Below are 70,315 nucleotides of genomic sequence, written 5' to 3'. Positions count from 1 at the left end.
TAGAATAGTGTATTTTATTTAGCGAGAAACCAAAAGATTCCACGTACTTCACATGTTGTAGAAAAGATACTTTAAGGTTTCCACGCGAAGCCACCGCGCGGAATAATTAGATTCTCTTCAAAGAAGCTCGTTGTTTACGGAGGTACAAATTTCAATCAAACACGTCTTATTGTTGGGAAAAATCGCCGGCAGGCAAGCGACCTGGATTGAAGTGCAAATGGAGTAATTTCCACTGAGATGGGAGGCGAGAGGGAATGGGGGGGGAGGGTGTCTTGAATCACAAACATAAATTTGATTAGGGCAGGTTCCGACGAGCCACGTGGGTGATGCTTGATTGGAGCTCAATGGCTTCTGTTTTGCTGATGATAAATAAACATTTCTCAAGTATAGAATATGAATTATGTTATTTAAAATTACGAATTCAATGTTATTTTATTTTAAGGTTAAATTCGTTTTACTGAGTAGCTTTTTGTTTCTGTCCTAGGAATGATACCACCACCACCACCGTAGATACCACAATAACATATGTAAAGGCATTAAAAATGAAGTATGTTATGTGTTCTGAAGAATAAACAGTATTCTAAATACAACAGATAACTAAATAGAAATGTAATTTAGAATACAATGTTTTTGTTTGTCCCCGTACTCTCTTACCTACTGCGCACCTGTTCAATTAAAATTTCAATTACGTGAGGAAGGGAGCGACGCGCCGGCTTGTCAGTAAACACATTTTCTCGTGTTTGTTTGTTTTACATTGTGACTGCATCTGTGAGTAAGACATTTCTCTCGTTTATCCAAAAATTGTAAAAGATATTTTGTTCACATTCGTGCTAACCGCAGTCAAAAGTAAACTTCTATAACTGCGACTATATTGCTATAATCTGTCTTATTTTAGTTTTAATATAGCTTAAGAGGAAGTCATTTCAAAAATCTTTTTTAATTGTCGGTCCTACAGCCAGGCCGTACCAGAACCTCAAATTTAGCATATGCGTTAATAAGTTATAATTATTTAAACAGTAAAAGATCTCTACCGCACGATCTCTATCGGCATTATTACATCGTAAAAATAATTATCTGGAAATAATATATTAATCGTGAAGCATGCGGTTAAAACAAACGCAGTTTTTGAGTGTGTTGACAGTGTCGTGGTGTATATGCTGAAGGAATAAAATAATAATAACATAAAAAACATATCGTCAATTGAAAACCGATCCACCTGACAATACATTTATCCTATAACGCCTCATCATTATGGTCTGTATTAGAAAATTCAAAACATCCAGACCATACTATAAAAAATATACTTCAGTGTACATTGCGGCTATTGACTTGTTTCTTGCAATAAGCATGGAAACAAAACAAGAAATGTATCAAACTTTAACGATACCTCTGCTATAGAATAACAACGTTGTAGGCAGTTAAATATCAGGGTGCAAGTGAGTGGCGCCTGTGAGTCGGGGCTGTGAGGTGTAATTAACGAGCAGAGGTACACACATATTGACTGTTATCAAAGTTAATGGGCCGGTAAGTGTTTATTTTAACTAATGAACGTCTTATGAAAATAACAACAGTTTAAAGTGCAAAGAGGAGATCTAATATAATATAAGTATACCTACTGACAGAAACACAACGGAATATACCCAGAAATTAAGTTTACTTGTACTGAAAATAAAGTAAAAGAGTTTTTACCAAATGTATTTGCAAATGATATCGAAGGTCCGAAGGTCGGACATAAAAACGTATCTCATTGAATAAAGGCGTCGGCAAAACCTTGCGCGATACAACATACGGAGCTCCGATGTCTTCTATGTTCGCTCTATAGTTTATTGTTCGCTCTATAATCTATTAATATAGTGTCAATCAGCGTTTTAGATATAACTGTATTCTTGATTTACAAATTGATATTTATTTACCGTGACTAATGTACTTTATATTTTTTAATAAATAAATAAACGTTCTTTGGAAACCTCTGCGTCTGCTTTGTGTTCGGCCTTCGTAACCTAGTTGTCGGAAATCACTTTTATTTTACCAAGAATGAACCTCCAGATAATATGCAAATTGACTCAGTAATAAACATAAAAAGGTACGTTAAATAATGAAAAATCTAAGTAAAATAGTTTCGTGATGTTGAAAGTCGAGTACGAATCAGACCAGTCCTATAAAAGGTCAGTATAAAGAGGTAAACCCTTCAGCGGCCGCAAAGACGGCACCTCCCCTTCCGTGTTAGGGTACACTGTGCAAAAAATATCTCCTCTCAAAGACACAGCGGGTGACGGACACATAAATAACGCCATCGTTGCAAACAGTGATACCAAATATATGGATGAACTTAGCAATTCTGTAAAGGCCGGCAACTCAACATCTCGTAGGTATTCTGCACGTCCATGTCCGGCGAAGTCCGTAAGGCCCCTTCTGGCTAAGTATTCGAGGGAGTGATATCAATCTTCTAACTACATAGCTTGACACAAAAACCTTATCACGACTGTATATATCAACAATAGCAACCTCTCTCAACACGGTCCAACCAAGAGTCAGGTAAAAACAATATAAATAAGTAGGTATATAAGCCCAGGTAACCATTCACACCCACAATACGCAGGTAGCGGCGTACCTGTGCGGTAGGTGTGACAGGTAGCCACGCCCACCTCTCCTCCGCCTCTCACCTGACGCACCTGGCCACGCCCACACAATACAGATAATATTATATACATTGACGTCTTAAAAATACATCTTTTAAACTTGATGAATATCGGTAGATATATTTTATACTTGATTTAAATATTAGCTAACCAAAGATGTTGTATGTACTTAATACTACTCTTCTGATTCCTTTCAACATATTTTAAATGTTTTTAAAGTAGTAATTACCTACGTGTTATATACATAACGAGGTAGCAGAATATACACAGCTAAGCTGCTTAACAAATAATGAGACATTAATCTAATATTGCCACAAGTTGGCAGTCTTCTTCTAAAATGTCGACAAGTGATAAATTGGATGTCAAAATCAAAATTAGCTGAATCATAACGGAAGGCATATTCACACGAAAAGACAAACAAAAACAAATGACGACTAATTACTACAAATTACAATACAAATATTGCTTAATATAAGAAATAAAGATAGTAAGAATTAGTTAATGTGCAATTGAATACTAATTAAATGTAGCCGAAATATCAAAGTCCAGCTTAACTATTTTAGTGCTTTAAAATAAATAAGCTCATAGCGGCGGCACCTCTATTGTGTGAAAATTGGAAAAGTTCCCTTGTTAGGGCTCACGGTTCGATCTCAAACATCCATCGTCTTACAATCAAATGCATCCCCCGGAGGGAGTTTAAAAGCTCGCGGAGTTGTTTTTATTAAATTAATTTTATTATTTTTCGAGCGCCGCCTTGGCTTTATTGGCGGAATTTCTCGAGTAATTAGTCTTTTATTGTTATATAATTTTTGGAAGGGTTGAGGTGGCCGAGTCCGCCAGATGCTCGCCAAACGATATTGAATTCAGCTTGAGGTGCGACCTCCGCTTTTTCCAACGACTGTTTTCTTTAAAAAAAGATTAATCAACATAATGTTGAACGAAAAAGTGAAAATATAATTTTGTAATAAAATTAAATTATATTCAACATAAAAAGCAAAAATGTGTTAAAAACTCATAGCGAAATTAATTATTATTAACCGACTTCAATAAACGGATGGAACATGTTAGCAATTCGTATTAAGTGTATTTTTTACGTTTAGATATTATTCGTAAGAACTTCTATTTTGGAGAATGAAAGAAAGAATTGAACAATTTAATTAAATACCGGAATAATTAGAAGAGATTTCGCAAAGGGTTAGTGCTCCATTTAAAATTCAATAAATCCGTAAACAAAATTGGATTATTTGATTATATTAACAAATTAGTAAAACGAATTGGGAGCGAAGCTAAATTAAAAAAAAGCGATTTATTATCCTACTTTAAAATGACAGATTAATGGTTTTGGGCCCAATAATAACTAACTACTATTGTAATCAAACATTTTCTTATTAAAGTAGGTACTAACTGTATTTTGTAAAGCTGTAGTGGAAAAAGAGTATTTGAATTAATAATAACGTCTTACTGGCAGCATCTCAAGAAACATCAAAGAGACTGCGTGATGGAGGTAATACGGACAATGCTTTAAGATAAATACTGTATTTAAAACGTGTCTTGAGTTTTCTCGGCTTTCCTTTTCTTTGTTCCTGCAACAATGGCGCAACTTTCCCGACTTTTATTCTTGCCCACCAACCTGAAGAGAAAGATACACGCCGCTGTGTATCTTTCTAACGGCATAAATATATTTTATTGCATTTTCTTTGAAGAAAAGTTAAGTCATTTTAAATTATTATTACTATATATAATGAAAGGATAGGAAGTCCCTGAAGTCCGGCAAGTTCTAAGATCGACGATGATCAACCTGCTTCACGGCAACGGGCAATTAGCGAGTTATGTCTTCAAATGACGCGATCAAACGTATGCGAGGCACCAGGGAGGTGGGAGTTAACCCCACCATCGGAGGTCAGGAACAACTGAAGAGAAATCAATCTCTGAGTTGGACGGTCATAGATTTATACATCACGATACTATGTCAACAGTCAAAATCATTTTAATATAGGTAACACAATGTACACTTATGAACGTCAAAAAAAAATATATGAAATGCTTCTAACTTTACATTTACTGCTAGTTCTCAAATTAAGAGCGGAAGAGAAGAACTGGCAATAAACTCTCCGCCACTCTTTTTAATCCCCAAGTCTTGTCTTGATGAGGCTCACTTTAGAAAAAAAGACATTGTCCGGTTAGGATTCTACTCATTAATACATTGGAAAAAAAATGTTCTGATTTGTGAAAAAATAATGTCTACAATGTTTATAGAAGATTTTAGCATAACCACACAAAACACCATTCTTGAATTTATTAAACATTGCAATGTCAACTTTTTAAATATCTGCTAATATCGAAGAAAACCAATTTCTCTTAATTACGGGAAATGTAAACTTTTTAATAACCGAAATAAATTGTGTCCCCCAAAGGGTTCCCGATTGCGTCGGGTTAATTATCAAAAATCGTGAGACATTTCATCGAATCCGTAACTTGGAATAATTACACACTTAAGCTGAATAACTCTTTGCGATTTAACCAACTGAATTATTTCAGTTGAATGAAGTTTAAAAAAATTAAATAATAAATCAGTGGCGCTGCAACCTCTATAGGTCTTGGCCTCAGATTTCTGAATCTGTTTCATGATCATTTTTAAATCTAATAGGCAAGTAGGTGATCAGCCTCCAGTGCCTGACACACGCCGTCGACTTTTTGGGTGTAAGACATATCGGTTTCCTCACGTTGTTTTCCTTCACCGTTTGAGCAAATGTTAAATGCGCACATAGAAAGAAAGTCCATTGGTGCACAGCCGGGGATCGAACCTACGACCTCAGGTCGAGAGTCGCACGCTGAAGCCACTAGGCCAACACTGCTCCACAATGGCAGTGTTACGTTTGTAAAAATAATCATCGGAGCCAAAAATATACCGAAATAACATGATCTACAAGGTACAAAACGGCTCTACGATTCTTAAATGTTAAAAAGTCGTACATGTATAGTGATCCTTAACGTTAACGTTGTTTGGATCCAAATGACCGGCCCTTAATGAGAATTAAGGTGTTTATGAAAGACGATAATGGAGGGAAGTTGTTTTCGTTTATTAATGAATTAAGTGTTTGACTTGTGGATCGCTTATGCGCGCTTTGTTTTCACTAGAATATGGCTTAGTTTCCCAAGTACCCCGAATTCCTTAAGATTTGCGATGAAAAATATCACCTGCCCTTTCAATGGGTGCCGTTAGCTGCGAGAACTTTCGCGTCATTACTCAAAGCTATAAAAAACAAAGCTTCGCCTAATGACGCCAACGATTACCAATCACTAGCAAAAAGTGCGGCCTTTTAAGACCGATCAGAAGAAATTACGTTATGAAGCATTCTATTCAGGAAAACGTGGTAAGAAATTTATTAAAAGAGCATAATATTATCGACATTTAACATACAACTTTCTATACATTTAGAATATAATAACACCATAAAAATTAATTAAATATAAAACGAAAGAAGCTTATTGCAGGATGGGTAGTAAATGCCAGTGGGCGGATAGTACAATTATATTTTGGTGAATAATGGATTAAGTACCTTCATCTTCGATTATTTCGTTCTCATAATATTATTGAAGGTTCCAGAACCTCCATGGCACAGTAGCACGGGCATACAGCTAAGAGGGAGAGTTTCAGCAATAAAACAGGTCTGCGTCAGGCCACCCGCCGTTATATCATTACTGGGCCCAATAAAACGAATTAAAACCTAATTAGAGGCCACGATTTTTGAACATTAAAAGCCGGAGGAATTAATTAGTGTGGAGTAATGATTTGAGTTCGGAGAGTAATTGCTTCGTCTTAGCTCAAGTTCGCGTCGGATCTTGTTGGACTACCGCGGTAGTTCCAATGTCAATATTTATATTATTGGTCTCACACACGTTTAGTCTTGCACATTAAAACTTTTTGCAAGGAATAATTGTTATTTTCTAATTACATATAAAAATATTTAAACTCGTCGATTTTGAAATACAGAGTTTATACGACCACCAGTGTCATCTCCAATTCACATTGGTTAAGCCATTTTCGGCCTCGTTATCAGTTCAATCTTCAGATCCTCTCTATTTTTATGGCACTTCCCGCGTAAAGAGCGGCTCGGAGCATAACGCTGGCTGGGTAGAGCCGCGGGCGATCGCCACTCTGGAGACGACAAATCAGACCTCTATGTAATAAATTTTATACAAATTCATAATACAGCTTTAATAATATTTCACGTAATGATCGGTTCACTTTTTCAAGTTGGGACTGGGGCGTAGGGCGGGTGGTCGAAGCCGGGCCTGATCCGAGCTAATCTAATTACAGCCGTCTTTGTATTGACGTTGTTTTTTAAAATTGCTCGCTCAAAGACGGAGTTATGAAATAGTTGGAGCGTTAATTGTGCAGCGAGAATATTAAAGGGTCTATAGCTAGCTTTAAACACAAGTTTCTGCGGAAAAAATAATATTTAATTTGCAAACTCGTGTCTCTTTGAATGTAATTATGGTCGCTTCGAGTATTTTCAGAGACGGACGGAAAGTTTGCGTTTGGATATGAATATTTTGTTGGACTCGGCCGCTCTCAAACGCTTCTTTTTACTGCTAATACATCCATAAATATTACATTTTTTATAGGTGGTGCGGTGCTAATGAACTCATTCATATATTTAATTTAGTTTAACAAATAAGCCTAGGATTTTCTACATTACAAACAAAATTCGTCTAAAAATTCATTTTAAATGAAATTTCCAATAGTAGAGTCAAGTAGAAACGTCAATCTCATCACAAAAGATTGTGATCTTCAATTTCAGTAAATACCATCGATATCAGGTATGAGTCGTAAAAGGATACGAGCCGTTGAGACAAGCGAGGCCGCGGGCGTCACTCGCAGACGCCTCCCGGCTACGTAACGTATCAACTGCTCTGATACGACGCTAGCTGAACCTCTTCAATGTAATCTTATTACACTTTTGGGACAAGTATAATTATTGCTTTCATACACAAAATATTTTAGTATTTTAGATATTACCTGACAATAAGTTATCATTTGGTATATAAAACTGATCTTCTTTAGCTTAATATACAATAACAATTGGCATTAATAACGAAACATATTTTCAAATTTTCACTACTTTATAGTTGTGTATATAGATAAAAATTAAATTATCTTCAATATTTGCTTACAGAATTGCTTAAGATGTGAACAACAAACTAAAATATAATTTGCTGCGTATCGAAGAGTGCAATATCATTCATAAAACGACGAGTTATTAACGACATGTTTAACTTTAACAATTTATAATAATATGTTTTAGCTTTAGTAGTAAGATATTTACTTGCATTATCTTGTGATGTATGTACATTAAAGACATTTAAGACCTTTACCCTCTTATCTATATATATAAAAATGAAACCCGTTTTCCGTTGTCACGACATAACATGAAAACGGCTTGACCGATTTGTCTGATTCTTTTTTTATAATATACCTTGAAGTACGAGGATGGTTCTGACAAAGAAAAAATTACAAAATACAAAATATTTGTAATAATACTTAAAAGTCAATTTGAACTTTAATACCATAGTATAAAGTTCAAGTGTTAGTGGAGGGGTTCCGGGAAGGTACATTTTTATTTTTTGACATAGTGTATTTGTTGTCTTATCAACTTTTTTTATCTTACTAGCTAGACCGGTGTCCCGAATAGCAGAATAAGTATTAAGAAAATAAAGAATCGACTATTGGCGGTACGATGTTCGCCAGGCCAGCTAGTCTATTATACAAATAAATAGATTAGCCTTGCTTATGTATTATAAACATTACAGCAGGGATACGGTTGTTTTACATATTGTCACAATTTAACAACTAGTTTCACTTTGATTGTAACAGAATTAATCTTTGTTTGATTACTAAAGATTACAAGTGTATAAAGACGTTTTATTAAGTTTAGTTATCTGTCCTTAATAGACATATAGGTACGTTACTTTACCATTCACAAACCTGAAGAGGATGAATTTACCCTAATGGTAGAGTAACATTCATTATTTATCTACAGAACTGTACACCACGCTTTCGAAATTCCAAGCTTTAGTTAAATTATTTCCTATTGTATTTGTACCATGTCTAAATCTTTATTAATAGCTTTATAATAGAGTTAGATTCTACATAATGACTGAGTAGGGCTATAAGTCGACTTTTTCCTTTATATATACTAATATATGTTACTTGAAAAGTTTTATTTACTATTCACCATATATTTAGAAAAATGGTACCTAATCTTATCTAAACCTCTTATTACACGGGTGAGAATAAAACTTATCTCACAGCCTACCTCAGCGCCCGCACGAGTAGCGAACAACGAAACTATAAAAGGACCTTCATAAAACGCAAGATATGTCCTCGAGGGCCGTCTCGATCGACGGTGAACTTTAGCACCAACAACGAAACACATTCGCTGATTCTACCTTTTCAACGAAGTATAGGTATAGGTTAGCAGATAGTAAAAAACAAGGAAGTCTGTATAATTACAATTTCACTCGATAGATAGATAGTGAAGTACATTTATTATTTCGTCTTTAAAATTAAGAATGTTAACACATGTTCACTATTAGTTATGGAAGTATAAATCATGGTGAAAGGGTATGGATAAGATAAATTCAGGCAAACCACTGAGCGCAGGTGTGGGACAACTTTAGCCAAGGCTGCTCACGCAGTCCACCCGCCAACCCGTTAAATCGCGGAACATTAAACTACTATTGGGATCTGAAGGAATAAGTTTCGAAATGTATCGTTTTTAAGGTAATATATTAAATTTGACAGTAAAAAACCGAAAACTTAGATATTGCTATTTATGAACTTAATAAACCAATTAGAGTACTACGCACTGTTTGTCATAAGTTATGTTTATAGCCACTAAAAGCCTAACAAAAATAAATAATAAAGCTTCCCAAATTACGGATAACATAAAAATCACACAAAAAGAAATGTTTAAGAAAAATCCCTCCAAACAGAAGCTTCCGCATCACGTATCGTGCTCTATCGCCGAGATATAGACGCGCAGATCCGGCGGGTCTGATACGGACCGGCATATTAAACGGCGATTAACCCACCGGCTAGCGCTGATTTATGTGAACTATTAAAATCTACGAAGGCACTGAATTAATTGCACTACTTCAGGCCTTATTAATTGGCCCGGCCGCCTCTTGTTTATAACCCTTCCTCGCCTGCCCTACCGTTGACCGGCGATCGGCCGTCTTGACCCGGCCACCTATTGTATGATTTCGATCGTATATTCTGAATGTTGATTTATATTTAAATGTCCACAAAACTCTCAGAGTTATGCTGCGGTGTGTAGTGATCAAAAGTCGGGAAGTTTTCGCATTTACATTTAAATTTGGACACGATGAAATATAACCTTGTGGCGTTGAATTTTGTAAACGGCAATTAGAGAGGACCAAATTTGTTTTACTTTTGGACGATATTATACGTATTATGTCTACATCTTTTACTTAGAATATATGCACTACTTGTGACTGAACAGTATCCTACCGAAAATATTTATTACTATACAAACTATTAGATTCAATTATAATTTAAAGGCGACGGGAGGTACACAAATTAAATTGAACATAGGTCTTGCCGTTAAGTGGTTATATCCTCTGCCCGGTGTAGGGTAGAATGGACACTAAACGCAAGGTGCGAGAGTTTACCTCCCGGGTGGCTGGGAGGGGGAGGGGAGGCTGCTCGTAACAGCGACACCTCGGGATATTGAATTTGCGGCGGGCGAATCTCAATTGTTATCTACTACTGCAAGGTCGCAGGACGACGGGCCAGGTACTACGGATACAGCCCTTTCTTTTACCTTAGGGCTGCCACCGTCGGACAAGTTATTTAATTCGTGCAGTTCTACGTTACATTTTACTACTTTATGTGCTTAGCTACACACACAAATATTTATAAATATAATATTTCTTAAAATCTAGTATTACCCGTATAAAATTTGACAGACAGCTTTGTTTATAAGATACTAATCATGATAAAACTCGTATTCGATTTTTGTTAAATATGTTTGGTTTGAGTTGAGATTCACGTGCCTAGCCACCAGTCTCTTACACTGCTCAACAAAACATGTATAGTATTTAACAAACGAAAGTTATAAGAAATAAACTAAAAATGTAGATAACGCATAATATACTAATAAAGCCAAGTGACTGACAACCCTGCGCCTCCGCTGGGGCGGTCATTGGTCAATTTATTTCTTGCAGGCCGGGACCGCAGTTATCATGATTGAATTAAGTAAGTCCTGCACCTAAATCACGGCCTTTGTGCGCCGCTCACGAACCCCGAAAAACGGAAAACGGCCGCTATTCAGGAATTTTAATCGTGAGAACCAAACACTGACCGACGATTATTTAAGGTTAATTTTGGTTAGTTTTACGGCCGATTGAGATAGAACTTCGACCTTGCGTGACTTCCTCATTGAAAATATTTAACAAAGTCTCGGAACCGGCTAAGACACAAATGAGTACAACGTAGCATCTGTAGCGAGACGTAGCGGAACTACGTGGCTACGGCACGTGCTACGAAGGTTGTTAATTGCGTTAGAGCGGCCGATGAAAGGTGCTTAACTTCGCTAACTTTCCACTTAGATAACTCGTAGCTGACCCTCCAACTTCCCATTACACAAATTGTTCATCTATATTCATTTAATCATGAGATATTTTCAAAATTAACTCAATAATAACTTTCCCGTTACTATAGACATTTTATGCGAAACTTAATTTACGCACATTGAAGAACATCGAAATTCCTCAAATATTATTGTTATAGGAGATATTTTATGGTGACAACTTAATAAGAAACCTAATGAGACGTGATCTAGGCAAGGTAGACATATTATAACTAGTAAACATTACAAATAAATCTTTGTCTCTACTCGATTGCGCGCTTCAAAGGCAAAAGTGCGGGGAGGGGAGCGACGTCAATAATGCTCCTTGTTATTCTTATGCAAATGCTGTTGTAGGATAATAAGTGGAACGCGAATCACCAGACATTACGCAGATTGGAAGAATACGCCACTTCTGATGCGTTATCACACTACGCGACGCCTTTTTCGAATTTCAATTAAACCATTTTGATAATCTTATGTCTTCTTTAGGTATATGTAATAATGAAAAAGTGCTATCAACGGCTCATAATTAAAATATAAAGCTGTCTGAATATATTTATCTTTATAAAGAGTATACTCCTCCCGCAAAGGCCAGCAACGCACCCACTAAAATGGGTTCCATGAGCTCGGTAGACTGCCCTTTTTGGGCTTCCCCTAGGTTAATTTGCCTCTCTATGATATGAAAAAAATCATCACTATTTAATAATAATATATATTTTTTTTTAGTTTAAATAATTATACTGCAGCTTAAAATTTCATTATATTAAATGTCTACTTTGAACCTAAATAACTCAACAAATAAACCGTGTAGTGTGAATCTCTTGTTTAACACAACATATAAACATCAAAGAGCAGCGATGTGATCAATCGTGATCGAAGCTACGTGAGCCTAATTGCTACATGGCATCCAAAATGCAACATTTAATATATTTGAATAACAACGATCGGAGGAATACACCAACTACAAATAGCAGTATCAGAAACATTTGTTTTAGATTTTGAATCCTTTCTGTGTACTAAGCACAGGCTAAGAAAAGTGGTACAAAGAAATATGTAATTTATCTAACAAGGGTACCATATTTAGGTTTAATGCCTGTTTGTACATTTGAAGGTATGTTTATGTAGTGGTCACATTGTTGTTTAACCTCGTAAGGTTTTCCTGATTTCTTGGGATTTTTAATTCAAAATGTTCATTAAATATGACTCATAAATTCATACATAAACAGGTCGTTTAACGCTTCAATCGAATAATACACACAAGAAACATGTCACATTCATTTAAAAGAACAAATATCAACAATCACAGTTTTATTGACTCTGTTTTAATATGACGTGCTCTTGTGTATGTGTGTGTATCTGATAAAACGTATTTAAAGACCTCGAGGTGAATATTATTATATCTTATCTACTCGAGGAAATATAAACATTTAATATTTTCATTAAAGTTGAAAAGGTGGAATTCCTAGTGGTTATTACGGATATTTAGTCATAAGGCATTTTGTCCCTTTTATGAACCTTGCCTATTGTTTATTAGTATTATTCTACTGAAAAAATATAAATGTTCTTGTATTTGTATTACGGTGCTTTAAATACTCAGTTAAGAACATTTTATCACATGGGATTTTACGGCTCAGCCAAATGCGCATTATTGCATCCTTCTCTTATATATTATAATACCACGTCACAAATTATTTGTAAATACAGATCTGATATTAAAACTCTGATTAGGTACAACTAAAACGCGACCGCCCACACGACACCAACGTGGGTTACATTCAAATTGCAAAGTTCATAAAAAAAGATTAAGTTGCCACCTGTGTTATGTCTGAGCAATATATAGTATTGCCAATGAGTACAAAAATGTGTCAGATTTTGAGGGCTTAACAATACGTGACGTAAACGTGAGCAATCTTGTAAAATGGCAGTGTTATTAACTGATTATTATTGGAGTGTAATAAATAATGATTGCGTAGTTAGGAGCGCAATGAGGCCGGGGCCACACGAAGGTGCGACTAGAGTCGCTATCGAATTACTTCGCTCTGATCGGTTCTATCCCGTGTTCTACACGAGCGTTAGCCGCCTGCGGTTTTCCTCATATTGCATCATTCTACAACATTTTAAGACTTCTTTTCAGTTAAGCAACAGTTCCAGTATTGAGCTTTCCCTTAACGTCTTTCTAGTTTTTATTTCATATAGCACGACTAATAAGCGTCATATTTTGGTATTGAGTATTCAGAGATGATGCAAAGATGAAAACAGCTCACGTGTGTCGAGCTTAAGTAATGCGTTGTCGCCGTGACGTCAATGAGTGTTATCGTGGGCCAGGGGTGAAGGAGCGCTCCACGTGGCCCTACTTCCAGCATTCTCGGAAATCTATCTGATTAATTGCTCTTTGTTATTTGTTACCTGCTAAATTATTTCAACCGATGACATCACAATAGTTTGGGCAAAACAGGAAAGTATAATTGAGTCAAACGCAAAACAGTGTGACAAGTTATTTGTCATTTTACTGTTGGTATTATCATCAGTATCAAAAATGTTTTTGTGAATTTAAAATACGATATTAATTCGAATTCAGATACAATAACGAAACCTCAACTGTATCGAAACAAAAGCTATAATAAATTTAAAATTATTTTAAAACGTATACAAAAAATATCTTTATTATGGCGACAGTTGCATATTAAATTGTAATTTCGTTCACAGCCCATTCAAGTTTTCGCAAGACATAGCTTTATGAAGGTTGTTGGCGCGACCTCGTTTCCGGTTCGCATTGAAATTTAAAAAACAACTCGTCGGCGCGAACCTTCACAGTGCGCACTTCCGTTCTGCCGACACTCGCGACATTTGCCAGTCGCCGACGCTCCGCCACCGCTCCACATAATTAATTGTTGTTACATATAACAAAAGAAATAAAGAAAGAAAGAAAAAACAATAATTATACACAAAAAAAAGTATATTTAGGTAAAAATAAAGTGCACTAGCTCCTAACACTAGGATTCCAAGTGTCGTGGGAAGACAGTCCCTTTCTTTTGATATCTTACATTTTATAATTAAGCTATTGATGTACAATAAGAATATTTTCTGTATCAGCGTAAGACGTTGCGAAGATGTTGTTTAAGATTATTAGAGAATGTATAACGAACTTAAGTCTTAACAATAAGAACATCAAGCAGGATTTTATTATGATGAGAAGCAGAGTGTCTGTGTAACGTGTCTACTTTGAATTTGTCGCAGCCCTATTCTGAAGAAAGGTAACTACTGCTACGCGTAAGCAGCACAAACTCAATCTGTGCGCAATTCTTCTCTCAGTTCCGGCTTAGTGAAACGAATGCGTGTACAATTTGGCTCCACTCGCAACTGAATTGAGAGTATTCTCTCGTCCGCACTACATTTAAAATAAACAAACTGCTAACGCAATTACTCTAACCGATGTGGGCTACAGCTTAGCTCGCCTTATTTTGTTTTCAAACAAAATATCCTTTTTTACAATTAGCCATTTAACCCGGTATAAATAATCCTTTACTTCGTTATTTTAATCATAATTATCTTGTACTTGTATATCGGAAGAAACGCTAAAACAAAATGTAGGTTAGTGTGCAGGTTTACTTGGCATTTTGCCAGACTCACGGTCAGGTGAGAGGAGAGGTCTGTCCAAAAGCCCCAGAGTTGTAGCGAAAATATAAAACTGATTTAGCGATTACTCAACGATACATTATGCTCGAGAGTTCTACACAGAGGGTGATTTCATAAGCCAGAGAATTCTGCTAAAAACATGTTGTTTTTCTTTACCAAAATATTGTTTAATAAAATAGCAAATTAGTTAAAATATAACAATCAGTTGAAAATAAACGCGACCGCAAGCCACAGCGCAGTAACCCCGAAGTCAGTAAGTGAGCGAGTGCCGCAACATACACGTGATAACATACCGTCTGATATTTATACGACATTTTGACATTTTATAAATTGTATGCTAATTTTATCAGTTTAAATGGCTATATTGTGTGACATGGAATTTCGCGTAATTCGAATAGGTAATGGTGAACATTGATTAGGAAGCCATTAGCCGACGCGCAGATTGGCAGCCATTCAACCGTCACAGACACGCTGTTATATTGACACCCACGTGTATTACAAGTTTGAGATTACGAAGGCTAATGTAAAAACCTAATGATACAATAGACCTCTAAAACATTACATAATAATAGTGTTGTTTTTCCAACAATAGTGCAAAGGTGATTGTCACAAATAATTAAACAATTTCAAAGTAAAACTCAAACAAATTTCAATTAAGCTCATTCAAATCTCATCGGTACAAGTGTCTTTGTTCGATTGCCATGTGTCGGCCATACCGTAGTAGACCTGAGAATAAATGTTAATTGTTGTCACCTGGACCTTAGTGCGTGGGACATAGGGTCGAGTTTGTCCCCCGGCGCTGGGACGGCGGCCAGCCTGGTGCCAGATGGTCTACTGCCGACGTGTCAATGCAAACCTCTTTGTGCACTTGTCATAGATACTAAGTCCCTTGTTTGTAGATAACAAAGAACAATAGGCATCGATAGGTAAGACATGTGGCCACTCGGGCAGGAAGTCACGGGTTTCTTAATTGTCTTTGGCAACTTTTTGCTCGTGCATAATGAGATTATTGGGCATATGTCTCGCCTCAAAAATACATCAATGGTTTGAAAGCATAGGTGACTGCATATACATGAGGAAAGCGGTATCTCATATAATATTTGTCATCTGCTGACAGTCGCCGATAACCCAAAGGGCTAAAACTGATTAGGTTTTTTTTGTTTTCACTGTTAGTAATCGTCAGCGACAGATAAACGATGCATTAAACTTACATTTCCTGCGATAACGGGCCGCGTGTCGTCACTATCTCACTTTAACAATATACATAATGAAAATAATAATTTTATTCACATTCTGACGCACTCGTGTTCGACAACATTTATCTACTACGAAAAGCCGTAACTGACATTATGGACAAACTCAGTTCTGTGTAAATTTTATATGTACATTTATTAAAATTTTACTTTATTACCGTATTAACTTAATCCATTATTTTTAGAGGAACTGACGCACATATGTGCTTAGGGCAGGATCCCTAGAATCGTAATATTATAACTCAGACCTCACGAGTCTGTTTGTTCGTTAGTCTTTCAGGCTTTCATAAGGTTTAGAATGAACTTTGGAGCAGAGATACCTAATTGGGATCTTAGGAAAAGAAGACCAACTTGTATATCTTTGTTTTGTGCAGACTTAAGTGTCAGTCAATTACTGACTTTTATAATTATAACCTCAATAAAATGCTGACTTTTGAAATGTTTCCATCTTCCATGAATTACGAGTTAAGTAAACAAATATTTAATTTACATTGTTCGATTTTATTATATGTCGCCTAGCTACTACGATAACAAAATTTTAAATGAAAGTTTTAAGGGGCAGGTAATTTTTTTTTTATAAAAACTGTTTTATACTGATCATATAATATTCTCTGAGTTTTCATATTAACGTCTGTAATAAGTACAATATGCTCGGATACCGACACTAAACACCCGTATACCTTGACATTGATCACATCAATAGAATAATATCTCCAATCAATCAATTTTTTGTGGTGTTCCCGCACGATCTACATTGTACACAAAATTTAGTCTTTCGATGCGGGTCACCGTGTCGCGAGGAAATAGTTCGTTTTACATGCAGGTACTTAGAATGAAACTTTAACGTTATTATTAATAAGGCAAAGGAACAAGCAGTTACTGAATTGAAAAGTTAAACCAAATTAACATAGACGGGCTTTGTTCTCACAAATCATAGCCGAAGAAACATCTGTCATCCATGGACAGACGCAAGGCAGGTAATTTCTTAGTCAATGACAAAATAATAAAAAAACACCTTTATTAGGCCATAAACTATCGGTTTAAAGCACCTGGTTGAAGTTATTTTAATAATCGTGAGAGAACTACGTTTACTCGCAATCAACTAAACAATAAAGACAATATAAAAAATTCTATTAATTATATTAAGAAAAGTAAAGAAAAATATTCAATATATATTCAATACTTAGATAAGAAGTATTTATATATACTCTTTTGTTTTTGTACATACAAAAACAATTCTATATATACTTTATATGTTGGTAGATCAGCGGTAAAAGGCTTTGCCTTTGCACACGTGTCAGTGTGGCGATGCGCGGGTGGCCCTTGTTTTTACAATGTGCCCTAAATGTTATTGCAAGCCTTCCACGTCCTCATTATGCCCCAACTAACACGAGATTTGTTCAGGTTGTATGGATTGGCGAGAGTGCGGGTCCATTGTCTAAATGCGAAATTTAATTTTATAATAACAAATAGGTACGATATATCTTTTTATTTTAACAATTAAAACTAAATTTAATTTATTAGTTACATTTTACCCACACATACACACCACCTCTTATTTACAAAACTTGATGGTATATAATTTTATATTCTTAAAAATACACATTTAAAAATTTTACGATTTTCAAAATAACAATTTGCTTAATAAAAATGACATACAATCCATGTTACCTATAAAAAATAATAAATCTAGTATTGTCTTTGATTAACATAACCTTTACACATTTAAAGAAAAAACTTTTTACCGGATTAAAGTTATGTATTATTATAAATTTATAATTATTTAACATAATTTTAAATTTATCCGACGTTTCGCGTGCTTTACAGCGTGCGTGGTCACGGTGACTGAAGACAAAAGGTGTTGGATGTCAAAAAGTATCACAGCTGTAGAGAAAGTTGCATTATCTGTATTTATTTCCCCGGAGTTGGTATCGATTAAGAGATGGAGGGTTTTGGCAAAAATGGCTCACGGTGTCCTCTATTTTCGCGGATTGTTTTTCTTTTTGAGATTTTAATTTGGATATTATATGTATGTAATATCCAAATTAAATAATAGTATAGTTTTTTCTTTAAATAATAAATATATTATAAATATCTATTTTTTGACACAATAGCGAAAAACAAACCTATCATGTTTGAGCAAGCAAGCAAAATAAGAATGCGAACTATAAATAACAAAATAACTTTTACATGCCATGCATTAGCTATTTGAGACAAGAGCGCCATCTAGTGGCAGAAGGCGAAAGTAAAAATCTACTCAGCATAACGCGTGAAAAAAATATCATTCTTTTCACGCGAAGTCTTATCTCTTTTGGATAGTCTTATATTTGTAGTCAGTTGCAGTGGTTTCTTAAAATACGAAATTGGCATAAGTAAATAGGTAATATACATACATATTTACAAACATTTAAAGAAACAATGTACAGTTTATTTCTAGGAATTAATATTAATTAATACATACGTATATATACAAAATTGCTTTCAGTTTTGTCTTTTAACGTATAAGCAAATCGCTATAATGTTAGAAAAAGACAGGTAGACGAAGGTGGAGCGTATTAATATCACCACTACGGTTGCTAGCAGCGATTATACTTTAAAACGTAGAGTCATCTGTTGTACCGCATATGTTATATATTTTTTTAATTATATAATTAAGTAACGTGAAATTCATTCGTCAAAACAAATTTTTGTTTTTATCTTTATAATCTTATTATTACGTAATAAAAACGCCGTTGGTTAAGACAATTAAAATGTTTATAATAGAAATTCGATATTATGATGCCTTAAGGTTAATGGTGTTTCGAGATGAAGACCAGCGTGGTACCGTGGCCAGTTGGTAAGGTAGATTGCGGTGGGGTGAGGCGGGTGGGGCGGGGGCGGCTTTGCAGGGCGGGCCGAGGGCGGACCGGCGGGCATTCCGCCGCGCGCCGTCAGTTCGGCGAGACGTGCCGTGCGGGCCATGGTCGCGAGAACCGATGACATGTTCGGGTGTTACGGCGACAGTTACTCGTATCGCCTGTGGAGCCTGGCCAACGTGTGGGGCTGCCGCTGTGAGTAGCGCGTAGGTCTTAGCGGTGTGTTCTGTGTGCTCGTGTCTTCCGATGAAAGTGCACAGCTCGCTTATGGGAGTTGGCGGTTGGTACGAAACCTTTGCGGCCGGTTGGCTTGCGGAAATGAGGAGTAAGAAGGTCCCCACTTCGACCACCTCGGCCAGGCGGCTCGCTGCCTTCAGTAAGCTTATTTTCTTTTCTTTTTGTTTGCTGCTGTGTTTATTTATGTTATCGTATTTTATATCAGAAGTTACGTTAGATAAATTTTCCATTAGTTAATTTGTTTAAAACTTACGACAAACAAACTTTCAGTAAGTTGAAACTAAACTCTACTAATATAGTTCTCTTCTTAATAATTTTGAGAAAACTTTTGAAAGACGTGAATTTCATCTAATAGAATTCATAATTCAAATAAAATGTTAGCAATTAAATTTTTTAAATTAATTTTTCTACGGACGATCCATCACAGAGTGCAATCTTAGTGATATGAAAAATATAATTCGCTCACGTCTTCGTTAGAGCACCTAGCCGCCGTTCCCTCGTTCCCTCGAGACATAATTCATCCACTCGAGAGCCGGGAACAGGTATACACCGACTTAAAAGAAAGTTTCGTTTGTCGAGGGGTGCACCGATCTCTTTTAACGTCTTAAATCGTAAATGATTATGTTGTTTTAATTCATTTGCTTTTTCTCTTTTACTTTCTACTTTATATTTGAGGCCGCCTGTCTGGAGTGAGGGACATTTGATATATCTCTTAAGTTCTGACTACTAACGCGTAAACTGAAATAATTTGTGGTTGTCATAAGTATAGATATCTTCTCTTGGCGTTAATCTGCACAAAGAGTTACGATAAAAATGCGAGGGATTATTTAACAGGTCCGTTGACGGTACTAAGGAGCGTTCAGGAAAATTATTTTGTTGTCATTTATAAGCGGAGTATCGGAATGGTTCCTACAGCATGTCGTGAGTAGATGCTTAGTGAGCGTAGCCGTGTCGTCTAATCACTTGTTTGCTGAAGACAGACGTACAAATTAGCAAACTCATTAACGAGCCTTTATAATCGCTCCGTAAACAATATTGGGAATTAGGACCGCTCTCCGCCGCTCTTCATCTTTATGCTTAAAACTGTTCAATAAACCAATATTAATTTGATTTACTTATATAATTTAGTAAGTACTTGTTCCTTTTTTATTGTGATATTATATTAACACTCAAGTCAATATAAAAGGAAAATAAAATAATCTGAAATACTGCGAAGGCTTGTATATTAAATATCAATCTTCATAACAACATTTATATTATTATTTTTATTAAAAATTAAGTAAATGTTTTTTTTATTTGTTGGAAATATATTGTCGGTAAATTTAACTAAATGCAGCTAGATTTGTTTCGGTTTTTACTATCCACTACATCTCATGAAAAAAGTTTTTGAAGAGGACGTTACATGCTTTACGATAGGATTTATAATCTTTGATTTCACTGTAATAGTTATTACCCAAAAAAAATAAGCAAAGTAGGTTCTGCTATGAGCGCATTAAACTTTAGCCAAGTTTGTGCACGATAGATTCTTCTTAAATGCATAGGTTATTATTCCTTATAAATACATAATACCCGCTTATGTTTTATACAACAAATTACCTTCTATTATGAATCATCTTATAAAAATACTTTTAACCACATACCTATGTAGATACTGAGCGAATGCGAACAAGGAAAATCGAGCTAAGGGCACAAGGAATTTTATATTAGTGACTAATACAAGAATTTCTGGACATATTTAGGGACATTTAAAAAAGTAACTGACCGAGGTGCGAGTAGGTGTCCAGGTGCGACCAATCACAGTCCAGACGTCGTCGACCATCAACCGACTCACTATCGGCTCCAGCGATGTGTGCGTGCGATAATTGTTCATGTAGTTCAATAGGAAGCGCGCAGTGAGTGTGTGAGTTTTATCAGCGGCTGACGGACGCTGCCTGTGCGCAGATTGCTGGCTCGTGTAGGTGTTCCCGTCCGTTCCACCTCATTGATAGCTGATAGTAATATTGTTGCCCTCAGAGCACTCATTGTGTTGTCAATACAGAGTTCAAGAAACGCTTACTATAGTTCACGTCAATTCAGTTAAAAAGCATCGCTTATCAATTAAATATAAAAGGTAAGTATTTTGTTCCCATACGACGGTAAAATATACGGATAACATATAGGTAGGTTTAGAATATAGTATACAACTTTACGGAGCTTATTTTTAACAAAACTAGTATATTAACAAGAATGCGTTGTGTGTGTGTCAGCGATAAAATCTTCAATTAAATATTATTAGATAAATTGGGAATCCAGAGGATAAAGCCACTATTGTTAACTATGGTCAAACTAGCAAATGTTAATTGCGCACATTGAAACATTTCTTATGTTCAGGGGTTCGAACCAGAGGTAACAATCGTATTCTTCACCAATAACAGTGCTTTAACTCGAATTTGGCTTGGCCAAATTTCTTACAAAAATCGCATGATCAACGCCATCTGTTATCGAATAGAATTATTTAGTTGGCTGACTTTCATATGTTGGAGATTTACAGCGATTTTCGGTCTATTATCTATAGTTCAATACATACAGGGACAAATGACAATGACTGTCGATTGTCCTCTGATATTGGTTAGCATGGGACGGGCGTAGGGCGGCTCACGTAAAGGGTGGACGAAATGACCGGTGCGGTGTTTACGAGGCCGTAATTTCTAAAATTCAATACCAGACACCGACTGCAATTGCACAGAATCTGCCTGCAGGGCTTTCCCACGTCACCTAATATAATTATAATTGTAAGTTAAAGAACTTAGATAACATGTTTATATGACGACTATTCAATGATAATTAGCTGTTGCCTACTTGTTTAAGTTCAACACAAATAACAATTTATTTTATATAAAGAAGGGCTGAAGCTAGACTAATCAGATTGATTTATGAGATTGATTCGTAGGTACCTATATGATTTTGTGTAGTCAGACGGCTGCCGCACGTACGCTCGTACTAGAACTATTTTTAAAAACGATGAACCATTACCAGTATAACCGCCAACTTACCAAATAACTCTGCCTATATATATTGTATTAATTATAACTTAGTTAAATCGGCTTGTTGCACTTGTTCTGTAATAGTGTCACTTTATTTCATGTTTTTCCGATTTACCTCTGAAACGCATGGCAAATAGTATACTAGTATATTTGTTCCAGTGGGTCCCCTGGCGGGTAGTGGGCCTGAGATTAAGCCTGAGGAGGAGGAAGAGCGGGGCGGGTCCCCGCTGGGCCCCGGAGGGCCGTTTAGCTGCAGCCAGTGCCGCGGTGCGTACCCCACGAGGGACCAGCTTGAGAAGCACGAGACGCTGCACTCGCCGAGCACTCAGGTGGATACCCTCAGATATGTCAGTGTACATTGCATTACATTACAACATCACTTACCCCAAGTGAACCGTATACGTAATAATGACAGACCCTGACGAGAACATATTTCTTTGTTTCTTTTACTGTTTATTTTTCTTTCTTTCCCTCTCTATCTCTCTCGTTTATACACAGTACATTTTGTGTATCTATCTAATTATTTCTACCTACCTTTACTTTTTAATACTTTAATTGTTGGGTCATTAGCCACAAGGCATAATTAGAACAACACACAAACTTTTACCACATGACTGTTTTGTGTTGTAAAATAAAGTGACTACGAAGTAAGTAATAGCAATCTTGAAAAATTTATATGTGGGTGTTTCACTAAAAGAATTATTGGAAACCACTTCACAAGGTACGCAAAATAAACAATTTTCGTAGCTATGGCTTCCTTAAGTAAATGCTAGTAGAAGTAGTTGTAGTAGAAGTAGTTGTAGTATTTATTCCTATAGTAGTAGTAGAGCCGTTATAGTAGTGTTTTTTTATAAGATAGAATAAAACTTGGTTACAGACTTGCAACATCTGCTACAAGAGCTTTCCAAAAATGAATCAACTGCAACGACATGCCATAAGTCACAACGAGAGCCCAGATCTTCGTAAATATAAGTGCAACAATTGTGACAAAGCGTTCAAGCACAATCATCACCTTAAAGAGCATTTAAGGATACATAGCGGAGAAAAACCTTTTCAATGCTTAAACTGTGGAAAAAGATTTTCCCATTCGGGTTCATATTCGTCGCATATGACATCGAAAAAATGTTTGGCAATGAATTTAAAAATGGGCAGAATTAAGTCTAACAACAAGCTTTACAATCGAAATATCAGTCCCGGTCTGAAGCAAGAGGACGATGTATTACATGTGCCGGCAGATATAAGTAAAAGCCTCGAAAACAATCCAGCCATGCCTATGCTAGCCAAGTATAAAGAAGCCGCAGCATTATTCGCATCGATAATAACTCAAAAGTCCGGTTACAACCCGGAACTGCATCCGGGGCTTCCGGATCATCGAGCAAATCCAGGTTATACACCATTGCCTGACAATGTAACCACAAATACAAACGAATTTTCTCTTTATGCTTTCCCAAATTCGTTTAACTATATGCAGCACTTAACTTATCAAGCACAGTTGAGCAGAAATATTAAAATGCAATCTAAATGTTATATGGCACCCGAAGCTTTGATCGAAGAAGACTTAGAGGAAGAAGATAGAAAGTCCGACGGAAGCGCAGATCTTATTATGGATGTAGAAGACGACCAAAACGAAAGTTCTTTGGAGAATGAGAACGGTTTAAATGGCAATGACACTAAAGTGGAAGCTTCTTTAACGTTTAACTCGTTGCTTGAATCAGTTAATGCTTCTGTAAATAGACATTTTCTGAGGACCTTTCAAGGCAAGGCCTCAACATCTGAGGCGTCATCGATAGTTGTCAAAAATGTGGTATTTGATTGTAAAGACGACTTAAATCATCAAGAAGAAAACATAGGAAGCAAAGGCTGTGAAAAAAATCCAAATGATTCGGATAAAAAACTGCGAGTTCGAACGGCATTAACTGATAAACAACAACTAATGTTAAGAGAACAGTATAATCTAAACCCACGGCCCAATAGGGAACAATTTAAAAAAATCGCACAGATAGTTGGACTTGACAGCAGAGTAGTGCAAGTTTGGTTTCAAAATAATAGAGCCAGAGAACGCCGCTCCAGCCAGGGAACATTTATTGGCGATCAGCCTCTTGATTTATCCATAAAAAAAATTGACGAAACAAGTACCTCTGGTTCTCCTGCCTGTTTATCCGTGGTGATTTCTGACTCGGAAGAAGCAATAAATTTAAGCCAAAAGTCGTCTCGGAGCCCGTCTCCAAGTCGCTACAATGCTTACTCACATTCCAATTGTTCCTCGCCTCTCACTGATATTCGTTTTTCACCATCTCCAACTGAAGCTAATAATGGGAATAAGGAACCAAAATTTTCGAACAACCCTTCAATATCAATAGGAAAGTTACTTCATTACCATGATCTAGCAAAGGGTAGTTATCCATCTCTTCAATTATACGGCACTGATACGCCCGGAACTAATAGACAACTGTGGAATCCAATTAACGAACGACCTCGTAGTAACGAGCGTACCACTGAACTTTTCGAAGAAGACATGTCACTCCCTAAAAACAGCAAGTTGAAAGAAAAAGAAAATCGAGACGAAGAACGACTGTTTGCCTGCGATCAATGCGATAAAACCTTCGTGAAACAAGGTTCATTAGTCAGACATAAATACGAACATTCAGGTACTTTAATATATTTAGTAATCAATTCTTTTTTTTTATTCAAGATTTTTTAACTATATTCTTATATTAAAAAAACTGTAAACATGATCAAATGACTGAATTTTTAGGTCAGCGGCCATATAAATGCGCCGAGTGCCCGAAATCATTCAAGCACAAGCACCATCTGACGGAGCACAAGAGGCTGCACACCGGGGAGAAGCCGTTTCAGTGCTGCAAGTGCCTCAAGAAGTTCTCCCACTCCGGCTCCTACAGTCAGCACATGAACCATCGGTTCGCCATTTGCAAGCCTTATCGAGACTGAAGTATTTACTTTGGATATACTCGCATTTATATGACGGTGATTAAATGACAGCAGTGAGAAAACGTGAACTTAAAGTGAATTCTAAACGTTAATCAAGTAACATATTGCTGATTGGATATCTTACGCGCTTTAATTGCAACACTAATTGATGCTAAGCCATGCAGAAGTATATGCAGTGTAGTTTAAATGTAGTTGTACTTATATAATGTAGTTTTATAAATACTATCAAACTATGTATCTTAACTAGTTTAACCATACCTACCGTACCTACCATAAACCAAAGACATGTGCCAAAACTTTACGCGTAAGAGATTATGGTAAGTTAAACGTTATAAGTAATACTTAATTACCAGAATATAAAATTAGATTATAATTGAAGTAAGTATTTTTGCGCGGTATTTAAAATGCTCAAATATTTTATATTCTTGGGTCTTAGAGCCATCTAATGTATTGGATAAGACCTTTTTTATATTGAAGGTATTAAAAGTGCAGTGCCTGTAGTATAATACTCGTTTGTAGATAATAGATATAGGTTTAGATTATATCATGTCTATTATATAATTTTATATAGATATCGTAAAGCATTCCAGAGTATAAACACAGTCGTGTGGCTAAGTGTATGCTTGATTAAAAGTTTTTGTTATAGTATATTGTTTGTTGACAAAATATTCATATATTTATTACCACTATTTGAATTATCCAAATACCTACTACGTACAATAACTCCCTGAGGTGTTCTATCTGAACATATTATTACTAATTGTAACGATAAACTTTTTTAAAACCCATTTCGAAAATATCATCGTGAGTTAATTTTCTGCCGAAGGAACTATAAATAATAAGGATATCTACGTACTTCAAATTATATTTCCAAATATGTATTACATTTGTTTATGTAGTTTAATGCTTAGGAATAGGCGACGATTGAAAAGGGCTAGCTAAACCAAATATTAAATTAAGTATTTACGATACGAATTTGTATATAGGAGTCGGTATCGTTAGATGTATAAGAGGCATTATGTACTAAAGAATTTGAAAAAATAGTAACCAAAACTATTTTTGAATTTTATTTTTTTATTACATGTGAAATTAAGTTGCCATACTAATTGATATTATATAGATTAATTAAATTCTTGTTGTCACAGGGCCTAGAGGAATTCTTCGAAAAACTCCCGCGTGCCTATAATGTTTAACATCCTAATCTGAATACATATACAAATTGTTAATAATGGTGAATGTTTTATAAATATTGAAGGTTACTGCCTGATAGGTCAGGCCCCGTGACAAGTCTTCCATTATGTAACTCATAATAGTAAATGTATTATTGAAAAGATAATTCCTGTTGGCACGTCATTTATCTATTTAGTCAAACATTAAAAGCTTTTTAGAACTTGTAAAACATATGTTTATACTCTATAAATCTAATCCTGTTCTTAAATATAAATATTGTGATGATTACTTGTTTTTTTTTAAATAAATGTTTTCTAGATTCCCCGACTATGTAGTCGTCGGAGGTTATAATAGCTTACGTAAATGGTATTGGTAACCCGAATGATTAAACACTACTACCTATTTCTTTTAACAACTTTTTGTATGACCTTATAACAAATCCTAAAAAGATGCCTCTTAACCTAATATTGAACATTATTTCCTTTAAATTCGTCTCTGTTACTTTTACGTCCATAGCTTGCTCAGTGTTATACCTGTCATATTCATACATTGGACTGTCGGTCAGAACATGCAACACTGTCTCTTCATCTGTATCGCCACAAGGATAGGCATCACTTTGTCTAATCCTGAACTTGTAAAGATACGACAAGAAGCCACCGTGACCTGTCAACATCTGGGTATTCAATCCCGTTGGTTTCATTTGTTTAATTATCGAAAAGGCTGAAACAAAATTTGGAAGGAATAACTTAGTTATTGCAGCTGTTTCGCCGTTTCGATATCTGTGATTCCATTTGTCTATCGTGTTTCTACGTAGACAGTTTTTCAAGTGCGATATAGGGAATCTATTGTACACGGGCGCCTTTTCTAGATGCGCAGCTTCCTTTGCCAGTTGGTCTGCTCTTTCATTCCCCTCCATGCCCGCATGCGCTTTAACCCAAAAAAGATCAATTTTTTTGTTGATTAAACGCACTTTATTTATGTTCTTACGGATTTCAACTACAAGGGGATTGAAAGAGCGACCACCCGCAACACTTTCGAGTGCACATCGGGAGTCACTATATACGCCGTAGGTTGCTTCTGGGTGACAAAGGATCCTTTGAGTTGCTTTAAGAATAGACACCAGTTCAGCTTGATACACGGAACAGCATGAAGATAGTTTCAATTTAAGTCTCAAATTCGGCACCATTTTTCCATAAGGAAACACTGACGCCGACCAATTCGTCTACTTTACTTCCGTCCGTATATATCTTTACTGCTGGTGCTTACCTTACTTTACCTTCTTGTTCTCTATAGGCCATGAATTTGATATCAGGTTCTTTGGAGGGATGAGAAATACGCATCCACAATACTCTGCTCCAGGTCACCTTCCAATTCAGACTGAAATAATCCTCTCTTTGCTTCGTATAGCACAGCGGCCTCTTGGATTCTAAGGTCTAGGGGCAATAGTCCGGCAAGGATCAAGCTGGCATTCAGTGATACGGTTCGGTAAGCTCTGCAGAGCTTCAGCGCGAAACCTCGTTGTAATGAATTTAATTGCTTTCTAATTCCTCGCTTTTTAGTGGATGGAGCCCAGACTGCTGCCGCATATAGGATTATGGCTCGATGACTGCTGTATTAATAATATGAATTACATCTCGGTGTAAATCCCGGCCAATTCTCGCCGCCATTGCTAGTTGTTTGTAAATATTTGTTGCTTTCCTGCATATATTGGAGATGACGATGTTTATTAAAGGTCAATTTAGCATCGAGAGTCAAACCAAGTATTTTTATTTCATCAGATAGGTTCAGGGATACTCAGCCCATATTCAAATGTGGTTTGTCAAATTTTATTTTTTTAGTTACATATAATCATAGGTTGGGTTTCTGTGGAGCAAATCTGAGTCTATTTTTGGTACCCCAATCATAGGCTAGAGCAGCATTTGCATGCCGTTCTATTTCAAATTCTGATTCTCCGACAAACACCATGATCACGTCGTCTGCAAAGGCTTGACAATAGTACCCCTTTTTTTCCATTTCTTGCAGCAATGGATCCAAAAGTAGGTTCCAGAGTATAGGGCCACCTATGGATCCCTGAACGCATCCTTTCGATGTATTTCTATTAACCTCTTCTCCCGCATATTTTAGCTGAACCTTTCGTTCTTTTAGGTAGCTATCTATTAGCTTTCTCAAGTTAATCGGGACCTTTAGTTTAGCCAGCTGAACCCGTATCATTGGCCACCAGGCACTGTCAAAGGCGCCCTCTATGTACAAGGAAACTATCGTTATCAGTTTTTTCTAATTAATTTTGTCTATAGCCCATAAGGTCGTAGAGGGAGTCTTCTGTGCTCTTTTGTAGCATAAAACCGTATTGACGGTGGCTTAGTTAAGGTATCACATGTCATTTTAATCTATACACAAGCAATTTTTCTAGGATTTTTGCCATCACGGGCAGAAGACCTATTGGTCTATAGGACTTTGGACTCGTGTAGTTATCCTTACCAGGTTTCCTGAGAACCACTACTACTGTTGCGACATTCCATAGTTTCGGGAAGTATCCAAGATCCAAGTTCTAGACATTTGTTTGCCATTGATAGGAACACTCCCGGATCCCGCAGGATAGCTCGTGAACAAATATCGAGAGTGAGGCCATCTGATCCAGGTGCTTTTTTGCAGTCAAAGCTACCAATCACCATGTTGAGTTCAGTAATAGTAAATGGAGGATCATGGTTGTCATCATGGTCCTGTTCATTTACTGTTCCTGATCATCGTCTTCTTCTTGATCGCGCGGATAAAAAACCTCTGCAAGTAGCTCAGCCGACTCCCTTGAACATAACAAAAAGCAATAACAAAAATTAACGTAAACTTTTACATATTTCATCTTCTATAAGGTACTAGCAAGTAAAATAGTGGCATGACAACTACATATTTATAAATCTTTATTTTTAAATGTTTAATATTGTTATGAAATTTAAAAATATAATTCACTTTTATTACAGACCTGCAAGATCTGCCACAAGAGTTTCGCTAACGTGTATCGGCTCCAACGACACATGCTGAGTCACGACGAAAGCGCCAATCTACGCAAGTTCAAGTGCAATGACTGTGACAAGGCCTTTAAGTTCAAGCATCATCTCAAAGAACACTTGAGGATACATAGCGGAGAGAAACCTTTCGAATGTGCCAATTGTGGAAAAAAGTTTTCTCATTCCGGCTCTTACTCTTCACACATGACATCTAAGAAATGTCTAGTCATGAATTTGAAAATGGGTAGAATTAAACCGAATAACCCCGCACTGAATCCTGACCGAAGCCCGTCGAGAAAACGTGCGAATGCAATGGTCGCGTCTCAATTAAAACATAACATGGCGCCAAACGCATTCTTACCAATATTGCCAAAGTACAACGAAGCATTTTTTGCATCGATGTCTTCACAGGATCCAAACTATCACAGACCGCCTCTAGCTCAACCAGGATTAAATCCCTTCTACATGCCACCCGGAATACCAATGAGCCCCGAGTCAGGAATCACTCCCTACAGTTTTCCTGCGTCATTAAGCCAATTGTTCCAACAACTAGCTACACAGCAGTATCAACAACGGAAAATAGAGAGTCCTGATCCAAAACAGATGAGTCAATCTTCACATAACGTAGAAGATCTCATTGAAGAAATTCCCGAAGAAGACGATAAACATTCAGAAGGCAGCGCAGAACTTGTTATGGATATTGAAGAAGATGAAGCTGTTGCGGTAAAAAAGGAACACGAAAACGAAGATCATGATCTAAGAATACCATTTCGCAATTATGACTCCGTCCCTTCAAATAACAACGGCCCTTCAATTGACAATAATAATGGATATAATTTAATATTAGATTCGGTTAATAAAAATTATTTTAGAGCTAATATGGAAACATTATCACCTATTTCTGGCAATGTTTGTCCGAGCATAGACTCACCGCCGACACGACACATTGTCGTCAAAGATGAACCTAACGACAGTCAGAATTGTAGTAAATGTAACTTGACATTTGAAAACAATAATGATTTAATAGAGCATGAGAAGTTACTGTGTGGAAACGTTTTTCGAAAGCATGAGGGATTGGCTGCGCAAGTTGCCGAAACCGTAGCATTAAACAGGTTAGAAGCAGAAATTAGAACATCAATGCAGAGTGGTATTAGTGCTAGCGAAGACGAAGAGTTTGGAAAGGACGACCGCGATGATAAGTCTGTTCATGACAATGACAGAAAAATAAGAGTAAGGACGGCATTAAATGAGGAACAACAGATAATTCTAAGAGCACACTATGCCTTTAATAAGCGACCAAACAGAGATCAGTGTAAGAAAATTGCTAACAAAATAGGTCTGGACAATAGAGTTGTGCAAGTATGGTTTCAAAATTTTCGAGCGAGAGAAAGGCGAATGAGTTTAACAGCAACTCCTTCAGATCAACCCCTTGATTTGTCAACCAGGAAATCAAATATTTCCGTCACTTCTAGTCCGTCACCGTCCCCTCCATGTAGTATTTCGGTAACACATTCAGACTCCGAAGAAGCGGTTAATTTGAGCCAAAAATCTTCCAGGAGTACAACACCATACCGAACCGCTTACGTTAACCCTTACCCACATTCCAATTGCTCATCCTCCTCTCACACCGACTTCAGATTGTCACCGTCTCCGGGAGAAACGATTACTGCCCAAAAACGATCTTTGCAAAAAGTGGCAGTAAATCCTTTAATACCAATGGATAAACTTCTCCAGTACAACGATATTGCTAATGGCCGACCGTCCATGTTGAACATGCATATAATGACAGACCATCGACAGAGTGCAAGCCCCTCGTACGAACGTTCCACTTGGACTGAAGAGGTCCAAGCCCATCATGACTTTGATGATGAATCCAATTTACTTAAGAAAAGCAAGTTAAAGGGAAATGATATTAAAGAAGGAGAGGGACAGTTTGTCTGTGATCAGTGTGACAAGACCTTCGTCAAGCAAAGTTCATTAGCTCGACACAAATATGAACACTCAGGTGATTATTTTTTCTGTCTTTATTTAGCAAACTACGAAACCTTTATTGATTCACAATGTCTGTTTCAGACCTTCCGCATGTCAGTCATTTTATTGCGTAACTATTAGGGTGTAGTCCTAGTTAAAGCCCTTCAGGATATTTATACAAAAATTTAAAGAATATATATCTACTCATACAAACGAATACGTGCGCGACTAATGTCTGCTAGGTCTATTTGACATTGAGATCCCTTATCAGTCTTCACAGTTTCAAAAGAAGACACTTTCAAAGTGGTGGAAAAATATGTGTCAATGAAAACTTTAAAAAAAACCGGTTTAAACGGAAAATAGAAGTTATGGGATTTTTTACACATTTTTAAATGCCGTTAATATAATTTACTGTTAACAAAAATCCTGCTTAAATATTTAACTCTAAAGGCAGTAGGTAACTGTATATGTAGGTTTTTCGGACTGTCTAGTCAGATATAATATCAATATTACATTTGTTAGAGTTAGTTTTTATTCAACGATATAAGCACAAGTTTATTTTTTCAGGTCAGCGGCCATATAAATGCGCCGAGTGCCCGAAAGCATTCAAGCACAAGCACCATCTGACGGAGCACAAGAGGCTGCACACCGGGGAGAAGCCGTTTCAGTGCTGCAAGTGCCTCAAGAAGTTCTCCCACTCCGGCTCCTACAGTCAGCACATGAACCATCGGTTCGCCATTTGCAAGCCTTATCGAGACTAATCAAAACATATTTTTAGAGTTTCGAGTTAGCCTTGATAAGTTGCCGGCGGCTTTATATTACATTCCGTGTATGAATCCACCAAAGACGGTCACACTTAACGGTGTGATAACATGAGCTTGTGCCAAAGGACTAACCAAAGATAATGTAAAGAAGTGCCATAGATTTAGGATCAAAGTTTACTTACCAGAATAGTATCTTCCTATTTTATTTTACTTTGCAGATATATTAATTAGGTGATATTGTAAATAACTATTAATTGCTCAATGCCATATAGTTTCATTTAAATGTAATGAACGTGCCAAAATCGTGCCAGAATACTGAATCGGGTATCTCAAACTATCTTAAATAAGGATTCCAAAGTGTTACCTAAGTACATAATACACCAACTTGGTAATTATAAATGTTTAGTATTCGACGTGAAAGATTTTTGTTGTGTGAAAAGTGCCCGATATCCATTTGGCATAGTCAATGTAAAATAATATGTATATTATAATTAATATTGCTTAAGTAAATATGAACGTCTCGGGAATTTTAAATTAGCTAAAACTAAAGCATTCCAGCATAGCAACTTGGATGGGATCTCTACCGTGTTTAAATGTTACTTCCTTTTATTCAAGAATATGCTAGGACTATGAAAAAAGAGATTTTAACAAATGTTTGTAGCTTTCATGTAAATAGTTTTCTGCTTAACCTATACCTTCACTTAGCTAGAAGTGTGACGTAAAAAAGCGCACGAATACAATGAATATTATGACAATAAATAATGAACAACCATTTATTGGATGCAATAAGTAATAAATGCTTAATATTTAAGGTCTGCTTAAACTACTATGGGTAGGAAATCTATGTATAAATCGTTGATAGCTTAATTTTATGTATGTATAAGAATTAGATAGATAGTATTTAATGTCTCTTGAAGCAATTTTTTTCGAATACTAGTTTTCTCAACAGAATCGTCACACTTTCCATAAACCACTAATTACAGAAGGCACTTTCGAAATTTCTAACCTTGATTTGATTTTTAAAATGTGTGTTACCCAAATATTACAAGAACACAAAGTTCCTAAGCTTATTTCAGGATAAGGACTAGATTATTAGGAGTAATTACTTAAGTAAGCCAACTTAGCATTGTGAAAGGTTTCCAAGCAACGAATAATTGTAATTTTTACAACTTGTACTTTATCATTAAAATGAAGATTTTCAGCCATCTGTAACTTTCAATAGAGATACTGAATTCAATACTAAGTTTTTGTATGTCGCGACAAGCGTATCGCTGATGTCGCAAGCATGGCAGTGCGCGGTACAAAAGCTAAAGATTGATGTAGTCTGAGAACTATTAAGACTTACAGGGTACCCGTTCAGTAATAAACAACTCGATTCGCCACCGCAGCGACCGCAAGGAAAAAACACCTAATACGCGTGACTGAATATTGCATTTTAAATTACGTAGATATTAAACGTTGTTCTTATTTAATATAATAACTATTATTTCATTATTTATCGTGATAATTATCGTGACGCCTCACGGCAAACGTTTAAGAGTAGGTGGTAGATATACTTATTTGAGGTTATGTGTTTAATGCTAAGTCGAAACCGACATGGTGGGCTAGAGAAACCAAAGATTAATTAACTCTTATAAGGCGCGGGCACCTGTACATAAAACCGTCGTCGTTAGATGTAGATTAGCAAACAACTAATACATATAATAACTAGACGTTAATTAAGAGAATACGTTTATTTTTATTGTGGAACATTCGTGCATTGTGTATAAGAAAAGTTAATATGTACCTATATTCTGTTAAAATATAATATTGCAGAGGAGTACTTAGGAGTATTTCTTTTATATAGAATAAGAATAATGTTATAACGGGAACTCCTGCATCGCATATGCCTATTGTGTTTGTTGAGAAGGGCATCGCGGAGCGCCTGTTACACCGAGCTATGTCGAAATTGTTAAACTTACCCATAGATTAACAAGTGTTAAAATATTGCTGATATAAATTATAGTGTAAAATTCATTTTACTTGATATTATTACAATGTATATTGAATTTATGAATATTAAAAATATAATGATATATTAATATATATTGACGATTCATCACAAAATGTACTTATTTTATTTACCTAAATAAAAATAAAAACTTTCCGCATTCCCTAACAGTTTATATTGGGCATTTTACCTCCTTTCCTAGTGGATGTTAAGAGTAAAAGAGTTAAGAGTTTTCAACGACACTCGATCAATGTCGTTTGCTGCAGCCGTATACCTACATATGGGATGTATATCATCAAACGATGCCTGAAAGGGGATAAAAGAATATCTAAGGTAGAAGATGTCATAATGAAAATAAATATCATAAATAGAAATGGGGTGGGCACACGGTAGTAGGAGCAGAAAAGTGGAACAACAAACAACTGGTATAATACCCTAGGCACAGCAACGTAGATATAATATCTTTAGGGATTTTTACTTTGAGGTTCTTTGGGTTGATTCGTTCAGAATTATTTGATCGATGTTAAAATAAAATATTATAAATATAATAGTATCAATCGCTTATACTGGGAATAAATAAGGCGCAACTGCGTTTCTCTGTGAATACAAAAGATTTATTTACAAAAGAAATATCTATTCATTTACATTTAATAAAAAATATATATTTACAAATTATTCACTCACCTTACAAAATAAACAACATTTAAAGTAATATAATGCAAAAATTAAAATATCTTACATATATTATGTCAAGTGACATAAATTAAACATCGTCGATCAGACGGCAAAGATAACATTACAAAATAGTTTATATAAAATACAATATAGACAAGAGTTTGTATAGGAAAATATATTATGTTTTCCTTATATATATACTTACTGTCCTTAATTACATATTTCTTTTTATTTGATTTTTTTTCTAAATTGGGAATTAATAAAAATTTATGAATTAAAAAGTATTTCACTGCCATCCATTTTACCTATTGATGGCAACACCTGATCTCAGCTCTGATGACTTGTGCGAATGGACATTGTATCCGGCTACTAAATAAATTTAAAAAAAAAAGCTCTGATGACTGACTGACGGATGTATGACTGTATGACGTATGTGTCATTTGTCAGTCAAAAATCAAAATAACTTTTCGTACGTAATAAAATATTACCATATGTGATATGATTGAAAATTGAAATTTGAAATTACAACAAGAAATCAAATATCTGTTATGTGATTTCGAAATACCTATCTGTCAGGAATTGTATTCAAGTAACCAAAAGAATTTAGTTACGAGAACATATCAATTATCGATATTTCATTCATAGTTAAGACGTTCACCAGAATTTTTTCATTCAAGCCCTTGTTTTCTAGTAAACATGGGTGGAAAATCAAAACAAAGTCAAAGAACTAAAAATAATGCCAGAGTAAGTACTAACAACACTGTAAATAAATATTGATATCTACTTACAGATGACTAATATACTAATTAACATTGTGTTTTATATTTTAGCCATCAAGTAGTGGGCGCAGTGCAGAATTGCTTAATAATGTTATAAATACAGACTCTACATTTGGAGCATTAAGCACTGGAAAAATGGTGCCTGCTCTGTTTCCAACGATGACACCTATAAATGACAATATCTTATCTAATGAGTTTATACTAGCCTTTAAAAAACTTAACAAAAAAGATCCTATAACCAGAATAAAGGTAAATGAATATATAAATATATAATAGGGGGGCAAACGAGCCTGTGGGACGCCCAGAAAGGGCAGTCGTAGTTGCAGCCCATAGACACCCATTTTTAGTGGGTAAGTTGCCGGCCTTTGAGGGAGGAGTATAATCGATTTTTCGAACATTTGGAGGGAATCTCTGAGGGAAGACCGGGAGTCGATTTCACAGTTTGCTAGTTCGCAAAAGAAACTGGTTGTGAAGTCTATTAATCAACAAAAAATTAAATAAATTTTTTTTCCTGTTAATAAGTATATTAAACTCGTAGCGAATGAATACTTTTAATAAGTCACAGACTTTCATTAATTTCTTTTATATACATTATTCTCTTCTTTTTATTTTCATCTCAATTAGATTGATTTTAATATGAATATGATGAAATTAAGACTATGTTCACTTTTTGCCATAATTACTGTTTTTATTCCATTGATGGATCTCTCGTAATCATTTTATTTTGTTTCAAATAGGCATTACAAGAGCTTTTGGAGTTGATTAATAAAAGTGATATAGAGGAGGTAGTGGCTGCTCTTCCTAATTGGACTGTTTTTTACTTGATGCTGACTGTTGATAATGATAGAAAAGTTCGGGAACTTACACAGGTATATATTGAGATAGTACAATTGTTGAGATTTATTAGTTACTCGCACTTAAGGTATTATCTGTTTATTTTATTTAGGAGTAGTTATTTCTTATGTAAACCATAACCATTCAGAGTTAACTAGGAATTCTGGAAGGTTATGCTTTTATTCTAAATGCTGAAGTCCTGGAACCACAAGTAGACATCTTTATTTTCATAACTCAGACTATTTTTACTGTCTGAGTAACTGAGCAAGTAGGTGATCAGCCTCCTGAAACAGAAAAAAAACTATCTTTTGCTGACAATCAAATAGAATGACTTCCAGATTATTTACTTTGCATTAGGTATATTAAATTAAAATTTAGAGGTGTGTACTTAATATCATTAACTATATACAGTCAACAATCACTAAATATTTCAATGATAATGATACCGTAAATGGAACAAATAGGCTTGCAATGGAGCAATATTCAGCCGCAGCGGGCGCCGCGCCGCTCCGCACTTACGACGACTGTTGCCCGTGTGGCTGCTGGCAGTCCACGACGATTACGGACCCTCGAGACATACAGCCTCCACACATCTCAATGTAAAACGTACTTTTGTATTTTTTCATTAATTTCCTATTTCTTCATTACTATTATATCTCTTTTAGAGGGTAATTGTCGTAATTCAGTCAATCTAATGACTGATAATAATAATACTAATAATTCTTCGCAAATTTATTTACTACATAATTTAAACATAAATGTTTGAATTAAAAAAGAATATCCTTCATTCAGTACTATTCATTTTATTTTTACATTCCACAATCGATGAAATAACAATAATTGTAATGTCTCCGTAGAGTACTTTCCCGGGAGCAAAATTGTCTGAAGCGATAGCGTTTTGCAAGACAGAGATAGTGGCACTCGTCCTGGACAACCTCATCGGAAATCCTGAAGCAATTTTGAATAAGAAGTGAGTAATGAATTAATAGGACACGTCAACGAAACGTAAACCCGATAAATGTGTCCTCGTCCGCAGGATAGAGGCGCCGGAGGAGAGACAGGCGGCGGCGGCGCGAGTCAGGGCCGGCAGTCTCGGCGCCCTCGGCCTTCTGCTGCGGTCGCTCCCTCCGCACCTTCCACTGGACGCCGCGCTGCAGCCGCTGCTGTCGGCCGCCCCCTTCTGGAAGCTGCACGCGCACGACGACCATCACGTCAGGTGACTTCAAACGTACACTGTTGTCGAGTAGTTCCCTCTCCTCCGGCCATTGATCATATTGCTATGTCGGAAATTAACGAGTCGCTTCATCACCTCCGTGACTTCGGGGACCGATCCGACATCGACGAGACACGGTTACGACACGAAGTTTGTTCAGGGCGGCGTGGTTCGAAGCCGCGGGACGCCTCGTCGAGCGCGAGGGCGGGCGGCTGGGCGAAGCGATCGGCGGGCGGCTGAGCGCGGCCATCTTGGCGCAGCCCGAGAGGAGGCCCGACGTGGCGGCCGTTCGCTGGGCCGCGCTTCTGCTGATGCTGCGCGTGGAGGTCGGTAGTCAGGAAGATCGGGAAATGTCGATCGACCGAGCGAGTGGCGTTTTGACCGTGACCGATATCGTTTCAGGAGTGGCAGAAGTGGGTGCAGAAGAAGGATCTCCTCGTCAAAAGACTGTTAGACACCATAGAGAACGGTATGCCTCATCGCGGAACGAAGTCGTTCGGCTCCTCGGCTCCTCTCATCCGACTCGTGTTTCGCAGGCGCCTGGGGCGACGCGGGCCTCGTCGGCGACATCCTGCCGCCGCTGCTGGCGCGGTTGCCCGAGGACATGCGGACGAAGGAGCTGTACCGCGACCTGACGAGGGCGCTCTTCACCGGGTGAGTCGCGGGAGCTACCGGCGCGGGGAGGGCTCCGGGCGTCGGCGCCTGCGCGGCGAGCGCTCCTTGCTCTCCGCCGGGCGCTCCTCCGGCCGCAGCGCCTCCGCGAATTCCGCCGCTCGCCTCTCGAGGCTCTCGATGTAGAGCCGCGCGTTGCTCTCGTTCACGTCCGAGGAGCGACCCAGGAGCTTGAGCAGCGGCAGGGCGTCGCAGCGAGCCGCCCCGGCCAGCTTCCGCACTCGGCCCAGCAGCTCGGCCGACGCCCGCCGCGTCTTGTCGCAGGCGACCCGCAGCCGCTCCCTCTCGCCCCTCTTCTCCTGCAGGGTCGCGCGCAGCGCCCCGGCGCTGTCCCGTCGCTTGCTCAGCTCGGCCCGACGTTTCGCGTGCTCCTCGGCGACGCCGGCCTCGAGCGTCTCCACGTTGTCGCTCAGGTTCTTCAGCTCGCTGTTGACTTCGTTGATGTAGTTGAAGAGCGCGTAGTTCTCCTCTTCGCGCCGAGTGAACTCCTGCATCAGCCGGTCGACGTCCGTCTCCCCGGCGTACTCCTCGAGCGCGTCGAGGATGTCGACGTAGTTGTCGCGAGTCCGCGTCTCCATCTCCCGGCGCTCCAACCTCTTCGCCTCGGCCTTGGCATCGGCCGCGGTCAACCTGACGGTGCCCTTGGTGCGCAGGAACTCCTCCAGTTTCGCTCCGTGGTCGAGTCGCCGTCGAAGCTCCCGGACTTCCAGCCGGTGTCTCCGGCGGTCGACGGCCGCTCTCTCCTCGAGGGCGTCCAACCTGGCGCCCCACTCCTCGCGCTGATCGTACGTCCCGATCGCCTGCTCGACCAGCTCCAATATTTCCGCCTTACCCTCCGTGAGCCTCCGCATCCGAGTCTTCCGGAGGCCGTTGAAGAACCGGCGGTCGCGCAGGAGCCGGTCTATTCGAAGACGCATATGGTAGTTTTCGCCGTTGACGGTGTCGAACTTGGTCATCGCGGTGTCGAGTCTGTTCTCCAGGCGAGCGACGATCGTCCGATCGCCGAGCGCGCCGCTCTCGCCGTCCGACGCCGTCCCCTTCGACCGGAGTCGCTCGATCTCTTTCTGCACCTGTTTCGAGAGAAAATCGAGTTCGGCGACGTTGGCTCGCGACTCCCTGACGCGGGCCGCGCCCTCGTCGCGCTCGGCTAGCAGGAGCCGGAGGCGGTCTTCGGAGCGCGCGTCGCGAGGCAGGGCGGCGGCGCCTCTGCTCCGTCGCAGCCGGTCGCAGACGCGGTCGAGGTCGGCGGACAGCGCGCGCAATTGTCCGCGTTGGCGACGCAGAGCGGGTCGCGCGCTCCGGCCCACGGCGCCGCGGTCCACCTCCATCACGCGAAACTGTCTCCGCAGCTTGGCCAGCTCGTCTTCTGCCATTTTCTCCATTTCCATATCTTCGCCGGGCGCCGTCATTTTTCTGGATTGATTCCGTATAATATTTTCAATGTGTTGTAATGCTCAACCTTTCGAGCTTAACTCGCGGCGCGAGGGTGACTCGCGGTTCGGTTGGATCGATCGCCCCGGGCGACGCCCCGACGTCGGCCCGAAAGTCGCAATCGTGATAATCAGATTGACTACGGTCATCGTCGACTCTTTCGCGACGTTTCAATTTAGTATTATTCTTTGAAAAAGTAAAGTCAATTCATAATAAATGTGGAACCAGCTGCCCACTGAAGTATTTCGACTTAACACCGAATCAATTCGACCTAGGACAATTCTTGAAAGGCCGGCGACGAGCGAGCCTTCCGGCAATGTGAATGTCCATGGGCGACGGTATCACTCGACTTCAGCTGAGCATCCTGCTCGTTTGCCTCCTATTACATAAAAAGACCGACCGACCGACTGGAACTACTAGAATAAAAAAATAAAAAAAAGGTTGCGTGTACTTATGTACGCGCGTAAGAAGTTATACTTCTTTGGCTTTCTTAATTTATTTTTAATATAATTATTATTTAACGTAAACAATTTAATAATATTTAGTATATTATTCAATTATTAATTAATATTAATAACAAATATTATTATTATTTATTATTTTATTATATTATTAATTCAATTTAATAACTTGGTATGTTTCATAACCTTTTAACTAAGTAACAATAGGTCTTTGTGAAAAAACATTGCTAAGTTTCTTTGAAAAAATAATTAAAACTCCTTTATTTGTTTAAAAGGTAAATGTCATTATGGTCATTCAAAATTCTTGGCATCGCTGCTAACTTCACGCATATTCTATTTCTTTTTACTTGTAGATTGTCTTATTCCCATCTCGCTCGCGCACGCTATAATCACACCAACAACTTTGTGTCACGGTGCGCGCGCAATCGTAAAATTTCACTCTCATCAATTTTTCATAACGCGCCTAAAGAAGTATAACTTCAAAAAGTGCGTGCGAACAAAGTAGATACCTACACACGTCAGAAGTGGAACTTCTTTGTGAAGAAAGTGAAGTGAAATCGCGCGGAAAATTAGAAAATTTAAGAATACTTAACCACCATACAATTCGAACTTTTTGATGTAACCTTATGGCGTTTGACATAACATTGACAGAACGCGTGCTGCAAATATCGTCAAAGAGGATGTGAGAAAAATGAATATCGTTTAAAATAAATGCTTCGATCGGAGTTATTATATTGATAATATAATAATATGCGAGCCAGAAAAACAAACAAAGAATGTTGTATAACATAAAGCATTAGAATAATAAACACTTTGTTTCTGAAATATTTATTAATTAATTATACCAATTTGAAATCAATATTCATAGTTAAGACAGGACAACGTCTGTCGGGTCCGCTAGTTATAAATAAAAACTAATATGTGTAGTCGTAACGATTTGAACTTTGTTTCAGTTTAGAACTAAAGAGCATTTTGAATTCCAAAAGCGAGCGTCAAATTTGGATCACGAGCGTGGCGGACTTCCTGAGGTTTCTGTCCCTTCAGAGACGCGACTACGTCACGGAAACGGTTTCGGAGGCTCACAGGACGTGGCTGCAGAAGATATTCGCCTCGCCGGACCCCGCGGCCCGACCGCATCTGATCAAGTATTCGGTCGGCAAAATGGCCTCTCTGGTCAAATATTGGATGAGACAATCGGCCGAGACGGGAGACGACGAGTGCGACAAGTTGATCAGATGCTTCTGGCAAAACTTCGGAGCGACCGTCGTCGCGCAGATAGACGCCGTCTCGACGTCCGACGACGACGTCGCCGCTCTGCTGAACCTGCACACGATAGCCTTCGAGTCGTTGAGCGCCGGAGACGGAAGGAGCGAGAAGGCGTTGCGCTTCGACGACGAACCGGCGCCCGAGAGACGCGACGCGGGCCCCGAGGACGAGGCCGTCGCGGAGCGGTTCGCGCGCGGCGTCACCGAGCTCCTGAGCGTCGGCTGCCGCGCGTGGCTGGACTGCGCGGAGAGCAGGCAGCTCCGCGCCGTCTTCCCGCCGCTGGTTACGGCGCTGCGCCGGCTGGGCGACGAGAGGCTGTTCGTCGAGGTGGCGCGGGCGAAGGTCGGCGGAGGCCCCTACGCGCTGTACGAGCGGCTCTGGCGCGACTGGCTCCGCGGGGAGACCCTTCGGTGCCGCGCGCTCGTGCAGCTGCTGTTTCTCGCCGCGACCCATTTCACCGACCGTGAACTGGAACTCGCGTACGACTCTTTCGACGGGGTACGGACGGTTTCAGCCTCCCTCCGTCCGGAGCCGCGGGGCTCTATCGCCATAAAACGTATGTTGCGTTCGGGCAGATGTCGCCGGTCGTAGTGGAGTGGATCGTCTCGTCGTCGCTGGAGCTGCGCCGACGGGCGGCCGACGAGTGGCTGCGGGGTCGACTCGTGGCCGCGACGCTGGTCTCGCTGAGTCGCCGTCGACGACCCGACGCGGACCGACTCGTGCTGGCCTGCCTCGAGCCTCGCGACGGAGGTGACCCGGCCGCGGCCTATCCTTCGATCGGCCCCGCGAGAGACTTTCGACCGGAGCGATCGTGACGCGGTTTCCGTCTGATCCGCAGAGGTGCGCGTGAGCGAGGAGGCCGTCGCCGGGGTGGTGCGGGCGCTGAGCGAGCCACCCGTGCGCCGTCGGGCCGCCGCTGACGTCTGCCGGACCCTGGCCGGCACCGAGCGCGCGTCCGTCGCGATTCCTCTCGCCGAGCTGCTCTTCGACTGCAGCCTCGATACGGTCGTCAGAGACGAAGACGGGCGTCCGGCGGAGGGCGACGAGCTCGAAGAGAGCGGAGAAGAGGGCGAAGGCTGGCGCGGCCTCTGCGGGCCTCGCCTCGCGGCGCACGCGCGGCGTCGCTTACACGCTTTGCTGGTGAACACGTGAGTAGAAACCCCCGGTCCCTCGCCGGAAGTGTGGGGAAGGAAATTAGTGATTAAATAATAATACTTTATTTATTATACATTATATATTTTTTTATTATTATTATAACTTTACATAGGTACTTGGAAATGGAATACCTTATAGAATCGATATACCAAAAGCTGTGCGAAAAGTTGGAAGACCAGACTAGAATAATAACAGAAAGAAAAATTATGAATAGAAAAGAAAGTATTGAATATTTCTATTTTATTATTATGAAAAAAAGTTAGAGACAGCGTAACAAAGTCTATCGAAAGCACTATTAACGTGAAGTTGGCGAGTTAACTGAAGAAAATAAGCAACTTAAATCGGAGATCGTCGTTCCAAAAGACAAAGTAAAATTCCTTGAAGATGGGAAAAGACAAAATAATTTAGTATTTTTCGGCATAAATGAAAACCAACAAGTAGAACCTAACCTGCTTAGAAACATGAAGCCCGTGGTTCGAATACAACGCCGAAACAACAAAAAATCTATTATGCGCCTGTGACCGCTCGAACCAACATATTTCACTCTCATGCAACAACGAAACAAAAAATATACTAACCACCCCAAGCCAGCCGGTCACCGTGGAGGCTTTCGACCACTCCCTTCCAGCTCGGCAACGAGATGACAAGAATTTCAAAAACATTACAAATTCAAACACTTAAAGCCCAATCAGAAATAAGATACATTATTATTTATTGTAAAAAAATACTTACAATCAAAAATAGAAGAATTCAAGGGCACATCAGATAGAATAGCCATTCTTAATATAAATCTGGCAAGTTTCAAGGACAAATGGTCGATTATACAAAATTATGAACCTACTGAAAATCATGAAGAACATATCAAAAATAAGTTTCACAACCGATTAACTTCAGTTTACAAAATACTTTCATAAATATCATAGTTATGGGTGATTTCAATGAAAGAATAGGATGCAGACGTCCCGGCGAAGAGAACATCATAGGCAACTTCGGATTTGGCCCAAGGAGCAAAAATGGAGAACGAACGCTCAATCTGGCTCTCGAAAATAATGTAGCATTCATGAACAGTTTCATTAAAAAAGATACGCCGAAGAAGTGGACATGGACATCACCGGACGGATGCCACAAAAATGAAATTGATTACATCGGAACAAACAACAGGAAATCCTTCCAGGACGTTAGTATACAGTAAAGCATTCGACTCTAAAAAACCTCTGGAGAGCCTTAATACAAAAAGGAATACCAAAAAAATACATACGTATAATTAGAAATATTATATACAAGTAGGACGGCTTATATCAAACTAGAGACAACGGGTGAAGAATTTCCTATAGCCAGGGGAGTGAGACAGGGCGATCCTTTGTCGCCAAAACTCTTCTCAGCCATTTTGGAGAGCATATTTAAAAATTTGGAATGGGATAATGTCACTTATTATGTCACTGACAACTTAACCACCTAAGATTCGCTGACGATTTAGTGCTCATTTCAGATAACGCAAAGAAGCTTCGAACTCTGCTGCAACAGCTGACAGAAGTAGTCAAGATATGAAAAGCCCAACGCTTTTCATTACCAAACCTAAAACGAAAACAATGACGAATAGAGAAACTATTACCATGCGAATAGACGGAGATGCTACCGAATATCACTTCGTATATCTATGGCAAATAATATAATTTAATGACCAAATAGATCTTGAGATAGAAAGAAGAGATTTTGGTCCCTTAAGGGAGTACTTAAAAGTAAATGGTAGCTAAAAGTAAGAGAATAGGAGGCACAACTTGGCCAAGAAGAGCTAAGAAAATAATGGAAGCGGCCGGAAGAGGCCTATGTGTCACAGGACACGGTGATAACGTAAAACGGGTCATGTAATGTATTAGAATTAAGTTTTATTATGTAACTTAAATAAGTGTTAATATATTATACTCGGTGTCAGCAATAAAGGCTTAAAATTAATAATAATAATTTTTTTTAGAGTAAAATAATATAAAATGTCAAATTCGTTTCAGAGACGAGAACCTCGACGCGGCCCGAATAGAGCGCTGGGTGTCCCTCTGCCCGCCTCTGCTCGCGGCCGGCGACCCGGTCGAGGCGGCGAAGGGTCTGTTCGCCGTGGACGTCGAGAGGTCGACGAGAACGGTGGACGCCTTCGCCCTTCGCGCGGATTTCGTCTCCGGCCGCCTGTGCTGTCCCGGCGGGGACGAACGAACCCGAGGTCTCTCGGAAATCGTCGAAAGGGAGGAGACGGAGGACTGGAGGGACCCCGAGTCGCGAGACGTCGCTCCGTTCGTTCGGGCGCTCGTCTTTCGCGCGGGTCTGTTGCGCGAAATGCTGAGACGCCGGAGCGGGCAGGCGGAGGCGCCGACCGGAGAGTACGTCCGAGAGGCGTTCGCGGAAGTCTTGCACGACGCGGCCTCCCTGGACTCCTTCTGCGAGGGATACGTTCACGTGAGGCGCTCCCCGACTCGCTCGCTCGCTCACGAGGGAAGGGGGCGAGATGTGGGTGTGAGCGGAATTTCTATTTTCAGGCCCCGTTCTACGAAAGCGTTAAACGCTGCAAGGAGCGGGTGGACGCCGCGATCGACGAAGCGATCTCGCTGCTTCGGGAGGAGGACGCGAAGGAGTTGGCGGAGTCTTTGACTCGACGGGCCTTCGACGCCGGCTACTACTGGGCATTCGCCCGCAGGCTGTACCTCGACAGGACGAGGACGAAGGGGATCGAGGGGGTCCGGGCCGAGTCCGGCGGAGACGCGGGTTCCGACGGGGCCGTCTTAGACCCGCTTCTGCTGGACGAGATCGTGACTCGCAGTGGCTTTTTCCACGTGATACAGGTCTGTCTCCGTTTATTATTATTGTATTATTTATTATTGACAACTTTACGCAAAAGCAGCTCATCCGCAATCCGCCTTCGACGCTCGAGTCTCGCCAGTTTCTCGCGGACCGCGGACGGAGACGCGACTCGATTGAAATCAAATTTTCGGTCGAAGGCATTTGAACGCTGAATGTCTTCCCTCTCCTTTTCTTCTAAATATTTCTAGTTATTAAATTTTTTTTTTTTTTTTTTATATAATAGGGGGGCAAACGAGCTTGCGGGACGACCAAAAAGGGTAGTCCACGCAGCCCATAGACACCCATTCTAGTGGGTGCGTTGCCGGCCTTTGAGGGAGGAGTAGGCTCGTTTTTTAAAAATTTGAGTTATAGAACTTACTACTTATTTAGTCCGACCCTCGCGTTGAGTTTCGTCGCGAACGGGCAAACGGCTCAGACGGCACTCAGCTTAGCTGACAATTTGTTCCGCTCGATAGACGCGGTCTGGTCTCTTACTTTGTTTGTACCTCTCACCTACAACAAAAGAATAAATGCCAAATGCTATGCTTATAATGACGAAGAGAGCGGTAATCACCACTAAGAAGAGAGAGAAAGAGAATAGTCAAGCTTGAACAGAGAAATATATAAATTATACTCTGTTTTTTAATTCCGTAAAATCCTGACAGCTTTCATGTCGTGTCCGAGCGGTTGACCAATATTCAAATGAAATCTTAACACTTCCTTCGGAAAGTCTTCGGCAATGTTTCTTTTTTAATACAGTTGCTCAAAAAGTGGCGTATTGCAGGGACGTATAGCGTTCGGGAAGTGGGCTATTACACTCTCGTGCTTTTTCTTTACCTTTTCCGAACTAGTGCGTATTCTTTCCCAACTGTCAAGATAATGTCTATTAAAAAGAAAAAAAAACAACCACGAAGTTTTTACTAAAAAAAATCATAGAAGTTTTTATAATTCATGCAAATATTTCAAAAAAGAAGCTACTCATTGGTTTTAATATCTGATTTAATGATTTGATTCAATGAGTTTTAGGTTAGGTTTCATTTCATTTCATCTCATTAAATTTCATATCAATAAAAAAATTCTACTGAAGATTTGGCTGTATGGGCATAGTTCCCTTTGCCTACCCAGAATGGGTGAAGAAAAAAAAAATCTCTGCTCATATTCTTTTACAGTTGGCGCCATTTTCCAAAAATGTTCTTTGCTAGTTTAGTTGTTTGTTATATTATATATTAAATATACATGAACAATCATACGAAATTAATAATAGTTTGTCTCAAACAGTAAATATGCAACCTAAAACTTCCCCAGTTAGTATAAAAAACTGTACCAATTTCAATGTATATGCTCGGGGTTGGGATAAATTATCAAGATATTTAATGGGATAATTATTTATTTTATGAGCAATGGACTAAACTAGTGGGGTGAGATAAGATTAAGAGTCGCGCCCGGTACGAGGTCTGAATGCCGACTAACTTAATTGAATATAATAAGATATAATGGAAATGAACACACAAGCAAATCATATTGCATGGTGTCATTTACATTGCAATACCTGTACGGTTGTAAATCGTACATGTTCCCGGGGGAGGAAAAGATGAGGGTTAGTAAAATGGAGGATGAACTTAAGACTAACAAGGTGATACAAAAATTTTAATATTAAATGTTTATATAGTGTTTACTATATGTTATGATTAGTTGTGGGTGAGAAAATGAATTACATTTATCATATTAGCTACAAAGATTCACTTATATTTAATTCCGGAAGGGAAAACACACGAAAGATCGGCGAGGAAGCTCGATCTTGTTTATTTACACTTACACTGGATTGACTTTTTGAATTTAAATTACTCACTCAACACAGTGAAAACACTTTTATTATTATGATTAAAATGCCTTTTTTCCCTAACTTCACACTCAATCACAACACTTTCACTATTCACGGGGTGTGTAACTATACTGAGCTTTACACGAACTTAGTATTGAAAGGAAAAATAATGTGAAGGATAAAACCATAGCAGAGAAGCCGCTGAAATTCTTCGCTTTAGGCTTCTTTTCATCGACCTTCTCATGGTTTAAAGATTGATTATTATTATTTGTAGGTAGAAGGGATAACTTAACGACTGGGCGTTTAATAGAACCGTTCTTGGTTTTAAGCGTGACGACTCTTACCAGCCCGTCACTTTCGGGATGTAGCTCTACAACATGCCCTAAAGCCCATTTACCGGGCGGAAGATTTTCATCTTTTATGATGACTATATCGTTCAAGTCGAGATCTTTTTGAGGTCGTTTCCATTTGGATCTAATACATAATTGTGAGAAATATTCATTCTTCCATTTGAACCGAATATTATGATAGATTTTCTGAATTAAGTGCCATCGAGTTCTAAGATCATTTTCTTGTTTTTGTAACCATCGAGGTATTTTAAATTGCGTTATATAGGATTTGTCGGCTTTTATTTTATTCCATTCTAAGACTAATTTATGAGATACGAGCTGATCCCATCCTAGATCAGACTTCCAAGTTTCTTGAAATAAAATTTTAAGTTTTGTAGTGCCAAGTTTTGTAGGGTCATAAATTTTTGAGATTTTGGACAATAATTGTCGCTTAGTAGAGGTAATATTTGGGATATAATTAATAGGATAAAAGATAAATTCGTCGGCATTGGGATTCCAACGAAGGCCTAAAGTTTTAGTTGACTCCTGGTGCTTAAAGTCGAATTCTTTCTCGGAATCGTTCATGTCTTCTAAAAGGAGAGGTAAGTTTGAACGCCATTTTCTAAGATTGAAACCTCCAGATTTAAGTAGTTTAATTAAATCGTTCTTCAGCTCTATTGCTGTTTGTGCAGAGTGAGTCCCATGCAACAGATCGTCCATGTAAAATGCAGCAGCAAAAGCAGGTGCGCTACTGGAAGGATAATTTGATCGTTCATCGATTGCAAGTCTTTTCAGGATCATCATGGCCAAGAAAGGTGCGGTCTTAGTTCCATAAGTTACAGTGGCTAGCTGAAATTCACCTAAGGGTTGGGATTGATCATCTCTCCAAATAATCTTCTGGAATTTTTGATGTTCTGAATGAAGCCAAATATTGCGAAACATTTTCCCTATGTCGGCTGTAAAACCATATTTAAATTGTCGCCATTTTAAGATTAGGGTTTGAAGGTCTTGTTGTAGATTTGGCCCCCTACACATAAGATCATTAAGGCTAAATCCACTCGAAGTTTTCGAAGAAGCATTAAAAACAACTCGCAATTTCGTAGTTGATGATTCCGCTCGTTGTACACAATGGTGCGATAAGTAGCAACTCGACTCTACGGCGGCATGTGACACAACGGGTATCATGTGTCCGACCTCTCTGTACTCCGATATAAATAATTTATAATCACGAGCTAAATAAGGTTTTTTAATTAGTTTATTTTCCAATTGAATAAATTGAGCGATAGACTTTGACTTCGATTCGCCCAATTTTTCCTCGAGATTTTCTTTAAAATTTATTTTCACAACGTAACTGCCGTCGTCACGTCTTGAGGTTGTATTCTGAAAAAACTCTATACAATTTTGATCTTCCTGTGACATATTTAAGGGTTCATGAATATCTTCTACTTCCCAAAACCTTTGGATATCGTTATTAAGGATTATATTACACTGATAGGTTTTATAATTACCGGTTATTATCCATCCCAACTGCGTTTGTTGCGCAATCGGAAACCTTTCTTGAAATCTACAAATACCGTCCAAGATAATATCAGAAAAAAAAACCAGCGCCGAATAATATATCAATAGGGCTACTTTTATAAAATTCTGAATCAGCTAATTTTATATGATTAAGCTCAGGCCAATTTGGTTTTGGCAGGGTATAGCTCGGTAAGTTCCTTACAAGTTTTTTCATAATAAATACATCCGTGTTAAAGGTATAATCATTGACTATCGATAAACACTTGATAGAGATTTTGCCCTTGCAATTGTTTTCTGTATTTCCTATCCCAGAAATATAACCATTACATTTTTGTCGAGGTATTTTTAATAATTGAGCAGCATTTTCACTGATAATTGAGATTTGTGAGCCCTGATCTAAAAGAGCTCTCATATTTTTATAAGATCCATCCGCTGCCTGTATCTTAATAATGACAGTGGCAAGTAATATTTCGGCAGGGTCACTTGGAAGAGATACTAATGTGTTAATTTCTTGTTGTTGAGGTAAATGTTTCACAACCCGGGGCACGTGTAACCTAGATCGTGAAACGTCCGGTGTCATATTATCTTTTGTAAAACATTCATGTAAAATTGTATTATGATTTTTATTACATTCCTTGCACATTAATTGCGAAAGGCATTTTTTACCTTCATGATAATGTAAACAGTTGATACAAAGGTTCAATTTTGCAATAGCATTTCTTCGTGCGATAGGCTGCATATTTAATAATTTTTGGCATAAATGTATACGATGATCGCTTGAATTACACACCGGACACAGCTTGCGTTTTTCAATAATTTTATTACTGGAATGTGTCGGTTGCGAAATAACCTGATTTGTAGAATAAGTATACTTAGGATTATTATAACTTTGTCTAAAGTTATGATTAAATTTTTTCGAAGATGATGATCGATTATTTAAATTTTTTGAAGGTTTATATTGATTGAAGTTATGATATGACACTTTTGGGGTGTGATTTTCTTGCTTCTTCCGTGAAGTTTCTAGGGTCATAAACTTAGTTTCTAAAAACTGCAAAAAATCTTGTAATACGGGTAATTCTCTCGGCGATTTCAAAGACTGTATATATTCATTGTACGTGTCTGCGTCTAACTTCTGAGACAATATACATACAAGGAAGGGATCCCAGGAAGAAACGTTAATTCCAAGATTTTCTATCGCATTTATACTCTCGTTTGTAACATCGTGAATGCGTTTGATATGATTATACGACTGGTATTGAATATTAGGAATATTTAAGAGATTGTTAAGGTGAGATGTAAAGATTAGGCGCTTATTATCATAGCGATGACTGAGAATATTCCAGCTAATGAGATAATTATCCGAGCTTACCTGGAGATGTTGAATCAACTTCTCAGGTTCACCCTTAACCTTACTTTTGAGAAATTGTAATTTCTGCGCATTTGAAAGAGATGGGTTACTATGAATAGTTTCCGTAAAGAGATCTTTGAAGGAAACCCATTGGTTATAATTTCCCTCGAAGGTTGGTAACTCCATTGTAGGGGTTGTTTTCTCGATGTGTGCTACCGACCACATCTTTTTATTGATATCCTTCTTAACTTTAATGTAATATTTTTCGTAATTTGTAATTTGATCTTCATATTCTCGGTTGGAACCACAAAGTTCATTGTCCAACTCCCAATGTAAGCTATCAATCGCAGTCCAACGGACTTGCAAGGTCTTTAGGATGTCTTCTAACTCCCACTTTTCCGAGATAAGGTCAAGTTCTATACTCGAGGCAGTTCTCAGAAAAGCTTTAAAATTTGCAGTTTGTTTTCTCATGAGCTCTTCTGTTTTACTCATATTAGAGTTATTTTTGAGAGATATTTCCTGAGATTCATTAGAGGTCGATGCGTTAGAGGTAGACGGGGCTTGAAACGTTGGAGGTTGTAATTCAGGGGATTTTTTAATGCTTGCCAAAGGCTTATAATTTATTAAGGTTGTCTTAATATTACCATGTTTTTTCTTAATCTGCTCGTATTTATTAAAAGTAAAATATTCATGAGACTGATCACTAAAAGATAAAAGTGTCATATGGTTGTTATGAATATCTGTAAAATATTGTTCTAACGTTTCCAAACGACGACGCATATAATCGGGAGTCTTTCGCTCCGCTCCATCCTTCTTAAAGTTGATATAAAGCTTATCCAATGCGTCCACCAACTGTTGTTGGGTAGCTAAAATTTCTTCCATTGTGGACATAATTAAAGATTATCAGAGATAATAATATAACCTTACTTGTTCAGCTGATAAGTTGCTCAAGATATCCTCGCAATACCTGCAAGGTTGTACTGAATCCGAGATGTAGTATGCCTTCCTAGGGCACCGAGGTCACGAGGTGAAGAGATGTAGTACCTTCCTAAGGCACCGAGGTTACGAGGTGAAGAGATGTAGTGCTTTTCTAAGGCACCGAGGTCACGAGGTGAAGAGATGTAGTGCCTTCCTAAGGCACCGAGGTCACGAGGTGTACAAATGTTGAGTTATATTGCCTTTCTAAAGCAATGTGATTAGGATAAAAGAGGTGTATCCAAAAATCGTAGTTCTAGATGTATTCTTTTGATACGCAGGTATCAGTATAACACACACACTAAGCAAAAAAATATTGCGAAAGCACACGCGCCCTGATCCTGCCAAAAATACGACTAATGGCTCGAAGGACCAATGTTCGGGGTTGGGATAAATTATCAAGATATTTAATGGGATAATTATTTATTTTATGAGCAATGGACTAAACTAGTGGGGTGAGATAAGATTAAGAGTCGCCGTCTGCCGGCAGGTCTGAATGCCGACTAACTTAATTGAATATAATAAGATATAATGGAAATGAACACACAAGCAAATCATATTGCATGGTGTCATTTACATTGCAATACCTGTACGGTTGTAAATCGTACAGTATATGTGAATTATAACTTTTATAAGAAATAAATGAGTAGTTAGTTGAGTTTATTGTGTTTTTATTATTTTATTAAATTGCTTAATTTTTTCGCAACTGTATTAAAAATAGTCGTTCAGTACACGTGCGGAACCATCATTGCAACTTGTTCCGACTGTCAACCCTCACCTTCGGCTGCGCCTCGGCTCGGGTAGACATTTGTCGGAACCCTTTGCAATGACAAGCTTTTCGCACTCGTAATGAAATATACTATTTCAAGGATTATTGTACACGGCAGTGTCGAATAAATATTTTTACTCGTCTAATCTCGTGTGATCGTCAAACATCGTCCACTCCCTAGGTTCAAGGCGGAGTGCGAGGACGGTACTTGGCGGCGATCCGAGGCTGGTACTTGGCGCAGGGTTTCGCCTCCGATCGCGCGGCCTCGGAGCGCAAAGAGCTGTTCGTGCGCAAGCTGGCCTCCGCGCTGGCGTCGTCCGGCCTCGAGCCCCTCATGGACGACTACTACAAGTACTGCGACAAGATGTTCAACGACAGGTATCGCGGTCGACCGATCCCCTCGTCCCTCGTCCTTCGGCCGACGAGAGACGAGACTCGATCGATCTTTGTCCGCCCAGAGACTACTGGAAAGTGCCCTGGAGCGTCGTGAGCTGCGAGATCGCCGCGCTGGATCTGCTGCGCGAGACGGTGGAGGCCGACGCCTGGGAGCTGGACGCCGCCACCTGGGACTTCGTCAACATCGCGCTCTGCTCGGCGCTCGCCTCTCTGGCCGGAACGCCCTCCGACTTCCTACCTCGCAGTAAAGTGGCCGCGGCGGGTCGAGCCGCCCTCGGGCTCTTCGCGAGCGTGGCCGGATTCGTGGAGAACGTCCGAGCCGAGAGCGAGCGCCGCCGGCCGAGCGCTCACGTCGCCTCGCTGCCCGGCGAGTGGCGGGACATCTTCGCCCCGGCCGCCCACACCGACGTTCTGACGCTGCAGGCTCGAATCCTCGAGCGCGCCGTCGCGCCGGGCCGAGGCCGCCCGTCGGCGGGCGAGGCGGCGCTGACGGACGCGGCGGCGGCGGCGCTTCCTTTCGTCCGCTGGGAGCTGGCGCCGGCGGCGCGACGAGACGCCGACCTGTCGCTGGAGAGGCTGACCGGCCCCGCGCTCGAGGCGCTGTCGCGCGACTCGTCGGCGCCGGTCCACCGCTTGGCCTACGCCGCGCTCGCGACTCTCGCCAAACCGCTCGTGCTCGAAGACGGTGATGCTCTTTCGCGTGTCCACATCGAAACCGTTCTCGCGTTCCCCGGTCCGACAGTGAAAATATTATTTTTCAGTGGCAAAGTTGAAATCGGCCAGCGAGCGAGAGAGCGACGAAGAGGACGCGAAGGTCTCCCTCTCGCTCAAACCCTACCTGACGGCCCTGAAGCGACGCGCGCCCGACCTGCTGCCGGCCGACGGGTGAGTTCGATCTATCGATTCCTCGTCTCGAGTCGAACGTCGATCGTCTGCAGCTCGATCTCGACTTTCCAGGCGTTCCGACGAGGAGCCCCCGGCCGAGTGGTGGGGCGGCGCCCGCGGGTTTCTCCTGACGGCGCTGGCCGCCCTCCGCCACGCCGATCTCGCGGGACGAGATCTCGTCCACCACTACGTGGAATGCCTCGGGTGAGCCGACGGAACCGCGAACTTCGACCGGACTCGCGAGCGGACGATGACGGGCGAGGTCTCGTTGCAGGGACAGCGAGACGATCGGGGACGTCCTGACCGTGGCCGGGCGGGCGCTCCCGGCGGAGGCGAGGCGCGCCTCGGGCCCCGACGGCGGAGCCCTGTCGCCCCGCGTCGCCGAGTATTTCACCTCGGACCCTCCTCTCGCCGGCCCGGGTCTCTCGGCCGACGCCGACGAGCGCACGACCGCGGGGCGCGTGGCCTGCCGCGTCGTGACGTGCGCGGCGAGGAGCGCCGGGGCGGCCGTGAGGGCCCACTGGAGCGCGTCGAGTCCCCGGATCGCCGACGCTCTTCGGCGCCTCGTCGCGCTCGCGGTCGCGCCGTCGCTGATCGAGGAGCAGCTGCGGCGCCTCAAGGAGCGCGCGCGGGAGGACCTGGAGGACGTCGAGGTGACGGTGTCGCGCGCCGGCGGCCAGGGCGAGGTGCGGGCGAGGGCGCGCGTGGAGGAGCGCTGGGCGGAGGTGACGGTGACTCTGAGCGCCGCGCACCCTCTGGAGCCGCCTCGCGTCGAGGCGCCGCCGCAGCGTTCGCCGGCCGCTTCGCAGCTGCACTGGGTGCGCGTGTACCTGGCTAACCAGAACGGCTGGCTCGTGACGGCGCTGCGCCTGTGGAGCGAGGCCCTGCGCTGCCGCGTGGACGCCGCGGCGCAGTGCTACATCTGCTACTGCCGCCTGCACCCGACCACCGCGCGGCTGCCCAACGTGCCCTGCCACACCTGCAACAACCGCTTCCACTCGGCCTGTCTCGTGAGTGCCCGTCGGACTTTAACGACAATTCTCCCCTCGTGCGCAAGCAAATCTACTTGCGACGGGCAATATAACATTGTTCCAGTATTTAACTTTGAGTTATACCTAATAATTAACATATTATGTTACAATTTCGTTTTCCAGCGCAAATGGTTCAAAACTAGCAAGAAGTCCAACTGTCCACTGTGTAGAACAGTGTTCTAGCTGCGTCAGTGCGTTCCTTCTACGAGTTATCTTCTATTTTTAATTTTGAAACAATTTTGTTTTAAGTCAATTGACAATTTTAAAATAAAATAATGAAAATAGAAATGTCTCTCACGATTACTCTCCCTATTCAGTAAAATGTGTTCATTGGTTAAAACATGAGCCGATTGGTTAGTTAATTTAAGTAAGTTAGGTTAAATTAATTGGTTAAGCTTTGGGGATTTTAGTGCTCTTGAAACTATGCATTCTGTGATGTCAATAAATAAAACCAACAATATCATTAACACACATTTATTCACACAGTAATAATACAGCATTGAGATCAGCTTACGAGACTAGAATTAAAATTTTCAATCATATTCCTTAAAAAGGATTTGATTAATACTAATGAGATCAATGTAGACCTAGAGATACAGATGGGTTCAGTACTACTACTTAGATTCTATGATTATATTATATGACTACTACCTAAAAGTAAATATCTTATCAAGATTCCTTACAAATGACATTCTTTTACATATTTGGAGCCTAATATTGTAAACAGTCTTAAGTTTTTCTTAACACCTGGCACGAGAGCAGCCTCTACAGCTAAGTTATAGTATTAAAGTAATTGATAAATGTTAATATGATTACATCATGTTTCATCGTTAGCGTTACTTTGTGGCGTGTTTTTTGAGTCTACTTTTCAGTCCTGTTCTGGTTGAACCAGTCGACGTCCTCATAGAAGCGTGGGTCGCTTACCATGAGTGAAGCACGCTTATAAAAGAAGTAATAGCCGGGTGCCACTGAAACATCAATATAATGTATAATAATCTAATTAACTGCCACACTTATGCACTAATTATTAACAGTATGGTGATAACAAATATTACTTACTGCATCTTTGAAGTGTAAATAAAACCATAACAAGGGGTGTTGAGACAGATTCCGTATCATCCCACTTTTCAATGATCCATGCAGACTGCAAAGCAATGGATAGCAAAAAATATGCTAGAATCACAATTCCGGCCACTCTGAATTTGCGAATCAAAACTTCCATTAACCCAGCCTGCATCAAACCAAAGAAAAATTACTAATTAATTAACAATTACAAACACAAAAGCAATGTACTATCCAGCCTAGACAGCACTTACTTGAAAAAGATATGTAGAGAATAATGGTATCAAAATTGATGTTATTGCCAACACAAGGCACAAATCCTGAAAACTAACGAGATGTATAATTTTTTTACTTCTAGAACATTTTTTAATAAATTACAGTCTTAGACAAAAGAAAAACTTTACATACAAGAACAACAGAAGAAGTCCACCACGACTCTTAGGAAAGAGACTCCAACAATTAAATAACAAATCACAGCACATAAATAACATCTGAAACACCAAACATGTCGAGTATCTAGGCACCGACACTTTCATGTTGTCCACTGGTTAATAAGAAATAAACGACTGCTCGAATAGAAACAATCAATACGATAATACTTTAGAAAAAATATTACAAAAAACAGTAAAAATATTGTAACAATTATGTAGCCTAATTTGTAAATTACAAACAAAAAACAATCATAGATCAATGTACTACAATAAATTTCCATGAACTTTCAACTTATGAAAATTGAAATGGAGTAAATCCTAGGGATGTTAAAAAATAATCGATTATTATTTTCTTATAATCGATTTTCATAGTAATATTAATCGATTATATAAATTACGCGTTTAAATCGATTTTCATAAACAGTGCCACCTGTTTCATCAAAAACAACGGTCAACGGACAGCAGGCAGGCATATATGGCAGGTACATGCCGTACATCACGAAAAAATAAAAGCCTTGGCCTTGGCCATCAATGGTCAAAAATACCGAATTGGACCTATACGTTGCGGCACCGCTATTGGATCGTATTGTAGATCCTCTCCATGTCTGGAAGAGATCTGAAGGGACTTTTCCTAAGCTAACCGAATTGGCTCTATAGCATCTCTGTGTGATCAGTGATGGCCACTTCTGCTCCATCCGAAAGATTATTTTCCAAAGCGGGAAATATGGTTAGGAAATCACGAAACCGTATTATAGGAAAGAGATTATCAAAATTATTATTTATAAACTGCTTACCTGAAAATTTAAGGTAATAATTATTCTAATCATAATAATATGTAAAATATTGAACATTTTGTGACGATACGTTTTAGCTTTTTTACTTATCGCTTCATTTTATTCTTACATAAAACGAGACTGAAAATTAGTGCCAATAATTATTTTTCGTCTTTTGATTGTTTAAACTTAAAGATTTACGAAAGCTTTGTTTTATATTTTACTTTTTGAGACTACAACGTAGTCGTTTAGTTTTTTAATTATCATTTTAGTTACTTTATTTTAAAACTAGTCATATAAAGTAGTAGACATTTATGGCAATTTTCTTTTTTTGATTGGATTTATATTTTAGTTTTTGAGACAATAAGGTTGTAATTTTGTTGGGATGCTCATCATTTCATTTTTATTATAATAAAACATTTAACGGTATGTACTGAAAATTTTTATCAATAATGATATTTGATTTTCTTATTCCTTAATTTGAAATATATTTTTTATTCATATCGTTTTATTTGACTTTTAACCTAATAAATTGGTAATATGAATATCTTAGGTTTATTATTGGAATATGAAAAGTATGTAGATTTTATTTTAGATTTAAACAAAAATCGATTAAAATTGAATAAAGAAAAATCGATTTTTATGTTATCGATTCTTTTCCATTTCATTCACATCCCTAGTAAATCCACAGATTTAATAGAGGTAAAAAAACAAAACATCTAAGTCATTAGCACAGATGTCTAATATCCGTTGAACATTATCCACAGTTAGACATTAACCAATATATGCGAACATCAAATTTGATTGACTCATGACTGGCTTCCACAGTATGCAAATACAAACTAAGCAGATAGAAGAATATGCTGAATAAGATACATAGAAGATCAATGTAAGTTTTCAGTTATTAAATAGAATTATACTAGTTTAGAAATTTATGATAATAATAAACTCGAAAGAAAGTTTCATTTTACCTTTTTTTCACATGTGACAATGTGAGCAATGTATTTATTTTTAATATATAGACAATAAAGTGCAATAAATAAAGAAGTAATAAGTGACTGTGCATGCTATAACTTGTTATGCTGAAAAATTACCAGTCCACAGCACTTGGTAAATCATAATATTGCTTGTGGATGTTTAAGTGTTTTGTTGAGCTGAGGTTGACAAAGGAGAAAAATTAACTTAATCTAATAGTTTTTATACAGTTTTTGTTGTCTCACTTTTGCAAATTTTATTAAAAACTAAAATTACTACTTTTTTATGACTACGGTACAAAAAGGCCACAGATAAACGTTTTATTTGGAATATAATCTAAATAAGCTATCAAAACATTAAACTGTGACACATTTAGATGTTTATAAAAATATAGTAAATAAACTACTTTAAAGCATCTTCCAACCCAAATAAAATATTGTGCATATCTACGTTTAGTAAGTAATAACTTGATCCAATTTTAAATAACATCATAGGTAGTCATGATAAATAACTTCCGTCGTCGACAGGAAAAGGAAGTATATTATACACATTAAAAAGCTCGATATCCATATCCTGTTTAGCGATGTTTGTTTTGTAGATTTTTCATTTTAGTTAACAATGTAGATTTAACGTAAACTAAAACGAAAGCATGAAATTTTGAGCAAAAATTGCAAGGGTTATGGATAATAGACCAATTATATATGATGAGGAATTGAATCTGGATGATACAACTATACTTGGAATCACCATGGATTGAAAACTTCAGTGGTCCCATCGTATTAACGGATTGGCGAAGAGACATAGTTCTGCAGCTAATGCGGTTAAAAAAATTCCCTCGCTAACTGATCTCGATACTTGTTTAGTTTAGTTACTTTCACAGCTTAATGACTTATTATTATGGAGTCATGCTGCTGATGTCGAAACTATTTTCATCCTGCAGAAGAGGGCTATTTGTGCAATCTGTAATTTAAAATGTAGGGAATCTCTGAGAGATAAATTCAAGGAAATTAATATACTTACTTTTCCCTCGCAATATATTTATGAAAATGTTTTGTATGTATATAAAAATAGTGATAAGTTTAATAGAAGTGAACATACCAATAATGTTAATACTGGGAACAAATGCAGGCTGCAATTTCCCCGTACTAGCCTACCTAAAGTTAGTAACTCGTTTTTGGGAAAAGGGATACTCTTCTTTAATAAAATCCCAGAGGCTCTTTTATCTCTGCCTTTTAATTAATTTAAGAAATGTATTAACTAAAAGCAGTGTAAAAAGGCTTACTGTAAAGTTAACTATTATCTAGTCGATGAAAGGGCCTGAGACTAGTGTTAGACAGGCCACTTCAAATTAATTTGTCATATTTGTTTTAAAATAAGTGTTGTTTGGTGATTTGCTATTTTAAAAGAGTACCAAGAGTTTTTGACACCAACTTTTTCTCTCAGCCTACACCCTCTGTCTTCTTCGCTGATGAGTAGGGATGGATGCCTACAGATTCAAATTTAATGACGTGGAATAAGTGATACCTGTATCTTATGTTCCATAATAAACATTATTATAGCCTCTATTCGGACATGCCAGTATTTTTCTTTATTTTTCGTATATTGTACTTTTCTTCCACTTTTGGGTGTCCGTTTGCCAGATGGCAAAGGCCTCCTCCAACCTTCTCCATTCTGGCCTTTCTATGGCCACTCTACCCCATGTTGTTCCCGCGACTTGTATAATGTCATCGTCCCACCTTTTTTGTGGTCTACCTCTCTTTCTCTTTCCATCTCTGGTACATTGTGTGATTATTTTACTCCATTTGTCCTTTCCCCTGATCATGTGGCCTGCCCATTTCCACCTTTGTCTTCTTATTTTCAAAGTTATGTCCTGTACCTTAGTCTTTCCTCTGATGTTGCTACTCCTTACTTTGTCTTTTCTTTTGATCCCAGTCATGCTCCTTTCCATGGCATGTTGACATACGGAGAGTTTATTTGTTACGTTTTTTGTTAAAGCCCATGTTTCGCTCCCGTAAGCCAGCACTGGCAGGATGCATGTGTTAAATATGTGTTTCCGTTGTCGTCTGGAGACATCAGTTGACCGAGGTATAAATATTCTTCCACGTAGGGGATTTGGTTCTGTTCCACTATTACAGGGTCTTTGTTGCCATTGGTCATGATTTTTGTTTTTTCCGGGTTTAGCTTCAATCCGGCCTTTGCACTTTCCGATGCTAGATCATTTATCATCTTGCTTAGATCAACTGGTGTTTTTGCAAATAATACGATATCATCAGCGAATCGTAGGTGCGTTAGCGCGCGGCCATTAATAGTTATGCCCATGTCTCTCCATTCCAGATTCCTGAAGATCATTTCTATTACGGCCAGAAAGAGTGTTGGTGAAAGGGGGTCACCCTGTCTCACGCCTTTTTGTATTTGAAATTTATTTCCTTCTTTTTCTAGGCGGATACAAGCCGAACTGTGTTTATAAATATTTTTTATAATTCTTAAGGCTTCCCAGATTTTTGAGTGTATCAAAGAATCGAAAGCCTTACTGTAATCAATAAAAGCTATGTAGTATACAAGCTGGTACTCATTGTATTTTTCTCTAATTTGTCTTACAGTGTGGATGTGGTCTAGCACCGAGAAATCTTTACGGAATCCTGCCTGTTCAATGGGTTGTTGCTCATCTAATTTCCTTCCTATTCTATCCAAAATAATCTTTGCAAAAATCTTGTAAATGTTAGACATTAGACTGATGGGTCTATAGTTTCCAATATCGCAGTGATTCCCTTTCTTGAATATAAGGATTATGATGGATTCAGTCCACTGTTTTGGGATGATTTCAGTGTTGATCACGTAGTTGAAAATTTCTGTAAGTATCGGTGCCACTGCTACTTTCGTTTGCTTTAGTATTTCATTGCTTATGCCATCTGGCCCTGGAGTTTTATAGTTTTTCTGTGTGTCAATAGCTTTTTCAGTTTCTTCCTGCATGATGTAAGGTACCGTTTCGTACTCTGGTAAGTCTATTTCTCTTTTATTTGTGTTATTTTTGTATAGTTCGGTGTAGTAGTCAGTAGCGATCTTGAGTATTTCTTGTCTACCAATTTTCTTCGCTCCTCTTCTATCTTCCATCTTAACAATCCATTCTTTCTTGTTAGTTAATTCTTTGTACGCCTTCTTTATTCCTCCTGTCTGTCTAATATGTCTCTCTATTGTTTCCATACGATGTTGTCTCCTGTCTTTCCTAATGTTTTCTTTACTAATTCTTGCAATTTCTTTTCTATTTTTACCAGTATTTTTCGCACTTATTAGAACTGCTCTTTGGTTAAGGAGGTTGACGGTTTTTTCTGTCATCCTGTTGTATAGGTTCTCTTTCCTTTTGCTATGTTCTTTAGTAGTGGTTGCAATTTTATTTTCCAACCAATTGTATTTCTCCTGTGTGTCGGCGTCTTTTGTTTCATATTTGTAGTCTTAAGTTTCGAGTTTAGTGAGTTGGCTATTTCTCCTATCAGATGTTTGTTAATTTTTATATTTTCCCGACTTATTTTTGGTCTGGGGTTCTTGGGTTCGGATGAGTTAAACTCAGCTCTGACCATGCGGTGGTTGGTGTTAAAATTTAGGTTATTGATGACATTTATGCTTGGAAAGAATTTATGTTTGTTGGTCAGTATAAAGTCAATTTGGTTTTTTGATTTTCCATCGGGTGACAACCAGGTCCACATTCTGTTTTTCTTTTTCATATGTGTATTAAACACCATAATAAACATATGTTTTTTATTTATTTTAATTTGATTGTTAGTCTTTTATGTAATATATATATTTAATAATTATATACAACAATGTTAGTGATGAATTGCAACTCATTTTTGTCATGGATTTTGCAATTGCAAAAAATTTAACTAGTTAGTGGTTTTTCCAGAGAATCAACAGTAGAGCATGCCGTTTAGTACAAGATGAGTTCAGAGCTATGTTCTGAAGATGTGGTTCAGCTTACTGTAAGTAATAAATTCATTTAATGTTTAATTTAAGCGTTCTCTTAATACCATTTGAGAATTAAGGGCTGTTTTTAAACATCTTGATTTATCACACTGTAGAATACATATTATGAGAAAGTGTAGAGATAATTTCTCTTCATTAATTGTGTTTGCAAATGAATATTAACCTTTTTTTAAATATGTAACGTCGATTTTTTCATAAAATATGATGTGTTTTTAAGTATACCTTTTCAGCATGATAAGAAAATCAACATTTAGTATCCGATAATGAAACAGGGTGGAGGACGAGCAGGGGTGGTCGCGGGCGGAGTCGAGCTCGGGCGCCAGCTGTTGCTGGCGGCTCGCGCGGGAGACACGGCTCTCGTCTTGGAACTAATGGCGGCCGGCGCGCCCTTCACCACAGACTGGCTGGGCACGTCGGCCCTGCACCTCGCCGCCGCCAACGACCACGCCGACACCTGCGCCGTGCTCCTGCGCGCCGGCGTGAGCCGAGACGCGCGCACTAAAGTGGAGCGCACGCCGCTGCACCTGGCCGCACACGCCGGCCACGAGCGTGTCGTTTCGCTGCTGCTGGCGCACGGCGCGCCGCCCGACTGCCGCGATATGCTGCGCATGACGCCGCTGCACTGGGCCGCCGCTCGAGGCCACGAGGGGGCGGCGCTCGCGCTGCTGCGAGCCGGCGCCGACTCGTCTCTGCGTTGCAAGTTTCGTCAGCGGCCTAAGGACTTGGCGCTGCGCCGCGGACACCGGGCGCTCGTGGCGCTGCTGGCTCGCGCCGAGCTCGACGCCGCCACGGGTACCGTTCAATCCATCACTCCTATTTTTATTATTATCTGATGTAGATATTTTGTTCACTATTTAATATGATATTGTTTAACAATTTAAGATAAACATGTTTTAATATAAAGACACCGATAAATTTCAGATCAGTTGGGGCAAGAAAAGAAGCCATCACCCGAAGTCACCAAGGAAACGCCCGGTACGTTCGTTACTTTATAATTATTTGTAATTTAAAATGACTGTAAGCGATGTTCTTTAAAGGCTTAAAAAAATTAACTTAATTGACTTAATGTCAGGTGGTGAAATGGGTAGCATTAAACTACATGTGAAATGTCTAACCAAACTTTATCTACTCGACAGGACCAGAAACGAAATCACCAGCAAAAACACAAGAGGACAAGCCGTCCGGGACGGAGATGAAAAATAAGGAAAGTTTGACTCTAAGTGTTATCAATTGTCGAATCGAGTGATGTATATTGATAGAGAGATGTGTGCTCAGGCGGCGGCGGCGCTGTTGCGGCGGCACGGAATCACGCTGCTGCCCGCCGACACCGGTAGTACGCTGCTCACGGCCCTGCAGAGCGGACGCACCGTCGGCCTGTCCGGTAACCCTCTACTCTGTTGTCTTTTAAAACGATTATTGTTATTTAAAACTAAACGAAAGCCCGAGGGCAGACGCGGGCAAGCTGCTGCTGAAGGAGAGCGGGGGCGCGAGGCCTCTCAAGATAGTCCTAAACAGAAACAACCTCACGCGCCTCGTGGCCGTGGCGCCGCAGCGGCGGGAGTCGCGGGAGGAGGAGGCGGCGGGGTGCGGGGCGGGCTGCGGGGCGAGGAGGGAGCTGGCGGCGGTGAGGGCGGCGCTGGCGGCGCTCACGGACCAACTGGCCGCCGCCCAGCGCCGACTGGCCGCCTTGGAGGGCACGAGTCGGACCGCGGACTAGTCGTTAGATACCTGAACCGGCGTCCTGTTAAGTTTTAATTAAACTCTTTTTAAAAGTTTTATCTTTTATTTACATTAGACTCGAGTTCGTTCTTTCCGGACGGTGAGAGCGCAGTCGAAAGCCTAAATGCGTCGAAATGTACCGTTTTTCCATTAATATATATTTATGTGAACAATAAATATTAAGAACGAAAGACGAGCGCGGAGGTCAGTGATGCGACCGTTGCCTGGCCTGCAGCACCTCTCGGAACTGCGCCAGAATGTGGTTCTCCCTCTTGGCTCGCTCTTCTTTGCTGAACGCGGCCAACGCGCGCTTCTCGTCCGCCGAGTAGATCTGGTTCTCCTTGCGGATTCGCACCGCTTCCATCCTCCGGTGCCTGCTGCCGCTCATGACGTAGCCGACGGACTCGTAGGAGGCGATCTCGTCCGACGTGAGGCCGATCTCGCCTCGGCGCGGGATGCGCTTGCCCTCGGCGACGAAGGCGGCCATGGCGGCGCCCTCGCCCGGCAGGAGCGCCCGGCCGAAGTCCTTGTGGCCGAGCTGCGGGCCGGAACGGGGCGCGGGGCCGATGACCTCGTCGCCCACGCCCGCCCTGGCCTCCGCCTCTTTGCCTTTCTCCACCCACACCTCTCGCTCGTCGGCGCTGGAATCTTCGCTCCTCGAGCTTCTTCGTTTCTTTTTGGCTTTCTTACGGGCTTTCTTCACCTTCTTTAACTTTTTCTTCAATTTTTTCAACTTCTCTTTTGTCCCTTTGCTTGACTTTTTGCTTTTTTTTTTCTCCTTACTCGTTTCGGACGCGTTTGAATCCGGTTCTTCTTCAGAACTGTAAACGAAAATGTTTATAATAAATTACCTAATTCAAAAGGAACAACAGATAAATATATTTTTAGGCCTACTAATAATGTATTCATAATGAAAAGCGGTATCAATTAAGAATACGAAATAATTATAAAGATGACTCACTCAGGCCTCAACGGTGACTTGCCCCAAATAGAGGAAACCCCAACTTCACCAATTCTCTCCCTTTCTTCTCTCCGTGCATCCAGAAACTCTTCTTCTTGAGGTTTGTACCGACCTCTAGCAGCCGGACCTCCACCGCCTAGCCCTAGAAGTTTTAAATAACTACTAAGTCCTTAATTCTTGTTGGTCATCTAAATAAGGTAAACTTTGAATATAATCTAGTGATTAAGATTTCTACATTTGTGTCAGTAAGTCTAAGATCAGCTCTCTGTAAATACTGCACTCATGTGTTCTTTACGTACATACCAAAGAACTGTTAAATGCACACATAGTATGTAATATCCATTGCTACAGGAGTTTCAGAACTAAGAAGTGTGTGCTCATTCTAATGATTGTGCCTTGAGGGTAGATTGCTCATCTTAAAAAACATTAATATTTATGTTTTGTTGAGTTATACTATTATCTATATTAGTCTTGAATATATAAGAATAAGAACACCCTATATTATTCAAAGTACAATGTACAAGTATATAATATTATTTTTATATACTGCTAGCTGGTTAATTTTTTTATAGCTATTATTCATGAAACATTTTATTAACTACATGTATAAATTATTAATTTATATAAATTATTAATTGATATAAATTAAATTAATAAAAATAGCTAGAAAACACAACATCAAACAGGCCATGATACTTGGTTTACAATCTAAAAGCCTTAGGTACAAAGTGCGACAGTAGGAACCAGTTATTGACAGGATTTAGGTGACTTTATGATTGTACACATAGGTAAAGAAAAATTACTGTACAAAAATTAAGAATTATTTTTTAGTTTCATCAAATAGTAGTAGTTTAAAGATTATATTTGATATTTTTGTTAGTTGGCTTTTCATCTAATGATTCTGGTAAGGAGTTAATTAAATTTGGAATTATATCATTCATGTTTTCTGATAGGTTATTGTATCTTGGCAGCTGTCGGTTATTATTGGTTTTCTCCATGAGCAATGGTATATTTTAGTAAAGTTTTGTGCAAAATAAATATTGTTTAGACGTGTAAATAATTTCTTTTCATATAATTTGGTATAATTTTACACAGCGCAAATAACATCCATAACCCATTTATATCTTTGCATTAAGAGTCTTTGCACTAAAGTAAAACAAGGCAAGCATGTTGATTGATTTCTTCAAAGTGTAAGTCATGTCATGTAAACTAATAAGTTAGTAGTATTAAAACTACTACTTTTAAAACAAAATTATTATAAAAATGCTAGAGTTAGACCTTCAAAACCCTTGACTAGTTAATTAAACCACGTAAGTGTTCAACTTCAACAGGATCTTAGTAGATCGGAAATTTACTACAAAAAAATAAACTATCCTTAAATATTGGAAAATGTAGTAAAATCACTTTAACTCGCAAACATAAGAAAATTCAATTTTGTTATAAAATAAGAGATACAACAATTAAGCAGGTGAATTTGGTTGGAGACTTGGGGATACTACTAGATGATAAGATGTCTTTCTCAGAACATATAGATAATATAACAGAAAAAGCATATAAACAACTTGGCTTTGTCAAACGAGTATGCAAATCTTTTAAGAATATAAAATGTATAAAATGCCTGTTAGGAGCATACTAGAATATGCATGCACTGTTTGGTCCCCAATCTACACGAAATACATTGAAGCAATAGAGAACATTCAAATAAAGTTTCTTAAGTTTTAAGGATTTCCAAAAGTATAGTAGCTATATAGATTCCTGCAACTACTTTGGTATTGAATCATTAGAATGTAGTCGTAAACAATACGACCTTATGTATTTACACGCTTATTGCAACGATTTAATTGACTGTCCTGACTTATTACAGAATATTTCTTGCATTTAATTGCATAATATACCTAGTTAACTATTTTAGGAACGAATGATTTTTTAATAACCCACATTAAATTCAGATAAAATTAATCTCTATATCAAATAAGAAGCCATACCACCACTCCCAAGACCTCCACTTTCACCCACACGGAACGAGCTTCTTCCTCTTTTTCGATCTCTGCTTCCATCTCGATCTCGGTTACGATCAGGTCTGTTTCTATTATCCTCTCGGCTTCTGTTACTTGCTTTTGTTTCTTTATGTAATGGACTGCGATGGCGTTCCCGACTTCTACTTCTTTTTCTTTCTATGCTACCATTTCTACTTCGCTCACGACCACCACCCATTCCTCGATTGTATTATGAGTTGAGATTACAATGCCTCAGTGAAACAATTTTATGTTATAACGACGCCCGACGCACGTCTCGATTATTATTGTTTACAGTTTTAAAAAAAAAGATTTTATACATAATCGTAAGTTATTCAAAATCTTTGCTTTGTAAATACCACGGCACAGATACTATGTTGGTAGTTGGTGCTTGGTAAGAAAGAAAGGACAGCTGACAGCCGACAAATACAATTGACGATATTGGGTTGGACCCTAAAATCGGTCGCCCGAATCTGATGATACTGATTATGCAGGAGTCTCAGGGCACCTTGATTGGAACACTTCCTAGGGATTTTTGCTGCCGGAAATGCGTCTAAGTATTTTAATTTTTTTTTTTAAAGTTTTGTGAAATGTATTGAAATTTGTAAACAATCCGCCATTTTCTACTTTTCTATTGGTTATAAGAGATGCGACATTCTCGGTAAATTAATCGTTTGTTTTAAGAAACATATCTTACTTCTGATAATTTTTTCTTTCACAAACTTGTGTCTTCTTGGTGTAAAATTGGACTAGATTTAGTCTACCCCACTCTGAGACTCCACGTAGCAGAGTTTCGACATCAGACACTTTGTTTCGGTACTCATCGACAACGGCCCGGAAATACCTACACGGCCAGTGTAAAAAGTATCCCCTGCTGCTGATATCCGATCGTAATCTTTCGCTATGTCCCAACTTACTGCCAGCGCCTCCCTTAGATGCCTTAGGAGCTGGCCATTAATAATGGATTCTATTATATTGAAGCGATCGACTTTTTTAGGGATCGGATTTATTGAAGTGGTCTTTCAGCACTTCAGGACATTGCCGAGTGACTACAGGTACCGGAAAAGGTGCGTCAGGACCGGAGGCAACTCAGGAGCAGTAAGTACTCAGCACAATTGGGGGGATGCCATCAGTCCCGCTCGACTTATGAATGTCCAAGGAAGATAGTGCTTTGAGGATGCCAGAATACGATTTCTGGCGACGAAGAATCACACCGCGAAATGTTCGGGGGTGATCTCTCTCGGTCATCCAAAGTCGAGTTGGATGCGAAGAAGAAGGACCAAAAGGCCTTCTCGTTCGCGGTGTGTGTCAGCGAGTCATCCTCCCTGTGCAGTGGTGACAAAAAATCCCTTGGACAACTTTAGCGAGAGACCAGAAGGCTTGTGTCCCCGAAGGGAGGTGGGCGAATCTCGCCAAATCGGGCAATGTGCTCTGACTTTGCTTTAGAAATTTCCTGGTTGAAGGACCTGGAGGCAAAGTTATATGCTTTTTTATGTTATTGGCGAGATGTCGCCGCTTCCGCCCATGCTTTTGATTTTTTATAGAACGGGGGGCAAACGGGCAGGAGGCTCACCTGATGTTAAGTGATACCGCCGCCCATGGACACTCTAAATGCCAGAGGGCTCGAGAGTGCGTTGCCGGCCTTTATTGCATGCCATTTGTGTCAGGTCATATGCCAAATAAATATGACATACTTCGTCTCCTAAACATTTGAAAGAAGATACAAGTCTGTGGCTATAGATTGCATTAAAGGCGTTCCTCAAGGGAGCACACTGGGACCATTGCTGTTTCTTCTGTACATTAATGATTTACCGAATTTGGTTAGTACATAAACTTTTTTAACTCTCTACATAGTAACTTATCTATATATATAAAAGAAAGTCGTGTTTGTTACAACACCTATAACTCGAGAACGGCTGGACCGATTGCCATGGTTTTTGATTTGTTGGATTTGTTTCCGTCCCGAATAGCAGAATAAGCAATAAAATATCGGATAAGTTATCAAAAACCATATGGTGCCATCTGTTGACAAAACTACGCATCATTTTACGTCGAATTCGTGTCAGTTTAAGAAATTCCGATCTTGAGGTGAATGAGGAGATGCATAACCATGCTTTGATACTGATCAAAAGATGTTGGATATCAGAAAATGCTTAACATGCAGTATCGCCATATTGACGCTAGAGAGAAGATGCCTAATGTGTAAAACTGAATTCTTCTTTCGGAATGGCAAGCAATAAAACATTTCTGTATTTGCAAAAAAGTTGTATTAATGTAATACTTAACATTAATGAAATCCTAAAATAAGTTAAATTAAAGTAACAACGATATTATAAGGATGTAGGGCGGAACGAAGTTAGCCAGGTCAGCTAGTCATTTAATAAAATCAAATACACCACGACACGCAATACTCGTCGAGCGAGTTTGCTTATCTTGCCAAAGCCGCGCACAAATTATTTAAAGAGATCTATTAGGTATGAGGGTGTGCAATTGTTTAATCAGTTGCCGCCTAACTTCTAAGGTTCGTAACATTAGCGTGATTGATCAGTTCAAAAGGGCATTAAAGATACACATCAGAATGAGCCCATTAGACTAAAATTGGGCTAGCTGATGGCGACGTGTATCTCGTTCGTATATACTTAATATTAAATTTCTCATGTAAATAAAAAAATAATTTTTGTAATGAGAAATAAAGTTCTTTAAACCTTAAACATAAATGCATTCTGTAAGCGGACGATATCTCAATGGTCGTGTCGAAAGATACTACGCGTAACCACCAATCATTATTGAATGAAACAGTAAATAATGTCACGGAATGGTTGGAAAGTAATAATTTAAGTGTAAATGTAAAAAAAAACAATTTTATACAATTTCGGAATTATAATAATAGCAGACCCAATAACCTCAAAATTACTTATAAAAACGAGTCAATTGAAGAAGTTGTATCAGCCAAGTTTCTAGGCATAACACTAGACCAAAATCTTAATTGGAAACAACAAATTTTAACGATATACACGCGCCCTCATAAATTTGTTTTTGCTTTGAGTCGAACTCGCCAAGTGGCTTCAAAACACGCTGCAATTATTTCTTATAACGGCTATGTTGCCTCCGTTCTGCGCTATGGTATCCTTTTATGGGGAAACTCGGTAGATGTGAGTAAAGTTTTTATTACTCAGAAAAAATGTATTAGGGCTATCATAGGCGTTGGGCCTCTTATAAGCTGTAGACCATTTTTTTACGAACTCGGTAACCTGACAGTACCAAGTTTGTATATCTTTGAAGCAGTTATGACTGTAAAGAAGCATCCAAAATTGTTTAAAACATATAAAGAAACTTGCCTGTATATACCGAGGGATCCAACACGGCTGTGGGTGCCTGCATGTTGTATCGCGCTATATTATTACGCCATGGCTATAAGAATATTTAATCACCTTCCTAGAAGTTATAGATCATTGCCGTGTAATGCTTTCAAGGGGAAGGTGATTAAATTTTTAAAGACAAGGTGCTTTTATAGCGTGGGCGAATATTTGGCCTATAAGTTTCACAACAATTAATTATAAATAGCTTGACTTATTATTATTATATGACTTAATGAAAATTAATGTGACATTTGCATGCCTATTTTTGTGTGGCTGGTTGTGCGGATTTATATATTTGATCAAATGCAAGTAATGAAAATACCTACCCGCGTGATCGGGGTTATCAAAGCCGAACCGGTCGGCATGGTGGGAGTTAAAGTTGTGATGTTATATTTTCTAGCATATTTTAAGCATACATGTTGTTTTAGGACAAATAAATATTAGTTAGTAGTAGTAGTAGTAGTATCAGGGGAGTACAGTAGAAGTCTCAGACATTCGAATTGAAGCTCCT

General features: G+C 39.2%; 7 protein-coding genes across 17 annotated transcripts; 3 read left to right on the top strand and 4 right to left on the bottom strand.

Moving 5' to 3' along the window:
* The first annotated feature begins 19,094 nt into the window (after positions 1-19,094).
* On the top strand, positions 19,095-34,262 carry LOC125048477 (zinc finger protein 1). Of its 4 annotated transcripts, none has more exons than XM_047647162.1 (4): positions 19,095-19,416; positions 22,460-22,629; positions 29,395-31,426; positions 31,960-34,262. In XM_047647162.1, the coding sequence occupies exons 1-4, from the start codon at positions 19,287-19,289 to the stop codon at positions 32,151-32,153; spliced, it is 2,526 nt and encodes an 841-aa protein (XP_047503118.1). In that variant the 5' UTR covers positions 19,095-19,286; the 3' UTR covers positions 32,154-34,262. The 4 variants fall into 4 exon arrangements, with proteins under 4 accessions (XP_047503118.1, XP_047503117.1, XP_047503119.1 ...); XM_047647161.1 differs by having other exon boundaries at positions 22,460-22,647; XM_047647163.1 differs by lacking the exons at positions 29,395-31,426; positions 31,960-34,262 and adding exons at positions 23,178-24,948; positions 25,056-26,704 and having other exon boundaries at positions 22,460-22,647.
* A 1,014-nt stretch (positions 34,263-35,276) lies between these two features.
* Positions 35,277-54,827, top strand: LOC125063372. Its single transcript, XM_047669781.1, has 20 exons — positions 35,277-35,565; positions 35,652-35,849; positions 36,338-36,469; positions 36,899-37,033; positions 37,292-37,404; positions 37,471-37,650; positions 37,808-37,973; positions 38,050-38,116; positions 38,184-38,301; positions 41,165-41,975; positions 42,053-42,227; positions 42,316-42,625; positions 44,639-45,077; positions 45,158-45,460; positions 52,401-52,597; positions 52,678-53,300; positions 53,377-53,500; positions 53,573-53,704; positions 53,775-54,510; positions 54,655-54,827. Exons 1-20 carry the CDS (start codon positions 35,518-35,520, stop codon positions 54,712-54,714), a joined length of 5,067 nt encoding a protein of 1,688 aa, XP_047525737.1. The 5' UTR covers positions 35,277-35,517; the 3' UTR covers positions 54,715-54,827.
* Positions 38,109-40,050, bottom strand: LOC125063374 (coiled-coil domain-containing protein 63-like). Its single transcript, XM_047669782.1, has one exon. It carries the CDS (start codon positions 39,726-39,728, stop codon positions 38,316-38,318), a length of 1,413 nt encoding a protein of 470 aa, XP_047525738.1. The 5' UTR covers positions 39,729-40,050; the 3' UTR covers positions 38,109-38,315.
* Positions 48,952-51,946, bottom strand: LOC125063375. Its single transcript, XM_047669783.1, has 2 exons — positions 50,171-51,946; positions 48,952-49,162 (listed from the first exon to the last, which is right to left on the bottom strand). The coding sequence occupies exons 1-2, from the start codon at positions 51,364-51,366 to the stop codon at positions 49,114-49,116; spliced, it is 1,245 nt and encodes a 414-aa protein (XP_047525739.1). The 5' UTR covers positions 51,367-51,946; the 3' UTR covers positions 48,952-49,113.
* A 162-nt stretch (positions 54,828-54,989) lies between the features above and the next one.
* On the bottom strand, positions 54,990-56,338 carry LOC125063376 (transmembrane protein 138-like). The gene is made up of 4 exons (XM_047669784.1): positions 56,002-56,338; positions 55,848-55,920; positions 55,591-55,762; positions 54,990-55,499 (listed from the first exon to the last, which is right to left on the bottom strand). The coding sequence occupies exons 1-4, from the start codon at positions 56,127-56,129 to the stop codon at positions 55,393-55,395; spliced, it is 480 nt and encodes a 159-aa protein (XP_047525740.1). The 5' UTR covers positions 56,130-56,338; the 3' UTR covers positions 54,990-55,392.
* A 1,196-nt stretch (positions 56,339-57,534) lies between these two features.
* On the top strand, positions 57,535-63,522 carry LOC125063378 (GA-binding protein subunit beta-2). Of its 7 annotated transcripts, XM_047669794.1 has the most exons (7): positions 57,914-58,227; positions 61,671-61,746; positions 62,023-62,542; positions 62,672-62,725; positions 62,887-62,954; positions 63,026-63,131; positions 63,202-63,522. In XM_047669794.1, exons 2-7 carry the CDS (start codon positions 61,705-61,707, stop codon positions 63,465-63,467), a joined length of 1,056 nt encoding a protein of 351 aa, XP_047525750.1. In that variant the 5' UTR covers positions 57,914-58,227; positions 61,671-61,704; the 3' UTR covers positions 63,468-63,522. The 7 variants fall into 7 exon arrangements, with proteins under 7 accessions (XP_047525746.1, XP_047525749.1, XP_047525750.1 ...); XM_047669790.1 differs by lacking the exon at positions 57,914-58,227 and adding an exon at positions 57,535-57,686 and having other exon boundaries at positions 63,026-63,522; XM_047669793.1 differs by lacking the exon at positions 57,914-58,227 and adding an exon at positions 57,714-57,907 and having other exon boundaries at positions 63,026-63,522.
* LOC125063380 (NKAP family protein CG6066) lies at positions 63,514-66,961 on the bottom strand. Of its 2 annotated transcripts, none has more exons than XM_047669796.1 (3): positions 66,419-66,961; positions 64,431-64,572; positions 63,514-64,290 (listed from the first exon to the last, which is right to left on the bottom strand). In XM_047669796.1, exons 1-3 carry the CDS (start codon positions 66,642-66,644, stop codon positions 63,675-63,677), a joined length of 984 nt encoding a protein of 327 aa, XP_047525752.1. In that variant the 5' UTR covers positions 66,645-66,961; the 3' UTR covers positions 63,514-63,674. The 2 variants fall into 2 exon arrangements, with proteins under 2 accessions (XP_047525752.1, XP_047525751.1); XM_047669795.1 differs by having other exon boundaries at positions 66,416-66,950.
* Between the last annotated feature and the right edge of the window lie 3,354 nt (positions 66,962-70,315).

Source organism: Pieris napi, chromosome 3 (genome assembly GCF_905475465.1).
Source record: "Pieris napi chromosome 3, ilPieNapi1.2, whole genome shotgun sequence".
Lineage (NCBI taxonomy): Eukaryota > Metazoa > Arthropoda > Insecta > Lepidoptera > Pieridae > Pieris > Pieris napi.
Note: the sequence above shows the minus strand (reverse complement) of the source record. Positions and strands in the feature narration are given on the sequence as shown.

Excerpts from the sequence above, each read along its gene's own strand:
- LOC125048477 (XM_047647161.1), top strand. The coding sequence starts at position 19,287 with ATGAAAGTGCACAGCTCGCTTATGGGAGTTGGCGGTTGGTACGAAACC. Across the intron at positions 19,417-22,459 it reads CAGGCGGCTCGCTGCCTTCA|TGGGTCCCCTGGCGGGTAGT; the intron begins GTAAGCTTATTT and ends TATTTGTTCCAG. Across the intron at positions 22,648-29,394 it reads AGGTGGATACCCTCAGATAT|ACCTGCAAGATCTGCCACAA; the intron begins GTCAGTGTACAT and ends CTTTTATTACAG.
- LOC125063372 (XM_047669781.1), top strand. The coding sequence starts at position 35,518 with ATGGGTGGAAAATCAAAACAAAGTCAAAGAACTAAAAATAATGCCAGA. Across the intron at positions 35,566-35,651 it reads GAACTAAAAATAATGCCAGA|CCATCAAGTAGTGGGCGCAG; the intron begins GTAAGTACTAAC and ends TTTATATTTTAG. Across the intron at positions 38,302-41,164 it reads ACGAGGGCGCTCTTCACCGG|TTTAGAACTAAAGAGCATTT; the intron begins GTGAGTCGCGGG and ends ACTTTGTTTCAG.
- LOC125063374 (XM_047669782.1), bottom strand. The coding sequence starts at position 39,728 with ATGACGGCGCCCGGCGAAGATATGGAAATGGAGAAAATGGCAGAAGAC.
- LOC125063375 (XM_047669783.1), bottom strand. The coding sequence starts at position 51,366 with ATGTCCACAATGGAAGAAATTTTAGCTACCCAACAACAGTTGGTGGAC. Across the intron at positions 49,163-50,170 it reads CAAGATTTTTTGCAGTTTTT|GGTTTCCGATTGCGCAACAA; the intron begins AGAAACTAAGTT and ends GATTTCAAGAAA.
- LOC125063376 (XM_047669784.1), bottom strand. The coding sequence starts at position 56,129 with ATGAAAGTGTCGGTGCCTAGATACTCGACATGTTTGGTGTTTCAGATG. Across the intron at positions 55,921-56,001 it reads GGACTTCTTCTGTTGTTCTT|TTTTCAGGATTTGTGCCTTG; the intron begins GTATGTAAAGTT and ends ACATCTCGTTAG. Across the intron at positions 55,763-55,847 it reads TCTCTACATATCTTTTTCAA|GCTGGGTTAATGGAAGTTTT; the intron begins GTAAGTGCTGTC and ends GGTTTGATGCAG.
- LOC125063378 (XM_047669790.1), top strand. The coding sequence starts at position 61,705 with ATGAGTTCAGAGCTATGTTCTGAAGATGTGGTTCAGCTTACT. Across the intron at positions 62,726-62,886 it reads AGTCACCAAGGAAACGCCCG|GACCAGAAACGAAATCACCA; the intron begins GTACGTTCGTTA and ends TCTACTCGACAG. Across the intron at positions 62,955-63,025 it reads GGACGGAGATGAAAAATAAG|GCGGCGGCGGCGCTGTTGCG; the intron begins GAAAGTTTGACT and ends ATGTGTGCTCAG.
- LOC125063380 (XM_047669795.1), bottom strand. The coding sequence starts at position 66,644 with ATGGGTGGTGGTCGTGAGCGAAGTAGAAATGGTAGCATAGAAAGAAAA. Across the intron at positions 64,573-66,415 it reads TGGAGGTCTTGGGAGTGGTG|GGCTAGGCGGTGGAGGTCCG; the intron begins GTATGGCTTCTT and ends TAAAACTTCTAG. Across the intron at positions 64,291-64,430 it reads AAGTCACCGTTGAGGCCTGA|TTCTGAAGAAGAACCGGATT; the intron begins GTGAGTCATCTT and ends TTTCGTTTACAG.